Source organism: Oncorhynchus tshawytscha, unplaced genomic scaffold, assembly GCF_018296145.1.
Source record: "Oncorhynchus tshawytscha isolate Ot180627B unplaced genomic scaffold, Otsh_v2.0 Un_contig_3732_pilon_pilon, whole genome shotgun sequence".
In the NCBI taxonomy this organism is placed as follows: domain Eukaryota; kingdom Metazoa; phylum Chordata; class Actinopteri; order Salmoniformes; family Salmonidae; genus Oncorhynchus; species Oncorhynchus tshawytscha.
Window position 1 is genome coordinate 46,282 of NW_024609360.1, and position 72,089 is coordinate 118,370.

Consider the following 72,089-nt stretch of genomic DNA (forward strand, 5'->3'; position numbering starts at 1 on the left):
CTAATCTGGTTCAACCAAAACAATGCTTATTACATCATTATCCTAATGAGTGTTTTATTCAATCGAACACCTTCTAAACTCCTTTGTTTTCCCCGAATGACATCTGACCATGGAACATTTGGCATGTTCCGGAATAGAAGCCCGGAACATGAGGAATGTTTCATTCAAGGGTTTAATTCATAAAAGCAGATTGAAAATAGAAATCCTCATAGTGGTGAAATCATTTCCTTACAACATTATCCTGACAATGCAATAAACACAGACTCTGAATTTAAATCAGATGACATAAGGTATTTCTGGATAAGACATCTCTTAGGCCTGAGTTTGCATCACAAATGGCACCCTATTCCATATGTAGTGCACTACTTTAGACAAGGGGCCATAAGGAGCTGGTCTGAAGTAGTGTGTTAAGTAGGGGGGTAGGTTGCCATTTGTGAGGCACCCATTTTTAACAAATTGATGAGTTGTGTTTCTTACATAACACAAGATTACATTATCTGTCTAGACCGGATTTAGTCATTTCATCAAAATCCCAGGATTAATTGTTCTAATTATATTTGTGTGCATTTCCTATCATAAGCCCCATGGGGAAGGTCTGTCCGGTCCACTGTGTCCGGTCCACTGTGTCCGGTCCACTGTGTCCGGTCCACTGTAAGCCGAGTCCACTGGGTCGGTCCACTGTTCCGGTCCACTGTGTGTGTCCATTTCTGATCATAAGTCCGGTCCACTGTGTCGGTCCACTGTGTGTCCAGTGTTGGTCACTGTGTCCGAGTCCCTGTGTCGGTCCACTGTGTCCGGTCCACTGTGTGTCCACTGTGTTGAGGTCCATCTGTCCGCCCCACTGTGTCCGGTCTGTGTCCGGTCCACTCTGTGTCCACTGTGTGATCGGTCCACTGTGTCGGTCCACTGTGTGGCTCCACTGGTCGGTCCACTGTGTCCGGTCCACTTGTCCGGTCCACTGTGTACTGTCCACTGTGTCGGTCCACTGTGTCCGGTCGGTTGTTCAATACAATGTGTCGGTCCACTGTGTTGGTCCACTGTGAAGTCCACTGTGTCCGGTTGTTCTGTGGTCCACTGTGTGACATTAACTCACTGTGTCCGGTCCACTCTGTGAGTCCACTGTGTGGTCCACTGTGTTGAGGTCCACTGTGTTAGTGGTCCACTGTGTTGTTCTGAATGTGTGTGTCCACTTGTCCGGTCCACTGTGTCCGGTCCACTGTGTTCTGAATGGTGTGTGTTGAGGTTGATCGTTAGTGAGTCCGGGTCGGTTGTTCTGAATGGTGTCCGTGTTGAGGTTGATCGTTAGTGAGTCCTGGTCGGTTGTTCTGAATGTGTGTGTCCACTGTGTCCGGTCCACTGTGTCGGTCCACTGTGTCCGGTCCACTTGTGAGTCCCGTGTCGGTTGTTCTGAATGGTGTGTGTTGAGGTTGATCGGTTACTCTGTCCGGTCCACTGTTCTGAATGTGTGTGTTGAGGTTGATCTGTGTCCGGTCCACTGTGTCCGGTTGTTCTGAATGGTCCACTGTGTCCGGTTGAGGTTGATCATTAGTGAGTCCCGTGTCGGTTGTTCTGAATGGTGTGTGTTGAGGTTGATCATGTAGTGAGTCCACTGTGTCGGTTGTTCTGAATGGTGTGTGTCCACTGAGGTTGATCATTAGTGAGTCCCGGGTCGGTTGTTCTCCAATGTGTGTGTTGAGTGTTGATCAGTAGTGAGTCACGTGTCGGTCCACTGTTCTGAATGGTCCACTGTGTTGAGGTGTTATCCCAAATGGCAACCTATTCCCTTTTGAACAGATCATTGGCTCTGGTTAAATGAGTCCAGTACCTTTATGCAGTTACTAACATGACCCCTTATTTTCTACAAAACACAATACAATAGATGAAGGATACGGTTGTTCATGATGAAGCATGTATTTAATGTAGCAAAAATTACATTGATCAGTAGTGAACCCTAATGAGCAGTTACTGCCTTTTTGGTTGTTAGGCCAGAATTGAATGCTATAGTGAGTACAACGGGTCGGTTGTTCTAAATGGTGTGTGTTGAGGTTGATCGTTAGTGAGTCCGGGTCGGTTGTTCTGAATGGTGTGTGTTGAGGTTGATCATTAGTGAGTCCGGGTCGGTTGTTCTGAATGGTGTGTGTTGAGGTTGATCATTAGTGAGTCCGGGTCGGTTGTTCTGAATGGTGTGTGTTGAGGTTGATCATTAGTGAGTCCGGGTCGGTTGTTCTGAATGGTGTGTGTTGAGGTTGATCATTAGTGAGTCCGGGTCGGTTGTTCTGAATGGTGTGTGTTGAGGTTGATCATTAGTGAGTCCGGGTCGGTTGTTCTGAATGGTGTGTGTTGAGGTTGATCGTTAGTGAGTCTATTCATGTGTGACAATATTCAAGATGGTCATTATGTAAAGCCACTGTGATAATGTCATGTTTGTTTTCAGTTGGTTTGTTTGGAGAGGCTTTTGCTGGTTTGAGATCCAGGCAGTTTATTGGCAGTGCCCCCTAAAGGAAAATGATTGTGTATTTCTAAAAGAACAGTGGTTCACTGTTCTTTCCTTCCTACCATCAGAAGGACAGTATTGTCTGTCACAGTTTATTGGTCTTCTTGTGATCATGGGTCAGCAGAATCTCTGTGAAGCGCTGTTGTATTTCAGAAAACGATCTAGTGGAAGTAACAGATCTAAGAGGTGATTTTAGAGTCCTCTTTGGGTCTTCTTGTGAACTTGGATCAGCTGAATCTCTGTGAAGCGCTGTTGTATTTCAGAAACGATCTAGTGGAAGTAACAGATCTAAGAGGTGATTTTAGAGTCCTCTTGTTAATAACCATTATCTGTGTCAAACAAGCAAAACCTCGAAGCTTTAATCAACTTGGTTTGTTCTTCACATCTGATTCTGTACCGTTTCCCTTTAATGGGACTAGAACCGGTCGAACGTTTAGAAGTGACAGTTGTAATACAAATATTTATATTTCTGGTGTTGTCTGGGCCGTTGCATTGCTCAGAACTGTTGACCCGACTCAATAGGTGGCCTGTCACCAACCTGTGTCTTATGTTCTGGTTGAGGTGTTCTCCTCATTAAACAGTAACTGGTGTAGAGTCTTGTGTTCTGGTTGAGGTGTTCTCCTCATTAAACAGTAACTGGTGTATATTATGTTCTGGTTGAGGTGTTCTCCTCATTAAACAGTAACTGGTGTAGAGTCTTGTGTTCTGGTTGAGGTGTTCTCCTCATTAAACAGTAACTGGTGTATATTATGTTCTGGTTGAGGTGTTCTCCTCATTAAACAGTAACTGGTGTATATTATGTTCTGGTTGAGGTGTTCTCCTCATTAAACAGTAACTGGTGTATATTATGTTGTAGTTGAGGTGTTCTCCTCATTAAACAGTAACTGGCGTATATTATGTTCTGGTTGAGGTGTTCTCCTCATTAAACAGTAACTGGTGTAGAGTCTTGTGTTCTGGTTGAGGTGTTCTCCTCATTAAACAGTAACTGGTGTATATTATGTTAGTAACACTGCAGTATTTAGACCATAGTATAATATAGTATGTTTTTATGTGGGTAATGATGACCTTAGTGTAGCCTAATGTTATTATAGTCTACTGTAGCCTAATGTTATTGTAGTCTACTGTATCCTAATGTTATTGTAGCCTACTGTATCCTAATGTTATTGTAGTCTACTGTATCCTAATGTTATTGTAGCCTACTGTATCCTAATGTTATTGTAGTCTACTGTATCCTAATGTTATTGTAGTCTACTGTATCCTAATGTTATTGTAGTCTACTGTATCCTAATGTTATTGTAGTCTACTGTATCCTAATGTTATTGTAGTCTACTGTATCCTTATGTTATTGTAGCCTTCTGTAGCCTACTGTGATAAAGCCGTGGATGGTTTTGGCTGGTTTGGTTGGTGGGAGGACTGTTCTTTCACTATTAAAAACATATCCTCTTATCTTCAGGAATTTGTTTGGAACTGATTGGTACGATGACCAGATCTGTCCTTGAGATTAGCAGGAATACGGTGGTTTTCAAGAAAAGCTGTACAGTAATATTTCTTTCAATAAATACGAGCTTCATGTATGCAACATATGCCTAAGGATTATTTATCTTGCTTATCTATAAGCAATATATCTTTGTAAATCTATAGTGTGTTTAAAACTGGCCTACGTTTTAAAGAAACACACAACAAGTTGACCCTTTATCATTTGACTGTTTTATTTCTTATGGAAGACGTGTAAAAACAGGACAACTGAGAGACCGTTTGACAGTAGCATACCACAGACCGACATTACCAATATCCGTTCATATCCTTGTGTATGTAAATTCAACCCCACGTTCAAAACAAAATATATTTAAAGTACTACCTCTAGCCCTGTACCCAGTGTAAGTAGTTTAACAAGCGTATTCCAGGGACAGACAGAAAACCCTTCTACAACATTTGACTGGCTATAAACACAGCCATACCAACACTCACTTAAAACCAGAACACCAGTTTGTGTATTTATAGTGTATTATGTGTTTGAAAATAAATATAACAGTGCATTGTAGAGAGAGAGAGAGAAGAGAGAAGAGAGAGAGAGAGAGAGAGAGAAGAGAGAGAGAGGAGAAAGAGAGAAAGAGAGAGAAAGAGAGAGAGAAAGAAGAGAGAAGAGAGAGAATACATATAAAACTAACATATTGTTTAATGTTAGATCAAGTACGTCAGAATTAAAACATTTTGGAAGATTCAAATCTAGTGAAATCCAAAATCAAGAAACGCCACCCATTTCAAACTCATGGTCGTCAGAAACATAGACTGTTAAAAAAAAAGTTGTTTTGGGCAGATGTTTCTTTTTCACTTGGTCTTTCCCGACACCATGACTCCGAACTCCTGGATGGTGATCTCCTTGTCATGGTACTGCTGCAGCTGGCGGTTGGTGATGTTCCCAGCCCTCAGGGCGTCTTCAATGGAGAACTTCTTCCCAGACTTCCTGTCGTGGAGAACAGAGGACTCCCCTTGGGGCCCTTGACACTGATCTCCTCCCAGTCGCACTCCTGGCTCTGGAGGTTCACAAACATCTTCCAGTCGATCAGCCCCAGCTTGTAGGCCTCCTCTGGCCTCATCTCCTTACCCGAGTCGGGGTCGATGACCACGATGGATCTCCTCAGGTGGCTCTCCCTCTGCTCCCTCTTGATCTGGATGGCCGACAGGCTCTTCTGTAGCTTCTCGATCTCCTCATCCTTCTGGCTGGTGATGGCCCTCAGTTCGGCCAGCTCCCTCTGCAGTGAGTCCAGCCTCAGCTCTAGGTTCTTCCCGCTCTCCATGGGGGCCGAGTTGGAGATGCTCCGGGTCTCCGTGGAGGTGATCTGGATCTCGGACTGCAGCCTGCGGATGTCATTCTGTAGCCTCTGGTTCTCCTGCTGGAGGCGACTGCTCGTCGCGGATGTAGTCCAGCTCCTTGGACGACTTGGTGTTGGTGAACTCCATGTCGGACAGGCGGGACTTGAGGCTGCCCAGCTCCTGGTCCAGCTCGAGCCTCCTCCTCTTCTCCTGTTCCAGCGTCCTCGTCATCTTCTCGATCTCCAGCTCAGCCTCCGGGTCTTTTCTACCTGGATGGTCTCGGTGCGCACAACCTTCTCCTTCACCACCATCCTCTCCAGGGTGACCTGCTGCTGGAGCAGGACGTTCAGCTCCTTCTCCAGCAGGGTGCGCTTGTGTCTCTCCTCCTCCACCTGCAGCTTGAGGATGGAGTGCTCTTTCTCTTGCTGGGGGTCCTGCTGGAGAACCACCATCTGTTTCACTGTGACCCTCTCCCTGTTCTCCTTGTCCCTGACCTCCATCTCGTTCAACCTGACCCTCAGCCTCTGGATCTCCAGCTCTGCATCGCGCCGAGCTCGGCGTTCTCGCTCCAGCTCCTCCAGCTGTGCGTCCAGGTTGGCCTTCTGCCTCTGAAGTTGGAAGAGCTCCTCTTTCAGGGTCTCCCTCTGCCTCTGTTCATTGTTGATGTTCTGTGTGAAGGTGCTGCACTCTGACCTCAGTAATGGGTCCTCCTCCATCTTAACCACCTCCTGCTGGACAACCTTCTCCCTGACCTGGGACAGGTCGATCTTCCTTAGCCGGATCTTCTCCTCATTAGCTGATCGCTCCCTCTCCAGGTCCAGGCGTTTCTTCTGCTCGTCCGCCAGCTTCCTCTTCAGGATCTCAATCTCCTCCTTGGTCTTGGGGTTTTCTTTGTACTCCAGCACCTCGTTAACCACCTCTTTAATTTGCACCTGTGGCTTGGTGTCCTTCCACCTCTGAATCTCGTCCCTCAGCTGCCTGATCTCCATCTCTGACTTCTCCGTCTGGTACGTCTTGTCCACAATCTCATTGCGGAGTTTCTCCAGCTCCCTCTCGGTCTGCGGGTCCGTCTTGTACTTGATGACTTCCTTGATGATCTCCTTGATCTCGATCTGCGGACCTCTGTTTCTCAGCATCTTCAGCTCGTCCTGGTGGGATTTCAGCTGCTGGTCGGCGTCTCTGTACCTCCTCTGGTGTTCCACCAGTTCCATGCGTAGGTTGGCCACTTCAGCCTCAGCCTTGGGGTCAGGCCTGACGATCTCCCTCACCTTCTCCTGAACTATGACCCTTGACTTTTCCTCCTCTAGGCTGGAGATCTTCCTCTGGAGGTCGGCGCGCTCCCTTTGGGAAGACCGGTGCTTGGCCTTCTCATCCTCATGTTGCATCCTGAGATTCTCTACCTCCCTCTCAAAGGCGATATCCTTCTCCACCTTCAGCACCTCCTTGATGGAGATCTTCTCCTCGGCCATGGACTTCTCCTTCTCCAGCCTGCGGAGCTTGTCCTGGAGGAAGCGCAGCTCGTCCTCCAGTTGCTTCCTGCCCTCCTGCTCCTTCTGCTTCCTGTCCAAGAGGATGCGGTACTCGTTCTCCAGTTGCGGGTCGTTTTGCACTTTAATCACCTCCTCCTCTGTGATCACTTCCTGCTCCTTGGACTTCTGCTGTGCCAGAAGCGTCACCTGCTTGGTGATCTGGATCACCTCGTTGTCCTTGATGGTCTTCCTCCTCCTCAGTTCTTCCAGCTCCTCCCTGAGCCTCCTCACCTCCTCCTCCTGGCCGCGGTCCCTCTCGATACGCAGCACCTCCTTCACGGTGTACTGCTGTGCTCCTTCTTTGATCTCTGTTTCGATGCCGCGCAGCTTCAGCCTCAGCGCCTCCAGCTCGTTGTCCATGGCCCGGGTGACCCGGGTTTCGTCTGACAGTTTCTGACGGACATTGTGGACCTCGTCGACCAGAGTCGGATCCGGAACCTTCTTGATGATCTCCTTCTTGACGACGGTGTCCTCTGGCTTCTGGCCCTCCAACATGTAGATGTCCGTCTGGATTTTCTCTAGATCCTTCTCCAGCTGCTCCCTCCTCTGAATCTCATCTTTCAGTTGACTCTCGATCCTCCAGGCTTCTTCTCCCGGAGCAGCAGATCTGACTTGTTGGACATTGTTGCTGACGATCACGTCTGATTGCTGAAAGAGAGGGAGAGGAGGCTGGGGTTATTGTTTTTAGAAGTTAATGGAAATGATGTTTATTTAGAATGATGTGACATTTAAATTCTGGATCTATATAAAGATGTGCCACATTGATTGTTAAACATTCAGGAGTATCTCACCTGATTCATAAGTCCTTGTGCAAACTGCAGATTCGCCATCCGTTGCTTGTTAACTGCATTCACTTCGGTGAATTTAGCTTCAATGGCAGATTCCTGTCAACAAGGAAATTATGAAAATGTATGGAACCAGAGGCATCATTTGCTACTGTTATTTTACTGCTGCTCTTGAATTATATCTTTATTTTTTACTTCACACTTATTTTTCTTAACTGCATTGTTGGTTAAGGGCTTGTAAGTAAGCATTTCACTGTAAGGTCTACACCTGTTGTATTTGGCACATGTGACATAACATTTGATTAGATTTGATTTTCAGAATGTTCATTAGAAGATGTCGTACAAAAGACTTCCTGACAATGTATCAAAAGGTGTCACATTACAACGTGTAATAGGCATTGAGGTTACAGTCAAGGGCCGACTCTCACATGACACAATATTCCATATCAGTGGACTACTGCCCATGCACCCTATTCCCTATATAGTACACTACTTTTGACCAGTGCCCATGCACCCTATTCCCTATATAGTGCACTACTTTTGACCAGGACCCATGCACCCTATTCCCTATATATAGTGCACTACTTTTGACAAGGGCCCATGCACCCTATACCCTATAGAGTGCATGAATTTTGACCAGGGCCCATGCACCCTATTCCCTATATATAGTGCACTACTTTTGACCAGGACCCATGCACCCTACCTATATATAGTGCACTACTTTTGACCAGGGCCCATGCACCCTATTCCCTATATAGTGCACTATATAGTGCACTACTTTTGACCAGGGCCCATGCACCCTATAGAGTATTCCTACATAGTACACTACTTTTGACCAGGGCCTTATGACCAGAGTCCAAAAGCAACGCACTAAATAGGTAAATGGGTTCTATTTTGACCACAGCTGCAGTCTTCCTTACCTCTTCCTTGACCCTAGTGCAGGGGACTCCAGTCTGCTTCTCTTGTAGGTCTGCGGGACCAGCCCGTCTTCAAGGTCCAGAATAGACTTGAACTTCTCAGTATCATTCTCATAGTCCTGCAAAAACACAAATTAGTCAAATCAATTATTCATTGAAGAGGAAGAAAAATGAGAGAAAGTGTTACATCAAATCGTCTACATTTCTCCTAGCTGTAGGTAATCAGAGTGGATGTGTCGATCGGTGTTCATTCCCCTACCTTGACGGCTTGCTGGTAAAGTTGGGCCCGATACGTTGTTCAACTCAGACTCCTTCTTTTTAATGTCGGAGAGCAGGTTCTGTGACAACACAGCAATCAACATTTTAGACCGAGAAACATAACAGGACCATTAGAGGTAGAGGACTGACTAGAGGTATAGAAACATAACCGGACCATTAGAGGTAGAGGACTGACTAGAAACATAACAGGACCATTATAGAAACATAACCAGGACCATTAGAGGTAGAGGACTGACTAGAGGTATAGAAACATAACAGGACCATTAGAGGTAGAGGACTGACTATAGAAACATAACAGGACCATTAGAGGTAGAGGACTGACTAGAGGTATAGAAACATAACCATTAGAGGTAGAGGACCATTAGAGGTAGAGGACTGACTATGGAAACATAACAGGACCATTAGAGGTAGAGGACTGACTATGGAAACATAACAGGACCATTAGAGGTAGAGGACTGACTAGAGGTATAGAAACATATGGAAACATAACAGGACCATTAGAGGTAGAGGACTGACTATAGAAACATAACAGGACCATTAGAGGTAGAGGACTGACTATAGAAACATAACAGGACCATTAGAGGTAGAGGACTGACTATAGAAACATAACAGGACCATTAGAGGTAGAGGACTGACTATAGAAACATAACAGGACCATTAGAGGTAGAGGACTGACTATAGAAACATAACAGGACCATTAGAGGTAGAGGACTGACTATAGAAACATAACAGGACCATTAGAGGTAGAGGACTGACTATGGAAACATAACAGGACCATTAGAGGTAGAGGACTGACTATAGAAACATAACAGGACCATTAGAGGTAGAGGACTGACTATAGAAACATAACAGGACCATTAGAGGTAGAGGACTGACTATAGAAACATAACAGGACCATTAGAGGTAGAGGACTGACTATAGAAACATAACAGGACCATTAGAGGTAGAGGACTGACTATAGAAACATAACAGGACCATTAGAGGTAGAGGACTGACTATAGAAACATAACAGGACCATTAGAGGTAGAGGACTGACTATAGAAACATAACAGGACCATTAGAGGTAGAGGACTGACCTAGAGGACTGTATAGAAACATAACAGGACCATTAGAGGTAGAGGACTGACTATAGAAACATAACAGGACCATTAGAGGTAGAGGACTGACTAGAGGTATAGAAACATAACAGGACCATTAGAGGTAGAGGACTGACTATGGAAACATAACAGGACCATTAGAGGTAGAGGACTGACTATGGAAACATAACAGGACCATTAGAGGTAGAGGACTGACTATGGAAACATAACAGGACCATTAGAGGTAGAGGACTGACTATGGAAACATAACAGGACCATTAGAGGTAGAGGACTGACTATGGAAACATAACAGGACCATTAGAGGTAGAGGACTGACTATAGAAACATAACAGGACCATTAGAGGTAGAGGACTGACTATAGAAACATAACAGGACCATTAGAGGTAGAGGACTGACTATAGAAACATAACAGGACCATTAGAGGTAGAGGACCTGACTGACTAGAAACATAACAGGACCATTAGAGGTAGAGGACTGACTATAGAAACATAAAGGACCATAACAGGACCATTAGAGGTAGAGGACTGACTATAGAAACATAACAGGACCATTAGAGGTAGAGGACTGACTATAGAAACATAACAGGACCATTAGAGGTAGAGGACTGACTATAGAAACATAACAGGACCATTAGAGGTAGAGGACTGACTATAGAAACATAACAGGACCATTAGAGGTAGAGGACTGACTATAGAAACATAACAGGACCATTAGAGGTAGAGGACTGACTATAGAAACATAACAGGACCATTAGAGGTAGAGGACTGACTATAGAAACATAACAGGACCATTAGAGGTAGAGGACTGACTATAGAAACATAACAGGACCATTAGAGGTAGAGGACTGACTAGAGGTATAGAAACATAACAGGACCATTAGAGGTAGAGGACTGACTAGAGGTATAGAAACATAACAGGACCATTAGAGGTAGAGGACTGACTAGAGGTATAGAAACATAACAGGACCATTAGAGGTAGAGGACTGACTATAGAAACATAACAGGACCATTAGAGGTAGAGGACTGACTATAGAAACATAACAGGACCATTAGAGGTAGAGGACTGACTATAGAAACATAACAGGACCATTAGAGGTAGAGGACTGACTAAGGTATAGAAACATAACCATTAGAGGTAGAGGACTGACTAGAGGTATAGAAACATAACAGGACCATTAGAGGTAGAGGACTGACTATGGAAACATAACAGGACCATTAGAGGTAGAGGGCTGACTATAGAAACATAACAGGACCATTAGAGGTAGAGGACTGACTAGAGGTATAGAAACATAACAGGACCATTAGAGGTAGAGGACTGACTATAGAAACATAACAGGACCATTAGAGGTAGAGGACTGACTATAGAAACATAACAGGACCATTAGAGGTAGAGGACTGACTATAGAAACATAACCAGGACCATTAGAGGTAGAGGACTGACTATAGAAACATAACAGGACCCATTAGAGGTAGAGGACTGACTATAGAAACATAACAGGACCATTAGAGGTAGAGGACTGACTATAGACAGGACATAACAGGACCATTAGAGGTAGAGGACTGACTAGAGGTATAGAAACATAACCATTAGAGGTAGAGGACTGACTAAGGTATAGAAACATAGAAACAGGACCATTAGAGGTAGAGGACTGACTAGAGGTATAGAAACATAACAGGACCATTAGAGGTAGAGGACTGACTATAGAAACATAACCGGACCATTAGAGGTAGAGGACTGACTAGAGGTATAGAAACATAACCATTAGAGGTAGAGGACTGACTCAGGAATAGAAACATAACCGGACCATTAGAGGTAGAGGACTGACTAGAGGTATAGAAACATACAGGACCATTAGAGGTAGAGGACTGACTATAGAAACATAACCGGACCATTAGAGGTAGAGGACTGACTATAGAAACATAACCATTAGAGGTAGAGGACTGACTATTAGAGGTATAGAAACATAACCGGACCATTAGAGGTAGAGGACTGACTATAGAAACATAACAGGACCATTAGAGGTAGAGGACTGACTAGAGGTATAGAAACATAACCATTAGAGGTAGAGGACTGACTATAGAAACATAACAGGACCATTAGAGGTAGAGGACTGACTATAGAAACATAACAGGACATTAGAGGTAACAGGACTGACTAGGAGGTATAGAAACATAACAGGACCATTAGAGGTAGAGGACTGACTAGAGGTATAGAAACATACAGGACCATTAGAGGTAGAGGACTGACTATAGAAACATAACAGGACCATTAGAGGTAGAGGACTGACTATAGAAACATAACAGGACCATTAGAGGTAGAGGACTGACTATGGAAACATAACAGGACCATTAGAGGTAGAGGACTGACTATGGAAACATAACAGGACCCACTAGAAAGGTAAGAGGACTGAGGTAGAGGACTGACTAGAGGTATAGAAACATAACAGGACCACAGGACCATTAGAGGTAGAGGACTGACTATAGAAACATAACAGGACCATTAGAGGTAGAGGACTGACTAGAGGTATAGAAACATAACAGGACCATTAGAGGTGAGGACTGACTAGAAATCAGGTATAGAAACATTCAGCTGCCCCTTTAGTTCAGTGGGCCAACAGGAATCAAACAATTAACCATTACCAATCATGAAATCAGCTGCCCCTCCCCAATCCTAACATTAACCATTAGTGGGACAATCAGGAATCAGCTGCCCCTCCCCCAATCCTAACATTAACCATTAGTGGGCCAATCAGGAATCATCTGCCCCTCCCCCAATCCTAACATTAACCAATCAGAAATCAGCTGCCCCTCCCCCAATCCTAACATTACCCATTAGTGGGACAATCAGGAATCAACCACCTACCTTCTGGTTTTCCAGCTTGGTTTCCACCTGACTGAGGTTGTCTTTCTCAGTTGGCTCATAGTTTGGCACGCGGGACAGCCAGTTGTTCAGGTTGTCGTAGTCACTGCGGTAGTTACTGTACGACGTCTTAGCCCTCTGCAGGCTCACAGTTCTGTAACACACCACAACACAACATGAACGTACCACACCACAACGTGAACGTAACACACCACACCACAACATGAACGAACACACCACACCACGAACGTAACACACCACACCACAACATGAACGTAACACACCACACCACAACATGAACGTAACACACCACAACATGAACATAACACACCACACCACATGAACGTAACACACCACACCACAACATGAACGTAACACACCACACCACAACATGAACGTAACACACCACACCACAACATGAACGTAACACACCACAACATGAACATACCACACCACAACATGAACGTAACACACCACACCACAACATGAACGTAACACACCACACCACTGTGAACGTAACACCACACCACACACTGTGAGTAACACACCACAACATGAACGTACCACACCACACCACAACATGAACGTACCACACACCACAACATGAACGTAACACACCACACCACACTGTGAACGTAACACACCACAACTGTGAACGTAACACACCACACCACAACATGAACGTAACACACCACAACATGAACGTAACACACACACCACACCATGAACACACCACACTGTGAACGTAACACACCACAACATGAACGTAACACACCACACTGTGAACGTAACACACCACACACACTGTGAACGTAACACACCACAACATGAACGTAACACACCACACCACAACATGAACGTAACACACCACAACATGAACGTAACACACCACACCACACAGTGAACGTAACACACCACAACGTGAACGTAACACACCACACCACACTGTGAACGTAACACACCACAACATGAACGTACCACACCACAACACAACATGAACGTACCACACACACACCACAACATGAACGTAACACACCACACTGTGAACGTAACACACCACACCACACTGTGAACGTAACACACCACAACGTGAACGTAACACACCACACCACAACATGAACGTACCACACCACAACATGAACGTAACACACCACACCATGAACACACCACACTGTGAACGTAACACACCACAACATGAACGTAACACACCACACTGTGAACGTAACACACCACACCACACTGTGAACGTAACACACCACAACATGAACGTAACACACCACACCACAACATGAACGTAACACACCACACCACAACGTGAACGTAACACACCACACCACACTGTGAACGTAACACACCACACCACAACATGAACGTAACACACCACACCACACTGTGAACGTAACACACCACAACATGAACGTAACACACCACACCACACAGTGAACGTAACACACCACAACGTGAACGTAACACACCACACCACACTGTGAACGTAACACACCACACACCACACACCACTGTGAACGTAACACACCACACTGTGAACGTAACACACCACACCACACCGTGAACGTAACACACCACACCACACACACACACCACAACATGAACGTACCACACCACAACACACCACAACATGAACGTAACACACCACAACATGAACATACCACACCACACTGTGAACGTAACACACCACACCACACTGTGAACGTACCACACCACACCATGAACACACCACAACATGAACGTAACACACCACACCACACCGTGAAGGTAACACACCACAACATGAACGTAACACACCACACCGTGAAGGTAACACACCACAACATGAACGTACCACACCACACCGTGAAGGTAACACACCACACCACACCGTCATGTGACGTCTATTATAGTAAAATCACAATCCAGGTCTGGCTATGATGAGTCTTGATCTTGGCTTCAACTTTTTTTTTACCAGTAGTAAAGAGCAACGAACGCTCAATCAGCCCTCTAACCTCACAAATATCATTTATGGAGGTCAAAGGTTACCACATTCCAATTCTCTACCCTTCTCCCTGAGGTGTGCACTTGTACACTTCCCTTTATGGATTTAAAATTATTGGACTGGTGTCAGAAATATGATGGAAATGGGAACTCCCCTCCAGTCATACTTGTACCGATCCAATGGTTTTGAGTTCTGGAGAAGGGTGGAACATCGGAACGCAGCCACAGGGTTCAACTGCACCTCAGAGACTCCTGCCTTATGTACGGTACAGAGTCATGGAACCACTTTAATAACGGTTACATACTGTTTTACCTACTTCATGTCTATATACTGTATTCTAGTCATGGTTCATTCTATATAACTACTGCTGTACACACTTTCTAATTCATATACTGTCTATACACACCATCCTATTATAACTACTGTCTATACACACCATCCTATATATAACTACTGTCTATACACACCATCCTATATATAACTACTGTCTATACACACCATCCTATATATAACTACTGTCTATACTGTCTATACACACCATCCTATATAACTACTGTCTATACTGTCTATACACACCATCCTATATAACTACTGTCTATGCACACCATCCTATATAACTACTGTCTATACACACCATCCTATATAACTACTGTCTATACACACCATCCTATTATAACTACTGCCTATGCACACCATCCTATATAACTACTGTCTATGCACACCATCCTATTATAACTACTGTCTATACACACCATCCTATTATAACTACTGTCTATACACACCATCCTATATAACTACTGTCTATACACACCATCCTATTATAACTACTGTCTATACACACCATCCTATTATAACTACTGTCTATACACACCATCCTATTATAACTACTGTCTATACACACCATCCTATTATAACTACTGTCTATACACACCATCCTATATAACTACTGTCTATACACACCATCCTATATAACTACTGTCTATACACACACCATCCTATATAACTACTGTCTATACACACACCACCTATATAACTACTGTCTATACACACCATCCTGTACATAGATGTTTATATTCCAGAGTCTGACAGTCTTGTTCTAATATTTCTATATTCCTGTCATTTGTATTTTGTAGATTTATATGTATTGTTACAACTGCACTGTTGGCACTGCACTGCACTGCACTTGGAGCGAGGAACACAGACGTTTCCCTACACCCAGGATAACCAATAACATTTGATTTGATCATTCATTTGAAGTCTCAGTTCTGTCCCGTTTACCTGGTGTCGATCTGCCTGTTGAGGTTGTCGTAGCGTTTGTTAAGTCTCCGGACCTCTCCCTCCTGCCTGTCGATGTCGGGGCAGTGCTCCTGCAGCTTGGTTGCCATGGTGTCACAGCTGCCTTTGGCCGCACGCAGGTTAGCCTCCGTCTCCGTCACCGCGGACCTCTTGGTCTTCAGCTCTGATGCAATATCCTGTCGGGAGAGGAAGTGGAGGTTGAATTGTGTGTTTGGGGGAAGTTCTGCCCCAACCGGGACAAAGTTGAGATATGAGTGTGTAGCTCAGACCTTCCAGCTCATCATACATTTATACTGTATGTCATTAGTAAATATGCTTCGGTCTTTGGTATCTGTACTGATACAAAACATTTCCTTTGTGGAGAAGATCCATTTGGATCTAAACATGAATCCTGATGAGAATAAACGAGCGATCAGAGGGCAGCCATCTTACAGCCAGTTGACGCTGTGTCTTCTCCAGAGATGAGATGTCTGCTGGGGCGACTTCCTCCCTGGCCAGCTTGTTCTCGTAGCTGGACAATAAAGATTTCCCGTTTTGAAGGGAGTTCTCCAGGCGGTTGGAATTCTGAAGCCTGTAAACAAACACATGATATGATTAAATTACATTAGATTAAAATGACATTTAAAATGTGTTTAAATAGTGTCATAGTAGCCTACAGGTTAGTCATCCTAGTAAAACTCTCTCATTTTGTTTACCTTTATTTAATTAGGCAAATCAGTTAAGAACAAATTCTTATTTTCAATGACTTCCTAGGAACAGTGGGTTAACTGCCTGTTCAGGGGCTAAACGACAGATTTGTACCTCGTCAGCTCGGGGATTTGAACTTGCAACCTTTCGGTTACTAGTCCAACGCTCTAACCACTAGACTACCCTGCCACCCTGGTCCTGAGTTTTGTGTAACTACTACTATCTCTACTAACAAGTACAAAAAGCTACTCACTTGTCCTCTGAGCACTTGAGCAGCAGGTTGATCTTGTCGTATTTGTTGTTGGCCTCGTTCACCTTGCCGTTCAGCTGAGGGGCGCTGGCACATTTAGGGTTAGAGGTCAGGAACTTCTCAGCCTCCCTCACCTTGGACGACTTCTCCGGCTCGATCTTACGAACCACGGCCGCAATGTCCTGATGGAAGAATATGGGATAAGCATAAAAAATGTAAAAAAGTGTACACTTCCTGGAACTAACTAATAGTACTTCCTCGATAAGCATAAAACAACTCTCAAGACTTTCTTTGGTAGGATTAAATGGGTTTGAAAACTGTATCGAAAGGATTCTAGTCTAAATAGGAGGACAGGAGAAGAGTAGGAGGAGGAAAAGCATCTCTACCGCTCTACACCCTCTGTGCAGAGAAAGGAGAAAAAGGAGGAACTACCTTGACGTCCTGCAGACGGTCAGCGCTGTCCTGCAGCGGCCTAGTCTGCTCCAGAGGGGGGCGTACTCGTGAGTAGATGGCCTTCTCCTGTTTGTCCAGATCACTGGTCACCTTGTCCAGACCGGCCATCAGCTGGCGACACTGCTGCTCCTCCTTGTCTATAATATTCATCAATCAATAAATCACCAAAATAACACACAACAAATCATATACAACCAGACTCAACAATCACAACATCCATACACAATCAATAAATCACCAAAATAACACACAACAAATCATACACAACCAGACTCAACAATCACAACATCCGTACACAATCAATCAATCACCAAAATAACACACAACAAATCATACACAACCAGACTCAACAATCACAACATCCGTACACAATCAATCAATCACCAAAAAATAACACAAATCAATCACAACATCCATACACAGACTAACACACAACACAACATCAACAATCACAAATCAATCAATCACCAAAATAAACACAACAAATCATATACAACCAGACTAACAAATCACAACACTGGCCTACAAATAATACAAGCTGCAGCTCAAATTAACACCAGTAGTCACATGACATGGAAACAATCAATCACATTTATTTATACAAATCAATTTACACACACCAAAATAACATACACATAATCAGATACGACTGCACACACACACACACACAAACTATAGAACCAGACACTCATAACATCACATTCACAAGTCAGACAATCACACTGGCCTACAAATCATTACAAGCTGCAGCTCTAGTGATTAACTCCAGTAGTCACATGACATGGAAACCAATCAATCACATTTATTTATAAAGTGCTTTTTACACCAGCAGGTGTCACAAAGTCCTTATACAGAAACTCTGTAGCTGTCGAAGCACGCTGGCTAGGAACAACGTCCTAGAAAGGGTAGGAACCTAGGAAGAAACCTAGAGAGGAACCAGGCTCTGAGGGGTGGACCAGTCCTCTTTCTGGTTGTGCTGGGTAGAGAGGAACCAGGCTCTGAGGGGTGGACCTGTCCTCTTTCTGGTTGTGCCGGGTAGAGAGGAACCAGGCTCTGAGGGGTGGACCAGTCCTCTTTCTGGTTGTGCCGGGTGGAGAGGAACCAGGCTCTGAGGGGTGGACCAGTCCTCTTTCTGGTTGTGCTGGGTAGAGAGGAACCAGGCTCTGAGGGGTGGACCAGTCCTCTTTCTGGTTGTGCCGGGTGGAGAGGAACCAGGCTCTGAGGGGTGGACCAGTCCTCTTTCTGGTTGTGCCGGGTGGAGAGGAACCAGGCTCTGAGGGGTGGACCAGTCCTCTTTCTGGTTGTGCCGGGTGGAGAGGAACCAGGCTCTGAGGGGTGGACCAGTCCTCTTTCTGGTTGTGCCGGGTGGAGAGGAACCAGGCTCTGAGGCTCTGAGGCCGGGTGGACCAGTCCTCTTTCTGGTTGTGCCGGGTGGAGAGGAACCAGGCTCTGAGGGGTGGACCAGTCCTCTTTCTGGTTGTGCCGGGTGGAGAGGAACCAGGCTCTGAGGGGTGGACCAGTCCTCTTTCTGGTTGTGCCGGGTGGAGAGGAACCAGGCTCTGAGGGGTGGACCAGTCCTCTTTCTGGTTGTGCTGGGTAGAGAGGAACCAGGCTCAGAGGGGTGGACCAGTCCTCAGAGATTGGTGATTATAAGGAGTATACGGCCATTAAGGCCAGATGGTTCTTCAAGATGTTCAGACGATCATAGATGACCAGCAGGGTGAGATAATAATCACAGTGGTTATAGATCAGGGCTCTCCAATAGGTGGATGGACATCTACCAGCAGCTCACAGCCCACCTATGAGTAGCTCACCATGTAGTTGGGCTCCTGAGTGGCGCAGCGATCTAAGGCACAGAATCTCAGTGCAAGAGGTGTTCACTACAGACCCTGGTTCGATTCTAGGCTGTATCACAACTGGCCATGATTGGGGAGTCCCAAATTTGGTCACATACGCATGGTTAGCAGATGTTATTGCAGGTGTAGTGAAATGCTTGTGCTTCTAGTTCCAACAGTGCAGTAATATCTTACAATTTCACAACATACCCAATACACACACATCTAAGTAAAGGACTGGAATTAAGAATATATAAATATATGGTTGAGAAATGTCAGAGCGGCAGAGACAGAAAGACTTTCCCCATTTACCTGGTCAATTAAATGTTAACTGTAAAGTAGGCTTACCTGACAGAAAAGTCATGATTATTTACATCAATTACGTGGTCAATTAAATGTTAACTGTAAAGTAGGCTTACCTGACAGAACGGTCATGATTATTTACATCAATTACCTGGTCAATTAAATGTTAACTGTAAAGTAGGCTTACCTGACAGAACGGTCATGATTATTTACATCAATTACGTGGTCAATTAAATGTTAACTGTGAAGTAGGCTTACCTGACACAACGGTCATGATTATTTACATCAATTACCTGGTCAATTAAATGTTAACTGTAAAGTAGGCTTACCTGACACAACGGTCATGATTATTTACATCAATTGGATGGCCATTGTTTTACAAACTCTACCATGACGCGAGCTGCAGTCGTCCTGACAGAAGCATCACTACAGCGACACATCTCTCTCTGGCTCGATGCGCAATTAAAAGGGAATTACACTCAAAAAATCTAAAATCGTTATGTTTAGGTCTGAAGGTCTTCTGATGTGATTTAAGCATAGACGTGGACTCAGAACATTCAGTTGCTGTTTCTCTATGAACAGTTGTACTATTGAGAGTTAAAAACGGAGTCAAAACCAGGAGAAGAAGAAAAAAAATCTGGAAAATACTAAGGACAATGTTGTGGGGCTGTCGTGTTGATTACCGTTTATGAACCATTATTCTATCAGGTATATTGACATCTTTTATACAGCGAGGAACCCGGGGAAGAGTTGCCGGGTAGAGGAGAAGAATGTGCCTATTTAAAAGCTATAAATAAATAAAAATTTAAAGAGTTTGCTTGTGACATGTTTCATTTTTTTTTAAAGGAGCTCATGCTATAAAAGTCTGGAGACGCTTGTTATAGAGGGTAGCAACAGGTCTGCACCTCAGAAGTTAAATGTCAGTTGGCTTTTCATAGCCGAGCATTCAGAGATTGAGACATGGACATAACATGACATGACATACCATGACATAACATACCATGACATAACATAACACGACATAACATACCATAACATGACATACCATGACATAACATAACATACCATGACACAACATACCATGACATACCATGACATACCATGACATACCATGACATACCATGACATAACATACCATGACATACCATAACACGACATACCATGACATACCATACCATGACATACCATACCATGACACAACAATACATGACACAACACGACATACCATGACATACCATAACATACCATGACATACCATGACATACCATAACATACCATAACATACCATAACATACCATGACATGACCATACCATGACATAACATACATAACATACCATGACATACCATGACATAACATACCATGACATAACATACCATAACATACCATGACATACCATGACATACCATGACATACCATACCATGACATACCATACCATGACATAACATACCATGACATACATACCATGACATACCATACCATGACATAACATACCATGACATACATAACATACCATGACATACATACCATACCATGACATACCATGACATGACATACCCTACCAGAGCCATAGCCATCTTTCTTCAGTTCCTCCAGGCGTTTGACCAGGGTGGTCTTACTGCCAGACACCTTCATCTTAATACCCTTCTGCTACCAGACTGACACAACAGACCATAACAGTGACAATACACCATACTCGGGAAACATACCATAACACACACACACACACCTCTACACCCTACCCATAACATACCATGACATACCATGACACACACATGACACACACACACACACACACACCTCTACACCCTTCCCCCCATAACCACACACACACCTCTCCACCCACCCCCATAACACACACATACCCTTCTACACCCTACCCCCATAACAAACACACACACAGACTACACCCTTACACAGTGTACAACACACCACACACACACACACAACCCTACCACACACACACACACACACACACACACACCTCTACACCCTACCCCCATAACACACACACACCTCTCCACCCTACCCCCATAACACACACACACACCTCTACACCCTACCCCCATAACACACACACACACACCTCACACCCTACCCCCATAACACACACACACACACCTCTCCACCCTACCCCCATAACACACACACACACACCTCTCCACCCTACCCCCATAACACACACACACACACCTCTACACCCTACCCCCATAACACACACACACACACACACACCTCTACACCCTACCCCCATAACACACACACACACACACACCTCTACACCCTACCCCCATAACAAACACACACACACCTCTACACCCTACCCCCATAACACACACACACACCTCTACACCCTACCCCCATAAACACACACACACACACCTCACACCCTACCCCCATAACCCACACACACACACACACACACACCTCTACACCCTACCCCCATAACAAACACACACACACACACACCTCTACACCCTACCCCCATAACACACACACACACCTCTCCACCCTACCCCCATAACACACACACACACACACCTCTACACCCTACCCCCATAACACACACACACACCTCTACCACCCTACCCCCCCACACACACACACACACCTCTCCACCCTACCCCCATAACACACACACACACCTCTCCACCCTACCCCCATAACACACACACACACACACCTCTCCACCCTACCCCCATAACACACACACACACACACCTCTCCACCCTACCCCCATAACACACACACACACACACCTCTCCACCCTACCCCCACACACACACACACACACACACACACACACACACACACACACACACACACACACACACACACACACACCTCTCCACCCCACCCCATAACAAACACACTTACCTGTTGGAGACGGCGACAGACTCTGGGTCTGTGGGGGGACCATGAAGCAGGCCCCGGAGCCGTCAGTTTACGCCCGGCCGCGTCCTTCACCTCCCACTTGGGCCCCTTGTTACTCAGGAGGGTGTACCTCTCTCCACGCAGGATCTGACCCTGGGATGGACAACCACAACATTACACAGAGTTTCACTCACTGATCTGGTATGGAAGAACCAGAACACAAATAGAGGTTCACTCACTGAACCACTTTGGATAAGGACCTTAGCTCTTCCTGACCACATGACCTGACCACATGACCTGACCACACGTCCTGACCACACGACCTGACCACACGACCTGACCACATGACCTGACCACACATCCGGACCACATGACCTGACCACATGACCTGACCACATGACCCACATGACCTGACCACATGTCCTGACCACATGTCCTGACCACATGACCTGACCACATGACCTGACCACATGTCCTGACCACATAACCTGACCACATGGCCTACATAACCTGACCACATGACCTGACCACATGTCCTGACCACATGTCCTGACCACATGACCTGACCACATGACCTGACCACATGACCTGACCACATGTCCTGACCACATGACCTGACCACATGACCTGACCACATGACCTGACCACATGACCTGACCACATGACCTGACCAGGGAACCACTAAGCCCTAGTTAGTAAATTACAGTTCACTGTTTTCACCAGTCATATGGGGAAAAAAATCATAACACAACACTGCGTCTCCCCTCACCGTTTGATCCTGTTCCTAAATCTTAAGAGCTCTCTCAACTGCTCCATACACACCCCCTCCTCTCCAGCTCTCCAAATCCACTCCTCAACTGCTCCATACACACCCCCTCCTCTCCAGCTCCCAAATCCACTCCTAAACCCCCGGCCTGTGGCTGATCCCCTGAAGGCTTAAATAAGATGCAGAGAGCACAGGCCTCTTAAAGGGTTTAAATACATTACAACACACCGCATTCAGGGGAATAGAATGAAAGGAGTGAGAGTGAAGGAGGATGACAGGAGGAGGAACCAGAGGAGAGAGGAGAAGATGTGGTGCAGTCAGATCGTGCTTAGTCATGATAACAGAACAACTCACCGCATATAGAGATTAGAGAATGACTGGAGACAGAAAAGGAGAGAGAGGGGTAGAAGGAGAGAGGGGGAAGAAGGAGAGGGGGGGGGAAGGAGGAGAGAGAGGGGTAGAAGGGAGAGATAGTGAGGAAGGATAGAGGGGGAAAGGAGGAGAGAGAGGGGTAGAAGGGAGAGATAGTGAGGAAGGAGAGTGGGGGGGAAAGGAGGAGAGAGAGGGGTAGAAGGGAGAGATAGTGAGGAAGGAGAGTGGGGGAAAGGAGGAGAGAGAGGGGTAGAAGGGAGAGATAGTGAGGAAGGAGAGAGGGGGGAAAGGAGGAGAGAGAGGGGTAGAAGGGAGAGATAGTGAGGAAGGAGAGAGGGGGAAGGAGGAGAGAGAGGGGTAGAAGGGAGAGATAGTGAGAAAGGAGAGAGGGGGAGGAGGAGAGAGGGGTAGAAGGGAGAGATTGTGAGGAAGGAGAGAGGGGGAAGGAGGAGAGAGAGGGGTAGAAGGGAGAGATAGTGAGGAAGGAGAGAGGGGGAAGGAGGAAGAGAGGGGTAGAAGGGAGAGATAGTGAGGAAGGAGAGAGGGGGAAGGAGGAGAGAGAGGGGTAGAAGGGAGAGATAGTGAGGAAGGAGAGAGAGGGGGAAAGGAGGAGAGAGAGGGGTAGAAGGGAGAGATAGTGAGGAAGGAGAGAGGGGGAAGGAGGAGAGAGAGGGGTAGAAGGGAGAGATAGTGAGGAAGGAGAGAGGGGGGGAGGAGGAGAGAGAGGGGTAGAAGGGAGAGATAGTGAGGAAGGAGAGAGGGGGAAAGGAGGAGAGAGAGGGGTAGAAGGGAGAGATAGTGAGGAAGGAGAGTGGGGGAAAGGAGAGAGAGAGGGGTAGAAGGGAGAGATAGTGAGGAGGAAGGAGAGTGGGGGAAAGGAGGAGAGAGAGGGGTAGAAGGGAGAGATAGTGAGGAAGGAGAGAGGGGGAAGGAGGAGAGAGAGGGGTAGAAGGGAGAGATAGTGAGGAAGGATAGAGGGGGGAAAGGAGGAGAGAGAGGGGTAGAAGGGAGAGATAGTGAGGAAGGAGAGTGGGGGGAAAGGAGGAGAGAGAGGGAGGAGACAAAAGAAGAGAGAAAAGCTAGAATCAAATCAAATTAGATTTGATTTGATTTGAAAAGCTAGAATGATTGTCATGAAGAAGCGTGTGTGTGGAGGAGCATAGTGGACAAGGTATCAGTCTGAAACTAGAGTAGGGTGGACAAGGTATCAGTCTGAAACTAGAGCATAGTGGACAAGGTATCAGTCTGAAACTAGAGCATAGTGGACAAGGTATCAGTCTGAAAAACATGGTGGACAAGGTATCAGTCTGAAACTAGAGCATGGTGGACAAGGTATCAGTCTGAAACTAGAGTAGGGTGGACAAGGTATCAGTCTGAAACTAGAGCATAGTGGACAAGGTATCAGTCTGAAACTAGACAAGTATAGTCTGTGGACAAGGTATCAGTCTGAAACTAGAGTAGGGTGGACAAGGTATCAGTCTGAAACTAGAGTAGGGTGGACAAGGTATCAGTCTGAAACTAGAGTAGGGTGGACAAGGTATCAGTCTGAAACTAGAGTAGGGTGGACAAGGTATCAGTCTGAAACTAGAGTAGGGTGGACAAGGTATCAGTCTGAAACTAGAGTAGGGTGGACAAGGTATCAGTCTGAAATTAGAGTAGGGTGGACAAGGTATCAGTCTGAAATTAGAGTAGGGTGGACAAGGTATCAGTCTGAAACAGAGTAGGGTGGACAAGGTATCAGTCTGAAATTAGAGTAGGGTGGACAAGGTATCAGTCTGAAACTAGAGTAGGGTGACAAGGTATCAGTCTGAAAAGAGTAGGGTGGACAAGGTCAGTCCAGGTGTGGACAAGGTATCCGTCTGAAACTCATGGACAGGTCAGTCTGAAACTAGAGTAGGGTGGACAAGGTATCAGTCTGAAATTAAGTAGGGTGGACAAGGTATCAGTCTGAAACTAGAGTAGGGTGGACAAGGTATCAGTCTGAAATTAGAGTAGGGTGGACAAGGTATCAGTCTGAAATTAGAGTAGGGTGGACAAGGTATCAGTCTGAAACTAGAGTAGGGTGGACAAGGTATCAGTCTGAAATTAGAGTAGGGTGGACAAGGTATCAGTCTGAAACTAGAGTAGGGTGGACAGGTATCAGTCTGAAACTAGAGTAGGGTGGACAAGGTATCAGTCTGAAACTAGAGTAGGGTGGACAAGGTATCCGTCTGAAACTAGAGTAGGGTGGACAAGGTATCAGTCTGAAATTAGAGTAGGGTGGTGGCATATCCAGGTTTACCTCGTCAGTGTCTCACACACACAGGGTGAGGTAAAGTAGTGGAGGTGTCCAGGTGTAAACGTTTACCTCATCAGTGTCTCTCACACACAGGGTGAGGTAAAGTAGTGGAGGTGTCCAGGTGTAAAGGTTTACTAAATCAGTGTCTCACACAGGGTGAGGTAAAGTAGTGGAGGTGTCCAGGTGTAAAGGTTTACCTCATCAGTGTCGAACTCACACAGCGCCTCGACGGGGAGCAGCTTCTGAGGGGTGTTCCTGCGGAACTGGAGGGGGAGAACCTGTAGACTGCGCTTCTCCAGAGCCTTCACACGCTCATCAAAGTGGTCCATGGCCTTCGCCTGGTCCTGCACCACACACACACACACATTTTTTTAAAGAGCATTTTGGATTTATAGTTCTAAGGCTAATACGTTTGTCAAAATGTAAATGTTCTTGATTGAGTTATGAGTTTAGAAACCAGCCTGATAAGCAGACAGAACTGACAGACCAAAGAATTGTCTCTGCTATATCCAACAGCTTGTCATTGTTTGACTGAAGCAGAAACAGATCTGCCCCTGAGACTTGTAGTAAACTACAGTAGTGTAGAGCCCACTGTTAGTAAACTACGGTAGTGTAAGCCCACTGTTAGTAAACTACGGTAGTGTAGAGCCCACTGTTAGTAAACTACGGTAGTGTAAGCCCACTGTTAGTAAACTACGGTAGTGTAGAGCCCACTGTTAGTAAACTACAGTAGTGTAGAGCCCACTGTTAGTAAACTACAGTAGTGTAAAGCCCACTCTCAGTAAACTACGGTAGTGTAGAGCCCACTGTTAGTAAACTACAGTAGTGTAGAGCCCACTGTTAGTAAACTACAGTAGTGTAAAGCCCACTCTCAGTAAACTACAGTAGTGTAAAGCCCACTCTCAGTAAACTACAGTAGTGTAAAGCCCACTCTCAGTAAACTACAGTAGTGTAAAGCCCACTCTCAGTAAACTACAGTAGTGTAAAGCCCACTCTCAGTAAACTACAGTAGTGTAAAGCCCACTGTTAGTAAACTACAGTAGTATAAAGCCGACTCTCAGTAAACTACAGTAGTGTAAAGCCCACAGCTAGTAAAACTGTTGTACAGCCCAACTCAGTAAACTACAGTAGTGTAAAGCCCACTGTCAGTAAACTACAGTAGTGTAGAGCCCACTGTTAGTAAACTACAGTAGTGTAAAGCCCACTGTTAGTAAACTACAGTAGTGTAGAGCCCACTGTTAGTAAACTACAGTAGTGTAAAGCCGTCTCTCAGTAAACTACAGTAGTGTAAAGCCCACTCTCAGTAAACTACGGTAGTGTAAAGCCCACTGTTAGTAAACTACGGTAGTGTAGAGCCCACTGTTAGTAAACTACAGTAGTGTAGAGCCCACTGTTAGTAAACTACAGTAGTGTAAAGCCCACTCTCAGTAAACTACAGTAGTATAAAGCCCACTCTCAGTAAACTACAGTAGTGTAGAGCCCACTGTTAGTAAACTACAGTAGTGTAAAGCCCACTCTCAGTAAACTACAGTAGTGTAAAGCCCACTCTCAGTAAACTACGGTAGTGTAAAGCCCACTCTCACTAAACTACAGTAGTGTAAAGCCCACTCTCAGTAAACTACAGTAGTGTAAAGCCCACTGTTAGTAAACTACAGTAGTGTAAAGCCGACTCTCAGTAAACTACAGTAGTGTAAAGCCGACTCTCAGTAAACTACAGTAGTGTAGAGCCCACTCTCAGTAAACTACAGTAGCGTAAAGCCCACTGTTAGTAAACTACAGTAGTGTAAAGCCGACTGTTAGTAAACTACAGTAGCGTAAAGCCCACTGTTAGTAAACTACAGTAGTGTAAAGCCGACTCTCAGTAAACTACAGTAGTGTAGAGCCCACTCTCAGTAAACTACAGTAGCGTAAAGCCCACTGTTAGTAAACTACAGTAGTGTAAAGCCCACTCTCAGTAAACTACAGTAGTGTAAAGCCCACTCTCAGTAAACTACAGTAGTGTAAAGCCCACTCTCAGTAAACTACAGTAGTGTAAAGCCCACTGTTAGTAAACTACAGTAGTGTAAAGCCCACTGTTAGTAAACTACAGTAGTGTAAAGCCCACTCTCAGTAAACTACAGTAGTGTAAAGCCCACTCTCAGTAAACTACAGTAGTGTAAAGCCCACTCTCAGTAAACTACAGTAGTGTAAAGCCCACTGTTAGTAAACTACAGTAGTGTAGAGCCCACTGTTAGTAAACTACAGTAGTGTAAAGCCCACTCTCAGTAAACTACAGTAGTGTAAAGCCCACTCTCAGTAAACTACAGTAGTGTAAAGCCCACTCTCAGTAAACTACAGTAGTGTAGAGCCCACTGTTAGTAAACTACAGTAGTGTAGAGCCCACTGTTAGTAAACTACAGTAGTGTAAAGCCCACTGTTAGTAAACTACAGTAGTGTAAAGCCCACTCTCAGTAAACTACAGTAGTGTAGAGCCCACTCTCAGTAAACTACAGTAGTGTAGAGCCCACTCTCAGTAAACTACAGTCGTGTAAAGCCCACAGCTAGTAAAACTGTTGTACAGCCCACTCACGTCCAGGTCTCTGATGAGGCTCTCCATCTGGTACATGTCCTTGAACTCTGGTTTGTACTTCTGGTCCACCTCTTTGTCCATTCTCTTCAGAAGGTCCTGGGTGTCCCGGGCCTCTTTGTGGAACTGGAGAGAAAACAGACCCCGTCAGGAAAAACACTGTAACAACATCACTGAAAGCAGCTACGGTTTATTTCCATGAAGTTCGACCGGCAGCCAGTCGGTCTCTGCCTGAACCAACTCTGTTCACGTACCACGACAAGTCTGTAACTCAGAAGCTGTTGTTTTGTACAACACATGCTGATACACAAGCCTGTCCAAATCTAATGACCCTGTTCAAACATTCAGGATTTCTTCAACTGATGCTTTCTGAATACTTGTTGCTGTGACTCACCTTGTGGTTGTGGTCCGTACGTTTCAGGTGGTATCAAGGTTAAGGTCAGGTCAGGTTATAGTATACTAAATCACCTTGTGGTATTCGTCCATGTGTTTCAGGTGGTATCAGGGTTAAGGTCAGGGTATACTAATCACCTTGTGGTATTCGTCCATGTGTTTCAGGTGGTATCAAGTTTAAGGTCAGGTCAGGGTATACTAATCACCTTGTGGTATTCGTCCATGTGTTTCAGGTGGTATCAGGGTTAAGGTCAGGTTATAGTATACTAATCACCTTGTGGTATTGTCCATGTGTTTCAGGTGGTATCAGGGTTAAGGTCAGGTCACAGTATACTAAATCACCTTGTGGTATTCGGTCCATGTGTTTCAGGTAGTATCAGGGTTAAGGTCAGGTCACAGTATACTAAATCACCTTGTGGTATTCGTCCATGTGTTTCAGGTGATATCAGGGTTAAGGTCAGGTTATAGTATACTAAATCACCTTGTGGTATTCGTCCATGTGTTTCAGGTGATATCAGGGTTAAGGTCAGGTCAGGTTATAGTATACTAATCACCTTGTGGTATTCGTCCATGTGTTTCAGGTGATATCAGGGTTAAGGTCAGGTCAGGTTATAGTATCCTAATCACCTTGTGGGTCCATGTGTTTCAGGTGGTATGAGGGTTAAGGTCAGGTCAGGTTATAGTATACTAAATCACCTTGTGGTATTCGTCCATGTGTTTCAGGTGGTATCAGGGTTAAGGTCAGGTCACAGTATACTAAATCACCTTGTGGTATTCGTCCATGTGTTTCAGGTGGTATCAGGGTTAAGGTCAGGTCACAGTATACTAAATCACCTTGTGGTATTCGTCCATGTGTTTCAGGTAGTATCAGGGTTAAGGTCAGGTTATAGTATACTAATCACCTTGTGGTATTCGTCCATGTGTTTCAGAGGTCAGGGTCAGGTCACAGTATACTAAATCAGGTCCATGTGTTTCAGGTGGTATCAGGGTTAAGGTCAGGTCACAGTATACTAAATCACCTTGTGGTATTCGTCCATGTGTTTCAGGTAGTATACTAAATCACCTTGTGGTATTCGTCCATGTGATTCAGGTTATCAGGGTTAAGGTCAGGTTATAGTATACTAATCAGTCCATGTGTTAAGGTGATATCAGGGTTAAGGTCAGGTTATAGTATACTAAATCACCTTGTGGTATTCGTCCATGTGTTTCAGGTGATATCAGGGTTAAGGTCAGGTCAGGTTATAGTATCCTAATCACCTTGTGGTATTCGTCCATGTGTTTCAGGTGATATCAGGGTTAAGGTCAGGTCAGGTTATAGTACTAATCACCTTGTGGTATTCGTCCATGTGTTTCAGGTGGTATGAGGGTTAAGGTCAGGTCAGGTTATAGTATACTAAATCACCTTGTGGTATTCGTCCATGTGTTTCAGGTGGTATCAGGGTTAAGGTCAGGTCACAGTATACTAAATCACCTTGTGGTATTCGTCCATGTGTTTCAGGTGGTATCAGGGTTAAGGTCAGGTCACAGTATACTAAATCACCTTGTGGTATTCGTCCATGTGTTTCAGGTAGTATCAGGGTTAAGGTCAGGTTATAGTATACTAATCACCTTGTGGTATTCGTCCATGTGTTTCAGATGGTATCAGGGTTAAGGTCAGGTCACAGTATACTAAATCACCTTGTGGTATTCGTCCATGTGTTTCAGGTGGTATCAGGGTTAAGGTCAGGGTATACTAATCACCTTGTGGTATTCGTCCATGTGTTTCAGGTGGTATCAGGGTTAAGGTCAGGTCAGGTTATAGCATACTAATCACCTTGTGGTATTCGTCCATGTGTTTCAGGTGGTATCAGGGTTAAGGTCAGGTCAGGTTATAGTATCCTAATCACCTTGTGGTATTCGTCCATGTGTTTCAGGTGGTATCAGGGTTAAGGTCAGGGTATACTAATCACCTTGTGGTATTCGTCCATGTGTTTCAGGTGGTTCTCCTCACAGATGAGCAGGTTCAGGTACTCCTTCCAGTCTGCATGCACAGCCTCCATATGAGCCTGACAGGTGGAGTCGAGTTCCGTTACATCACTGTCTGTTTGCTGCTTTTCATTCACATTCATTTTTGAGGATTTTAATCTCAGTAGGGGTGAATCCTAACTTCCACTAAAATAGTCTGATTTGACCTTTGTCTCCCATTGACATCAATGCATGACTTAAGTCAACATTGACTAAAGAAGTTGGATTTGCCCCAATAGTAGAATGATAGAGGGTAAATGAAGTGTGAGATGTGTGTATGTGTGTGTGTGTGTGTGTACCTCAATAACATTCATCCCAGGATGGTCAGTGGAGATGTGTGTGTGTATGTGTGTGTGTGTGTGTGTGTGTGTGTGTGTACCTCAATAACATTCATCCCAGGATGGTCAGTTGAGATGTGTGTATGTGTGTGTGTGTGTACCTCAATAACATTCATCCCAGGATGGTCAGTGATGAGTGTGTGTGTATGTGTGTGTGTGTGTGTGTGTGTGTGTGTGTACCTCAATAACATTCATCCCAGGATGGTCAGTGGAGATGTGTGTGTGTGTGTGTGTGTGTGTGTGTGTGTGTGTGTGTGTGTGTGTGTGTGTGTGTGTGTGTACCTCAATAACATTCATCCCAGGATGGTCAGTAGAGATGTATGTGTGTTGTGTGTGTGTGTGTGTGTGTGTGTGTGTGTGTGTGTGTGTGTGTGTATGTGTATGTGTGTGTGTGTGTGTGTGTGTGTGTGTGTGTGTGTGTATGTGTATGTGTGTGTGTGTGTGTGTGTGTGTGTGTGTGTGTATGTGTATGTGTGTGTGTATGTGTGTGTGTGTGTGTGTGTGTGTATGTGTATGTGTGTGTGTGTGTGTGTGTGTGTGTGTACCTCAATAACATTCTTGCCAGGATGGTCAGTGGAGTGTGTGTGTATGTGTGTGTGTGTGTGTGTGTGTGTGTGTACCTCAATAACATTCATCCCAGGATGGTCAGTGGAGATGTGTGTGTGTGTGTGTGTGTGTGTGTGTGTGTGTGTGTGTGTGTGTGTGTGTGTGTGTGTGTGTGTGTGTGTGTGTGTGTGTGTGTGTGTGTGTGTGTGTGTGTGTGTGTGTGTGTGTGTGTGTGTACCTCAATAACATTCTTGCCAGGATGGTTGGCAGCGATGAGTTTATCTCCATCATCATTCAGCTTGGTGACAGTGGCCTCCTTGGACTCCAGACACTTACTGATGAAGTTCTGGTGGGAGATTTAAAAGAGATACAAGTCTCTCTTCACGTTCCAACACACGTAACGTGTAGGATCAGGTGTCAGATAACGTGTAGGATCAGGTGTCAGATAACGTGTAGGATCAGGTGTCAGATAACATGTAGGATCAGGTGTCAGATAATGTAGGATCAGGTGTCAGATAACATGTAGGATCAGGTGTCAGATAACGTGTAGGATCAGGTGTCAGATAACGTGTAGGATCAGGTGTCAGATAACATGTAGGATCAGGTGTCAGATAACATGTAGGATCAGGTGTCACGTAACGTGTAGGATCAGGTGTCAGATAACATGTAGGATCAGGTGTCACGTATCGTGTAGGATCAGGTGTCAGATAACGTGTAGGATCAGGTGTCAGATAACATGTAGGATCAGGTGTCAGATAACATGTAGGATCAGGTGTCAGATAACGTGTAGGATCAGGTGTCACGTAACGTGTAGGATCAGGTGTCAGATAACATGTAGGATCAGGTGTCACGTAACGTGTAGGATCAGGTGTCAGATAACATGTAGGATCAGGTGTCAGATAACATGTAGGATCAGGTGTCAGATAACATGCAGGATCAGGTGTCAGATAACATGTAGGATCAGGTGTCAGATAACATGTAGGATCAGGTGTCAGATAACATGTAGGATCAGGTGTCAGATAACATGTAGGATCAGGTGTCACGTAACGTGTAGGATCAGGTGTCAGATAACATGTAGGATCAGGTGTCAGATAACATGTAGGATCAGGTGTCAGATAACATGTAGGATCAGGTGTCAGATAACATGTAGGATCAGGTGTCAGATAACGTGTAGGATCAGGTGTCAGATAACGTGTAGGATCAGGTGTCAGATAACATGTAGGATCAGGTGTCACGTAACGTGTAGGATCAGGTGTCACGTAACGTGTAGGATCAGGTGTCAGATAACATGTAGGATCAGGTGTCAGATAACATGCAGGATCAGGTGTCACGTAACGTGTAGGATCAGGTGTCACGTAACGTGTAGGATCAGGTGTCACGTAACGTGTAGGATCAGGTGTCAGATAACGTGTAGGATCAGGTGTCAGATAACATGTAGGATCAGGTGTCAGATAACATGTAGGATCAGGTGTCAGATAACATGTAGGATCAGGTGTCAGATAACATGTAGAATCAGGTGTCAGATAACATGTAGGATCAGGTGTCAGATAACATGTAGGATCAGGTGTCAGATAACATGTAGGATCAGGTGTCAGATAACATGTAGGATCAGGTGTCAGATAACATGTAGGATCAGGTGTCACGTAACATGTAGGATCAGGTGTCAGATAACATGTAGGATCAGGTGTCAGATAACATGCAGGATCAGGTGTCACGTAACATGCAGGATCAGGTGTCAGATAACATGTAGGATCAGGTGTCAGATAACATGTAGGATCAGGTGTCAGATAACATGTAGGATCAGGTGTCAGATAACATGTAGGATCAGGTGTCAGATAACATGTAGGATCAGGTGTCAGATAACATGTAGGATCAGGTGTCAGATAACATGTAGGATCAGGTGTCAGTGTAGGATCAGGTGCCAGATAACATGTAGGATCAGGTGTCAGATAACAAGTAGGATCAGGTGTCAGATAACATGTAGGATCAGGTGTCAGATAACATGTAGGATCAGGTGTCAGATAACATGTAGGATCAGGTGTCAGATAACATGCAGGATCAGGTGTCAGATAACATGTAGGATCAGGTGTCAGATAACGTGTAGAATCAGGTGTCAGATAACATGGTAGAATCAGGTGTCAGATAACATGTAGGATCAGGTGTCACGATAACATGTAGGATCAGGTGTCAGATAACATGTAGGATCAGGTGTCACGTAACGTGTAGGATCAGGTGTCACGTAACGTGTAGGATCAGGTGTCAGATAACATGCAGGATCAGGTGTCAGATAACATGCAGGATCAGGTGTCAGATAACATGTAGGATCAGGTGTCACGTAACGTGTAGGATCAGGTGTCACGTAACGTGTAGGATCAGGTGTCAGATAACATGTAGGATCAGGTGTCACGTAACGTGTAGGATCAGGTGTCAGATAACATGTAGGATCAGGTGTCAGATAACATGCAGGATCAGGTGTCACGTAACATGCAGGATCAGGTGTCAGATAACATGCAGGATCAGGTGTCAGATAACATGCAGGATCAGGTGTCAGATAACATGCAGGATCAGGTGTCAGATAACATGTAGGATCAGGTGTCAGATAACATGTAGGATCAGGTGTCAGATAACATGTAGGATCAGGTGTCAGATAACATGTAGGATCAGGTGTCAGATAACATGTAGGATCAGGTGTCAGATAACATGTAGATCAGGTGTCAGATAACATGTAGGATCAGGTGTCAGATAACATGCAGGATCAGGTGTCACGTAACATGCAGGATCAGGTGTCACGTAACGTGTAGGATCAGGTGTCAGATAACATGTAGGATCAGGTGTCAGATAACATGTAGGATCAGGTGTCAGATAACATGTAGGATCAGGTGTCAGATAACATGTAGGATCAGGTGTCAGATAACATGTAGGATCAGGTGTCAGATAACATGTAGGATCAGGTGTCAGATAACGTGTAGGATCAGGTGTCACGTAACGTGTAGGATCAGGTGTCAGATAACATGTAGGATCAGGTGTCACGTAACGTGTAGGATCAGGTGTCAGATAACATGTAGGATCAGGTGTCAGATAACATGCAGGATCAGGTGTCAGATAACATGCAGGATCAGGTGTCAGATAACATGCAGGATCAGGTGTCAGATAACATGCAGATCAGGTGTCAGATAACGTGTAGAATCAGGTGTCAGATAACGTGTAGAATCAGGTGTCAGATAACATGTAGGATCAGGTGTCAGGTAACATGTAGGATCAGGTGTCACGTAACGTGTAGGATCAGGTGTCACGTAACGTGTAGGATCAGGTGTCAGATAACATGCAGGATCAGGTGTCAGATAACATGTAGGATCAGGTGTCACGTAACGTGTAGGATCAGGTGTCACGTAACGTGTAGGATCAGGTGTCAGATAACATGTAGGATCAGGTGTCAGATAACATGCAGGATCAGGTGTCACGTAACGTGTAGGATCAGGTGTCAGATAACATGTAGGATCAGGTGTCAGATAACATGCAGGATCAGGTGTCACGTAACATGCAGGATCAGGTGTCAGATAACATGCAGGATCAGGTGTCAGATAACATGCAGGATCAGGTGTCAGATAACATGCAGGATCAGGTGTCACGTAACGTGTAGAATCAGGTGTCAGATAACGTGTAGAATCAGGTGTCAGATAACATGTAGGATCAGGTGTCAGATAACATGTAGGATCAGGTGTCAGATAACATGTAGGATCAGGTGTCAGATAACTGTAGGATCAGGTGTCAGATAACATGATCAGGATCAGGTGTCAGATAGACAGGTGTCAGATAGGATCAGGTGTCAGATAACATGCAGGATCAGGTGTCAGATAACATGCAGGATCAGGTGTCAGATAACATGCAGGATCAGGTGTCAGATAACATGTAGGATCAGGTGTCAGATAACATGCAGGATCAGGTGTCACGTAACATGCAGGATCAGGTGTCAGATAACGTGTAGGATCAGGTGTCAGATAACATGCAGGATCAGGTGTCACGTAACATGTAGGATCAGGTGTCAGAAGTCACCCTGAATATATTACTCTGTCAGTGCAGATGAAGGAGAGTGTGTGTGTGTGTGTGTGTGTGTGTGTGCCTCTCTACCTCATACTGTCTGTGACGTGCAGGGTAGTCCAGGTTAGTATCGCTCCAGTCATAGTTGATCCTCTCCCCTGCCTGCTGGTCCATCCAGTACAGCTCATTAGTGCAGCGCTGCATGTAGTCACGCAGGCTCAAAAGGTGGCGCTGTCGAGCACTGGAACTGGCCTGGGGAGGGAGAGGAGAGATAGTTACTATAGACTGGAACTGGCCTGGGGAGGGAGAGGAGAGATAGTTACTATAGACTGGAACTGGCCTGGGGAGGGAGAGGAGAGATAGTTACTATAGACTGGAACTGGCCTGGGGAGGGAGAGGAGAGATTGTAACCGGAAGGTTGCAAGTTCAAACCCCCGAGCTGACAAGGTACAAATCTGTCGTTCTGCCCCTGAACAAGGCAGTTAACCCACTGTTCCTAGGCCAGTTAACCCACTGTTCCTAGGCCAGTTAACCCACTGTTCCTAGACCAGTTAACCCACTGTTCCTAGACCAGTTAACCCACTGTTCCTAGACCAGTTAACCCACTGTTCCTAGGCCAGTTAACCCACTGTTCCTAGGCCAGTTAACCCACTGTTCCTAGGCCAGTTAACCCACTGTTCCTAGGCCAGTTAACCCACTGTTCCTAGGCCAGTTAACCCACTGTTCCTAGGCCAGTTAACCCACTGTTCCTAGGCCAGTTAACCCACTGTTCCTAGACCAGTTAACCCACTGTTCCTAGGCCAGTTAACCCACTGTTCCTAGGCCAGTTAACCCACTGTTCCTAGGCCGTCATTGAAAATAAGAATTTGTTCTTAACTGACTTGCCTAGTAAAATAAAGGTAAAAAACAATTTTTTTTTTTTTTTAAACACAGACACAGGTACAGACACAGGTACACATAGCATGGTACTGCAGGTGTAGAACTCACATAGAGCTACTGTACATAAATACACACTCCTCAAGCTCTCCCTGAGTCCATGCTTCAGATGAAGTCATTATTAAAGTCAATCTTACCAGGAGCTTGTTGTACTTCAGCTGGAGGGCACTGGCAGAGTCCTAGAGAGAGAGAGAGAGAACGAGAGGAGACAGAGAACGAGAGGAGACAGAGAGAGAGAACGAGAGGAGAACAAGAGGAGACAGAGAGAGAGAACGAGAGGAGACAGAGAGAGAGAACGAGAGGAGACAGAGAGAGAGAACGAGAGGAGACAGAGAGAGTGTGTGAGAGAGAGCAGAAAGGAGAGAGCGTGAGAGTGAGAGGAGAGAGCAGAAAGGAGAGAGCGTGAGAGTGAGAGGAGAGAGCAGAAAGGAGAGAGCGTGAGAGGAGAGAGGGAGAGAGTGAGAGGAGAGAGCAGAAAGGAGAGAGCGTGAGAGTGAGAGGAGAGAGCAGAAAGGAGAGAGAGTGAGAGTGAGAGGAGAGAGGGAGAGAGAAGTAAAAAGAATATTACTGCATGGACCTTTCTGTGAGAGCTCCTCCCTGTCAGGCATTTGAAATGATATTGAGCTCGACCGAGGAAACAAATCCTCACTAACATACGTCATTTCTATGCGGCATTGAACGACTGGAAATGGTGTGGAGAAGTCAGAAATGATTGGAGATTCGTGTCTTTACACACTGTAATAATGATGTGTATACGTGGGTATTTTAGCAAAACCTCAAAATGTAAAAACAGTCTTCGTTTTCAAATGCAACAGTTTCTAACTGAAGTGGGCTTGGAGTTGACCTGCGTGGCTGTTAGTCCTACCATGTTTTCGCTGTCTGAAACGCCTGGTTATTTAAACAACGTTATTGAAGGTCCCTCTGGAGCAGACACTCCACTAAATAACTACATTTGAATGTGACGTGAGAAGGTTTGATTTGTGAGTAAAGTCTGACAATCATTGTACAATATATGTGTCTGTTTTCTGAGTAATGAGTCATTGTTGACAATCATTCAGTACAATATATATGTCTGTTTGTTTTGTGAGTAATGAGTCATTGTTGACAATCATTCAGTACAATATATATGTCTGTTTGTTTTGTGAGTAATGAGTCATTGTTGACAATCATTCAGTACAATATATATGTCTGTTTGTTTTGTGAGTAATGAGTCATTGTTGACAATCATTCAGTACAATATATGCCTGTTTGTTTACTCATAACTGGAACTTTCAGAGTGGTTGCTGTTGTTGCTGTCAGGTATGTGGGCTATAAATAAAGCCATGGTTATCTTCCTGGATAGGAGACTAGTAAATGACTGAGTATAAAACACAACGTATCAGGTCGTTTCTACACTGGTTGTTACTCCTACCTTGTCGTCGCTGGCTGAGATGTGAGGGGCCAGGGCCTCCACCTCACTGTGAAAGATGTTGTGTTCCTCCACCTCGTTCTCTATGGTGGGCAGGTCCTGACCAAAACTCTTGTTGCTCAGGTTGCCCTGGTCGGAAGAAGAAAGACATGACGTTTATGTTACTGTGTGCGTAAACTGTGTGTACACATATCCAAGCCTGTGTGTGTGTGTTCCCCTCACCTGTTTCTCCTCTATGATCCTGCCCCAGTTGACGCTCGGCAGGCCCTCAGAACGGGTCAGGTGGTAGATGCGGTCGTGGTCCTCTCTCAGCTTCCTTAGTCTCACTCTCAGCTGCTTCATACTGGAGGAGACGACACAGGGTGAGGACACAGGGTGAGGACACAGGGTGAGGACACAGGGTGAGGACACAGGGTGAGGACACAGGGTGACGACACAGGGTGACGACACAGGGTGACGACACAGGGTGACGACACAGGGTGACGACACAGGGTGACGACACAGGGTTAGTTAAAACTCAACAGTGGAGTGAGTGGAGCTCAGGGTCGGGCTAAAGAGGGTATAATATCTATTATAAACTGGGTGGTTCCAGCCCTGAATGCTGATTGGCTGACAGTCGTGGTACATCAGACCATATACCACACTCCCTTGTGCCTTATTGCTTAAGTGTATCAGTGTATTACATCTACTATATAACTCACTCCTGATCTATCATCTCAGCCTGGCGGTGCTACATATCTACTATATAATATAGGTCCTGCTCAATCATCTCAGCCTGTCGGTGCTGCAGGTACATATCTACTATATAATATAACTCCTGCTCTATCATCTCAGCCTGGTGGTGCTGCAGGTACATATCTACTATATAATATAACTCCTGCTCTATCATCTCAGCCTGGCGGTGCTGCAGGTACATATCTACTATATAATATAACTTCTGCTCTATCATCTCAGCCTGGTGGTGCTACATATCTACTATATAATATAACTCCTGCTCTATCATCTCAGCCTGGTGGTGCTGCAGGTACAGTGTATATCAGTGTAGTGTATATCTACTATATAAAATAACTCACTCCTGCTCAATCATCTCAGCCTGGGGTGCTGCAGGTACATATCTACTATATAATATAACTCCTGCTCTATCATCTCAGCCTGGCGGTGCTGCAGGTACATATCTACTATATAATATAACTCCTGCTCTATCATCTCAGCCTGGTGGTGCTGCAGGTACAGTAGGTATATCTAGTGTAGTGTATATCTACTATATAAAATAACTCACTCCTGCTCAATCATCTCAGCCTGGGGGTGCTGCAGGTACATATCTACTATATAATATAACTCCTGCTCTATCATCTCAGCCTGGCGGTGCTGCAGGTACATATCTACTATATAATATAACTCCTGCTCGATCATCTCAGCCTGGCTGTGCTACATATCTACTATATAATATAACTCCTGCTCAATCATCTCAGCCTGGGGGTGCTGCAGGTACAATAGGTACATATCTACTATATAATATAACTCTTGCTCTATCATCTCAGCCTGGCGGTGCTACATATCTACTATATAATATAGCTCCTGCTCAATCATCTCAGCCTGGGGGTGCTGCAGGTACAATAGGTACATATCTACTGTATAATATAACTCCTGCTCTATCATCTCAGCCTGGCGGTGCTGCAGGTACATATCTACTATATAATATAGCTCCTGCTCAATCATCTCAGCCTGGGGGTGCTGCAGGTACAATAGGTACATATCTACTGTATAATATAACTCCTGCTCTATCATCTCAGCCTGGGGGTGCTGCAGGTACAATAGGTACATATCTACTATATAATATAACTCTTGCTCTATCATCTCAGCCTGGTGGTGCTACATATCTACTATATAATATAGCTCCTGCTCAATCATCTCAGCCTGGGGGTGCTGCAGGTACAATAGGTACATATCTACTGTATAATATAACTCCTGCTCTATCATCTCAGCCTGGCGGTGCTGCAGGTACATATCTACTATATAATATAACTCCTGTTCTATCATCTCAGCCTGGTGGTGCTGCAGGTACAGTAGGTATATCTAGTGTAGTGTATATCTACTATATAATATAACTCCTGATCTATCATCTCAACCTGGTGGTGCTGCAGGTACAGTAGGTATATCTAGTGTAGTGTATATCTACTAGATAATATAACTCCTGATCTATCATCTCAGCCTGGTGGTGCTGCAGGTACAGTAGGTATATCTAGTGTAGTGTATATCTACTAGATAATATAACTCCTGATCTATCATCTCAGCCTGGGGGTGCTGCAGGTACAGTAGGTATATCTAGTGTAGTGTATATCTACTAGATAATATAACTCACTCCTGCTCAATCATCTCAGCCTGGGGGTGCTGCAGGCGTTTTGCGTCAACGGCGTCCTCATCCAGGCCTTGCAGCAGCTCCAGAGAGCTTAGGATGCGCTTGTTGGTGTCGTCCTGGTACAGAGGCTGCTTGCCCTCGTTGATCTTACTCACATCCTGATACAACACAGAGCAGTCAAAGGTTTTCATATGATATTGTCAAAGACATTGAGAACCACACAGAGCCAATTAGGATAAGGCAAACAGTCTGCCAGAGCCACCAATAGGATGTTGTTGTTGTTGCATTATCAAAAGGTATCAGAAAAGGTATCAGAAGGTTCTGTGACGTTCTATGAATTTCTGTGTGTTTCTTTGAGGTTCTATGTAGTTCTGAGGTTCTATGCGGTTCCACGCAGTTCTATGAGGTTCTACGATGTTATATGATGATCTTTGAGATTCTATCCAGTTCTGTGTGGTTTTATGATGTTCTAAACGGTTCTATGAGGTTCTGTGTGATGCGGTTCTTTACCTTGTTGAGGTTCTGCTCCGTCTCAAGGATGAGCTTCTCCACCTTGTCAGCGTTCTTCTGCAGCTTCTCAATCAGTGCAGACAGCTCAGAGGAGGGCGCCCTGGAATGAGGAGGTGACAACAGTTACATTTTTAGTCATTGAACTTATACAGAGCGACTTACATTCATTGCGATCAACCGAAATAGGTCAAAACAACCATATATGACTGTCATTGCATTCAACCGAAGTAGGTCAAAACAACCACATATGACTGTCATTGCATTCAACCAAAGTAGGTCAAAACAACCATATATGACTGTCATTGCATTCAACCGAAATAGGTCAAAACAACCACATATGACTGTCATTGCATTCAACCAAAGTAGGTCAAAACAACCACATATGACTGTCATTGCATTCAACCGAAGAAGGTCAAAACAACCATATATGACTGTCATTGCATTCAACCGAAGAAGGTCAAAACAACCATATATGACTGTCATTGCAAGGTCAAAAAACATATATGACTTATTCATTAAAGCGTTCTTCTAGACCTGGGATGGACATCTCCAGTCCTCTGGGGTCTGATTGGTGTCACACTTTGGCCCCAGCTAACACACCTGACTCCAGTAATCAACTAATCATGATCTTCAGTTTAGAACGCAATTAGTTTAAATCAGCTGTGTTTGCTAAGGATGATGGGGAACAGTGTGACCCCCCCCCCCATACAGACCCTCTCAGGGGAGAAGACACCAGTTAGTTCTACATACAGACCCTCTCAGGGGAGAAGACACCAGTTAGTTCTACATACAGACCCTCTCAGGGGAGAAGACACCAGTTAGTTCTACATACAGACCCTCTAAGGGGAGAAGACACCAGTTAGTTCTACATACAGACCCTCTCAGGGAGAAGACACCAGTTAGTTCTACATACAGACCCTCTCAGGGGAGAAGACACCAGTTAGTTCTACATACAGACCCTCTCAGGGAGATGACACCAGTTAGTTCTACATACAGACCCTCTCAGGGAGATGACACCAGTTAGTTCTACATACAGACACCAGTTAGTTCTACATACAGACCCTCTCAGGGAGAAGACACCAGTTAGTTCTACATACAGACCCTCTCAGGGGAGAAGACACCAGTTAGTTCTACATGCAGACCCTCTCAGGGGAGAAGACACCAGTTAGTTCTACATACAGACCCTCTCAGGGGAGAAGACACCAGTTAGTTCTACATACAGACCCTCTCAGGGGAGAAGACACCAGTTAGTTCTACATACAGACCCTCTAAGGGGAGAAGACACCAGTTAGTTCTACATACAGACCCTCTCAGGGGAGAAGACACCAGTTAGTTCTACATACAGACCCTCTCAGGGGAGAAGACACCAGTTAGTTCTACATACAGACCCTCTCAGGGGAGAAGACACCAGTTAGTTCTACATACAGACCCTCTCAGGGGAGAAGACACCAGTTAGTTCTACATACAGACCCTCTCAGGGGAGAAGACACCAGTTAGTTCTACATACAGACCCTCTCAGGGGAGAAGACACCAGTTAGTTCTACATCAGACCATCTGATGAGTTCTGTTACAGAAAGACCACTCTTAGGTTACAGGGATAGTTCAGTTGGGTGAACGATGCCTTTCAAAGGAAAGAGTCTGCAGTGACCGTATCTCTCTGAAAACCTTTAGAGACCATCTGTGCGTTCTGTACCGAGTACAAAATGGACTTGAGCAACAGAACATTAAAACCGGGCCTCATAATGTGGGCCTACACTAGTAAACAGGACCCTACGTTGATGCTTTCCCCAATCGGGGACTGTAGCTTTAAACTTGAACAAAAAATGTTAACTTTGACATGCTAACGTCGACTGAGGGATAAATCAACTCTTCAGACTGTTATGAATGAAAGATGGATCCAGTCAGTAACTAAGCTCCAGTCTTCATCTTAGTAACAGACTCAGTCAGGATTAACACAGCTCTTCAGCAGGGATGCTTAAAATGGTAGCTGTCATTAGGGAGGTAATCAGATGAGTGACTGAATGAAGTGCACTTGCCTTGCCGTCCACTTCACCGTCTGCCTGCCGTGTCTGCTAACCCTGAATGAACCTGAAAGCTCCCTGCTGCACATCTCCCACGGGTCAGATGACATGGGCTGCATCTCAATAGTCTAGTAGCTTCCTCTCCTTCATCCAATAGACTAATAGCTTCCTCATCTCCTCTCCTTCATCTCAATAGTCTAGTAGCTTCCTCTCCTCATCATCTCAATAGTCTAGTAGCTTCCTCTCCTCGTCATCTCAATAGTCTAGTAGTTTCCTCTCCTTCATCCAATAGACTAATAGCTTCCTCATCTCCTCTCCTTCATCTCAATAGTCTAGTAGCTTCCTCTCCTCATCTCCTCTCCTTCATCTCAATAGTCTAGTAGCTTCCTCTCCTCGTCATCTCAATAGTCTAGTAGTTTCCTCTCCTTCATTAAAATAGACCAATAGCTTCCTCATCTCCTCTCCTTCATCTCAATAGTCTAGTAGTTTCCTCTCCTTCATCCAATAGACTAATAACTTCCTCATCTCCTCTCCTTCATCCAATAGACTAATAGCTTCCTCGTCTCCTCTCCTTCATCCAATAGACTAATAGCTTCCTCGTCTCCTCTCCTTCATCTCAATAGTCTAGTAGCTTCCTCTCCTCATCTCCTCTCCTTCATCTCAATAGTCTAGTAGCTTCCTCTCCTCGTCATCTCCCCTTCATCTCAATAGTCTAGTAGCTTCCTCTCCTCATCTCCTCTCCTTCATCTCAATAGTCTAGTAGCTTCCTCTCCTCATCTTCTCTCCTTCATCTCAATAGTCTAGTAGCTTCATCTCCTTCATCCAATAGACTAATAGCTTCCTCGTCTCCTCTCCTTCATCTCAATAGTCTAGTAGCTTCCTCTCCTCATCTCTTCATCTCAATAGTCTAGTAGCTTCCTCTCCTCGTCATCTCAATAGTCTAGTAGCTTCCTCTCCTCATCTCCTCTCCTTCATCTCAATAGTCTAGTAGCTTCCTCTCCTCGTCATCTCAATAGTCTAGTAGCTTCCTCTCCTCATCTCTTCTCCTTCATCTCAATAGTCTAGTAGCTTCCTCTCCTCAATCTCAATATTCTAGTAGCTTCCTCTCCTCATCTCCTCTCCTTCATCTCAATAGTCTAGTAGCTTCCTCTCCTCATCTCCTCTCCTTCATCTCAATAGTCTAGTAGCTTCCTCTCCTCATCTCCTCTCCTTCATCTCAATAGTCTAGTAGCTTCCTCTCCTCATCTCCTCTCCTTCATCTCAATAGTCTAGTAGCTTCCTCTCCTCATCTCCTCTCCTTCATCTCAATAGTCTAGTAGCTTCCTCTCCTCATCTCCTATCCTTCATCTCAATAGTCTAGTAGCTTCCTCTCCTCATCTCCTCTCCTTCATCTCATTAGTCTAGTGGCTTCCTCATCTCCTCTCCTCTCCTTAATCTCAATAGTCTAGTAGCTTCCTCATCTCCTCTCCTTCATTTCAATAGTCTAGAAGCTTCCTCTCCTTGTCTCCTCTCCTTTATCTACCCCGATGTGAAAGCATTAGACAGGTGCATGAGTATTCCATGAGACATCCACCATCTTTCTTCCTGTCAGTGATCTTGTGCAGGATTCTGATCTCACCGGGTCAGATCTGTACAGATGAAGGGAGACTATTGACATCTACCCCATGGTAAGAGAAATGTTGCTGAAGCTATCAGTAGAGGCCTGTAAATCAGGCCCATCGCCAGACCAGGACAGTAACACCATTGTCTAATCTGACATACTGTTTGCATAGTGCTGTGGAAAACATTGACATTAAAACACACCTTTGTTCATACTCAGTGTAATTCATTAAATAAAACACATTGGCTCATATAACCTAGAAGTACTGCAGTGGAGGCAACAAGAGACTACAGTATATAGCTTGGGCACTAAGTACATTACTATTCTTCACTCATCAATGCTACCATCTTTTCCTTGCCCAACAACAACAGCAACTAGATTACTAAAGCAGAGACAGACTGATACCCCGGCTAATATTAGAAGTGTTTTCTATAAAAAGCTTTGTGCATCAGAAAACGTGTCTCCAGTCTGTTTACCTGTGAGTTTAAAATGGAACACCTGCTGATCTTCCAACCCCTAAGCTCTGTCCAGAACACTGTTCAGAACACCATGCAGACAGGAGACATTCCAGAACACCCAGCCCATCACACTAACCCCTGAGCTCTGTTCAGAACACCATGCAGACAGGAGACATTCCAGAACACCCAACGTTCCTTCTGCGACACGGTTCTTAGATCATACTGTACATGCAAATAAGCTACTATAAATCATCTTTGCTTTTCATACAATACTTCACACTAGAGGTCGACCGATTAATCGGAATGGCCGATTCGTGTTTGCAATCTTCCGGTTACTAGTCCAACGCTCTAACCACCTGTCTTACATTGCACTCCATGAGGAGACTGCGTGGCAGGCTGACTAGCTGTTACGTGAGGGCAGCAAGAAGCCAAGGTAAGTTGCCAGCTAGCATTAAACTTATCTTATAAAAAACAATCAATATTAACATAATCACTAGTTAAACTAGTAACATCATCAATCATGTGTAGTTATGTAGCGTGTCCTGCGTTGCATATAATCGATGCTGTGCCTGTTAATGTTTCATTGAATCACAGCCTACTTCGCCAAACGGGTGATGATTTAACAAGCGCATTTGCGAAAAAAGCGCTGTCGTTGCACCAATGTACCTAACCATAAACATCAATGCCTTTCTTTAAAATCAATACACAAGTATATATTATTAAACCTGCATATTTAGTTAATATAGCCTGCTAACATGAATTTCTTATAACTAGGGAAATTGTGTGATTTCTCTTGCGTTCTGTGCAACAGAGTCAGGGTACATGCAGCAGTTTGGGCCGCCTGGCTCGTTGAGAACTGTATGAAGTCCATTTATTCCTAACAAAAGACCGTAATTAATTCACCAGAATTGTACATAATTATGACATAACATTGAAGGTTGTACAATGTAACAGCAATATTTAGACTTGGGGATGCCACCCGTTAGATAAAATACAGAACGGTTCCGTATTTCACTGAAAGAATAAACGATTTGTTTTCTAAATGAGTTTTTGGATTCGACCATTTTAATGACTAAAGGCTTGTATTTCTGCATTTATTATATTATAATTAAGTCTATGATTTGATATAGCAGTCTGACTGAGCGGTGGTAGGCAGCAGCAGGCTCGTAAGCATTCATTCAAACAGCACTTTCCTGCATTTGCCAGCAGCTCTTTGCTGTGCTTAAAGCATTGAGCTGTTTATGAGTTCAAGCCTATCAACTCCCGAGATTAGGCTGGTGTAACTGAAGTGAAATGGCTAGCTAGTTAGCTGGGTGTGCGCTAATAGCGTTTCAAACGTCACTCGCTCTGAGACTTGGTGTAGTTGTTCCCCTTGCTCTGCATGGGTAATGCTGCTTCGAGGGTGGCTGTTGTCGATGTGTTCCTGGTTCGAGCCCAGGTAGGAGCGAGGAGAGGGACAGAAGCTATACTGTTACACTGGCAATACTAAAGTGCCTATAAGAACATCCAATAGTCAAAGGCTTATGAAATACACATTGTATAGAGAGAAATAGTATAATAATTAAATAGTAATACTATAATTCCTATAATAACTATAACCTAAAACTTGTTACCTGGGAATATTGAAGACTCAAGTTAAAAGGAACCATCAGCTTTCATATATTCTCATGTTCTGAGCAAGGAACTTAAACATTAGCTTTCTTACATGGCACATAATATACTTTTACTTTCTTCTCCAACACTTTGTTTTTGCATTATTTAAACCAAATTGAACATGTTTCATTATTTATTTGAGGCTAAATTAATTTTAATGATGTATTATATTAAGCTAAAAAAGTGTTCATTCAGTATTGTTGTAATTGTCATTATTACAAATACATTTTTAAAAAATTTAAAAAATAGTCAGATTAATCGGTATCGGCTTTTTTGGTCCCCCAATAATCTGTGTCGGTGTTGAAAAATCATAGTCGGTCGACCTCTACCACACACACACACACACACACACACACACACACACACACACACACACACACACACACACACACACACACACACACACCTCTATTGAAGAGAAGACATGATGAAACATGATTGGACTCAACAGCATACATTCATCTTGTCATTGGAAGCAGTCCAGTTCGTGACTCACTCCTCTCTCATGGGAGCCTGCTGTCATTGATGGAGGAGTTGGTGAAGTGCCATCAACCAGTAAACCACATTCTGATGGCACATAAATCAAATCAAACTTTATTTGTCACGTACGCCGAATACCACAGGTGTAGGTAGACCTTACAGTGAAATGCTGACTTACAACAGGCTCTAACCAACAGGCAATTTCTAAGTAAAGAAAATAGGTATTAGGTGAACAACAGATAAGTAAGGAAAAGTAAGGAACAGTGAATGATAACAGTAGAGAGGCTATATACAGTAGAGGCTATATACAGTAGAGAGGCTATATACAGTAGAGAGGCTATATACAGTAGAGAGGCTATAACAGTAGAGAGGCTATATACAGTAGAGAGGCTATATACAGTAGAGAGGCTATAACAGTAGAGAGGCTATATAGAGTAGAGAGGCTATATACAGTAGAGAGGCGATATACAGTAGAGAGGCTATATACAGTAGAGAGGCTATATACAGTAGAGAGGCTATATACAGTAGAGAGGCTATAACAGTAGAGAGGCTATAACAGTAGAGAGGCTATATAAAGTAGAGAGGCTATATACAGTAGAGAGGCTATATACAGTAGAGAGGCTATATACAGTAGAGAGGCTATAACAGTAGAGAGGCTATATACAGTAGAGAGGCTATATACAGTAGAGAGGCTATATACAGTAGAGAGGCTATATACAGTAGAGAGGCTATAACAGTAGAGAGGCTATATACAGTAGAGAGGCTATATACAGTAGAGAGGCGATATACAGTAGAGAGGCTATATACAGTAGTGAGGCGATATACAGTAGAGAGTCTATATACAGTAGTGAGGCGATACACAGTAGAGAGTCTATTTACAGTAGAGGCTATATACAGTAGAGGCTATATACAGGCCCCGGTTAGTCAGGCTGATTGAGGTAGTATGTAGATATGGTTAAAGTGACTATGCAAATATGATGAACAGAGAGTAGCAGTAGCGTAAAAGAGAGATTGGCGGGTGGTGGGTGGTTGGACACAATGCACCGGTTAGTTGGGCTATTTGAGGTAGTATGTAGATAAATGACTAAGTGACTAAGCATATATGATCAACAGAGAGTAACAGCAGCATAAAATAGGGGTTGGGGGGGCACACAATGCAAATAGTCATTCAACCTGTTCAGGAGTCTTATGGCTTGGGGGTAAAAACTGTTGAGAAGCCTTTTTGTCCTAGACTTGGCACTCCGGTACCACTTGCCAATTCCACTCTCCTTGATCCTGGTTATGATGTCCTCCTGAGGACAGAACTAGTTGTAGCACAGTGTTGATCCTGGTTATGATGTCCTCCTGAGGACAGAACTAGTTGTAGCACAGTGTTGATCCTGGTTATGATGTCCTCCTGAGGACAGAACTAGTTGTAGCACAGTGTTGATCCTGGTTGTGATGTCCTGCTGAGGACAGAACTAGTTGTAGCACAGTGTTGATCCTGGTTGTGATGTCCTGCTGAGGACAGAACTAGTTGTAGCACAGTGTTGATCCTGGTTGTGATGTCCTCCTGAGGACAGAACTAGTTGTAGCACAGTGTTGATCCTGGTTGTGATGTCCTCCTGAGGACAGAACTAGTTGTAGCACAGTGTTGATCCTGGTTGTGATGTCCTCCTGAGGACATAACTAGTTGTGGCACAGTGTTGATCCTGGTTATGATGTCCTCCTGAGGACAGAACTAGTTGTAGAGTATTGTTGTAGTCTGTCATCTCCAGAAGGTGCTTCTTCTTCTCCTCCTACAGAACTGGCCCAACAGGTTCTATTCTCCTTTATGTAACAGAGAATGATCTTTAAATAACCCGCAGCCTGAAGTGATGAGGTGATGAGTGCATTGAAGAGTACGAGTTTTATATTGTTTGATATTAGAACACCTGTTGGTTATACACATCTATCGATAGTAGTGTCTATTTCTACGTGCCTGAAGCTGGGTATTGGACTGGGGTTCTGATCAAGACTATATAATGGTGTGGTCTTATTCAGACAGGTTGATTTATCACTTAGCAGACTTGGGTTCAAATGCTTTTCAAAATACTTGAAACACTTTCAGCGTTTGCTTTTGCCTGCCCGGGGTGCCAGATGAACAGGGTTGGGTCGTTTGTGACAGTTTCATATTCTATTGGATCCATTGCGCCAGGCAAGCTCAATCAAGCCCAGAAAGAGGATATGAAAGGATTTGAACCCAGAGCTGCTACGTGATAAATCAGCCTATCTGAATAAGATCTCACTGTTGTATGGACTTGAGCAGAAACCCAGTATCCAGCTTCAGGCACGTAGAAATAGACAGTACTAGAAAGTAATAGATTTTTATTTTTTATTTATTTTTACTAGGCAAGTCAGTTAAGAACAAATTCTTATTTTCAATGACGGCCTAGGAACAAACAGTGTTGATCCTGGTTATGATGTCCTGCTGAGGACAGAACTAGTTGTGGCACAGTGTTGATCCTGGTTGTGATGTCCTGCTGAGGACAGAACTAGTTGTGGCACAGTGTTGATCCTGGCTGTGATGTCCTGCTGAGGACAGAACTAGTTGTAGGGACGTGGATGGAGGAATGGGGGTGGATGGAGGAATGGGGGTGGATGGAGGAGTGGGGGTGGATGGAGGAGTGGATGGGGACGTTAACTGCCTTGTTCAGGGGCAGAACGACCTTGTCAGCTCGGGATTTGAACTTGCAACCTTTCGGTTACTAGTCCAACGCTCTAACCACTAGGCTACGCTGCCACCCAGATATGTATAGCATTAGTAGACAGGTGTTCTAATATCAGAAATGTACAACTGTTTGCTTATGTGACCTTTCAAGGCATTCATAGTTTGATTAAATCATATGTTGAGGTTTCCATGCCCCGGCTTGACATTTGAATTAAATCATAAATTATAGTCCTTGCCATATCTACTCAAAGTCAGCGGGATTGCATGGCACACTGTGCAAAGAGTCTGGGTGTTTTCAACCACTGACAAACGGCTGGATTCTTGTGAAACTGGCATTGGCTCCAACTGGGGCAAAATGCCATGATGCCCCTGGCTCCAACTGGGGCAAAATGCCATGATGCCCCTGGTTCCAACTGGGGCAAAATGCCATGATGCCCCTGGTTCCAACTGGGGCAAAATGACATGAGGGGTGGAGGAGTGGGGGTGGATGGGGAAGGGATGGAGGAGTGGGGGGGTGGATGGAGGAGTGGGGAGGGATGTAAGAGGGATGGAGGATGGGTGGAGGAGTGGGGGTGGATGGAGGAGTGGGGTGGACGGAGGAGTGGATGGAGGAGTGGAGGTGGATGGAGGAGTGGGGGTGGATGGAGGAGTGGAGGTGGATGGAGGAGTGCGGGTGGATGGAGAAGTGGGGGTGGATGGAGGAGTGGGGGTGGATGGAGGAGTGGATGGAGGAGTGGGGGTGGATGAGGGATGGAGGAGTGGGGGTGGATGAGGGACGGAGGAGTCGGGTGGATGGAGGAGTGGGGGTGGATGAGGGATGGAGGAGTGGGGGTGGACGAGGGATGGAGGAGTGGGGGTGGAGGAGGAGTGGGGGTGGACGAGGGATGGAGGAGGGGGAGGATGGAGGAGTGGGGGAGGATGGAGGAGTGGAGGTGGATGGAGGAGTGGAGGTGGATGGAGGAGTGGAGGTGGATGGAGGAGTGGAGGTGGATGGAGGAGTGGGGGTGGATGGAGGAGTGGAGGTGGATGGAGGAGTGGGGGTGGATGGAGGAGTGGAGGTGGATGGAGGAGTGGGGGTGGATGGAGGAGTGTCTCTGGCATGGACTAAGATACAGTAGAATAATATAGAATACAGTATATACACATGAGATGAGTAATGCATGGACTAAGATACAGTAGAATAATATAGAATACAGTATATACACATGAGATGAGTAATGCATGGACTAAGATACAGTAGAATAATATAGAATACAGTATATACACATGAGATGAGTAATGCATGGACTAAGATACAGTAGAATAATATAGAATACAGTATATACACATGAGATGAGTAATGCATGGACTAAGATACAGTAGAATAGTATAGAATACAGTATATACACATGAGATGAGTAATGCATGGACTAAGATACAGTAGAATAATATAGAATACAGTATATACACATGAGATGAGTAATGCATGGACTAAGATACAGTAGAATAATATAGAATACAGTATATACACATGAGATGAGTAATGCATGGACTAAGATACAGTAGAATAATATAGAATACAGTATATACACATGAGATGAGTAATGCATGGACTAAGATACAGTAGAATAGTATAGAATACAGTATATACACATGAGATGAGTAATGCATGGACTAAGATACAGTAGAATAATATAGAATACAGTATATACACATGAGATGAGTAATGCATGGACTAAGATACAGTAGAATAATATAGAATACAGTATATACACATGAGATGAGTAATGCATGGACTAAGATACAGTAGAATAATATAGAATACAGTATATACACATGAGATGAGTAATGCATGGACTAAGATACAGTAGAATAATATAGAATACAGTATATACACATGAGATGAGTAATACATGGACTAAGATACAGTAGAATAGAATACAGTATCTACATATGAGATGAGTAATGCATGGACTAAGATACAGTAGAATAATATAGAATACAGTATATACACATGAGATGAGTAATGCATGGACTAAGATACAGTAGAATAGAATACAGTATATACATATGAGATGGGTAATGCATGGACTAAGATACAGTAGAATAGAATACAGTATATACATATGAGATGAGTAATGCATGGACTAATATACAGTAGAAGAGTATAAAATACAATATATACATATGAGATGAGTAATGCATGGACTAAAATACAGTAGAATAGAATACAGTATATACATATGAGATGAGTAATGCATGGACTAAGATACATTAGAATAGAATACAATATATACATATGAGATGAGTAATGCATGGACTAAAATACAGTAGAAGAGTATAGAATACAATATATACATATGAGATGAGTAATGCCAGATATGTAAACATTAAAGTGACTAAGATACAGTAGAATAGTATAGAATACAATATATACACATGAGATGAGTAATGCCAGATATGGACTAAGATACAGTAGAATAGTATAGAATACAGTATATACACATGAGATGAGTAATGCATGGACTAAGATACAGTAGAATAGTATAGAATACAATATATACATATGAGATGAGTAATGCAAGATATGTAAACATTATCAAAGTGGCCAGTGATTTCTAGTCTGTCTATAGGAGTGTTGGACACACATCACTCCGAATAAGGAGTAAAGTATTTCCAAGGAGAGGGACAAATTGTAACCAGAAGGTAACTATGAGTCGCTGAGGGTATGGTGGGAGGGATGAGATCCAGATGAACTTCCCAGCAACCAAGGCCCAGATCAGACAAACCCTTCCTAGACAACCAACTCCTTCAAATATGAACTTCCCAAAAACAAAGGCCCAGATCAGATCCATTAGGGTCCCTAGGCCCTCTAGTATTAATTAATAGATCTGTGAAGGAGTAGGAGCTAAGGGAAGATACTAGGAACCTAAATGGAACTGGGCCCATGTGTCCATTCTATCTAGGGTTCAGAAAGTTGAAACGTCCACAGCGTTACAGAATACAGCCACACTACATACAGTAGATCATCACTGTTCACTGGCCTCCAGCTGATAGGAGTACTACAGCAGACATGTGTCTCCTATCTGCAAATCTCTGAGGAGACCACCAATAACCCTGATCTGTTCACTAGACCTATTGAATACCCTTAAGACCACTTAAGACCACTAATAACCCTGATCTGTTCACTAGACCTATTGAATACCCTTAAGACCACCAATAACCCTGATCTGTTCACTAGACCTATTGAATACCCTTAAGACCACCAATAACCCTGATCTGTTCACTAGACCTATTGAATACCCTTAAGACCACCAATAACTCTGATTAAATCACTGCCCCCTGGAAGTTGTGATGTGTTGACCAACATTAAATAACTGCAGCCAGACGTTGTGATGCATTTTCTAAAAATCCTGGTTGGAGGACTCCAGATTCCCTCTTGATTCCATTAATCCTACAACCAGCATTTCAGGAAAATCAGGGAATATATTCAGAGTTTCAGGAATTTTGCAACCCTACACATAAATTAAACACGCCCACACCCACACACATGCATGCAAGCACGCACACGCACGCCCACACAATGTGTGTGGTTTTCATTATTCCAACATTGTGTCTGACTCATACGTTGAAACATGAAAGCCTCATTCACTAGCTAGAAACAGTTTCAAGCAGCTTCCTCGGCCTTTCCTTCGATATCAGACACGATACATTCCCTTCTTTACTGAAGTCAATGATGAGCCTCCCATTAAGGCTTTGTCCCAAACGGCTCCCTATTCCCATAGGGCTCTGGTCAAAAGTAGTGCACTAATTAGGGAATAGGGTGCCATTGGCCATAGGGCTCTAGTCAAAAGTAGTGCACTAATTAGGGAATAGGGTGCAATTGGCCATAGGGCTCTAGTCAAAAGTAGTGCACTATATAGGGATCAGAGCCCTATGCACCCTGGTCAAAAGTAGTGCACTATATAGGGTTTAATTTGGGTTGTAGTTAGTGTCTCTGAACAGAGAGAGCACAGAGCATGCAGGTTGTCACTCGTCAAGTGAGAGTAGGAGGGGGAGGAGGAGGGAGGAGGAGGGCAGGATAGAGTCAGGGCCACCTAGTAATAACAACACTCCTTTGGCTTGGAACATGAGAGGTTAGCTAGCAAATCTGTTTCCAATGGTTATATATGTAATGTATGGCTCCGGGACGTATGCGTCTCAAATGGGCACCCTATTCCCTAATTAGTGCACTACTTTTGACCAGAGCCCATAGGGCTGTATTCCCTAATTAGTGCACTACTTTTGACCAGGGCCCATAGGGCTCTGATCCCTATATAGTGCACTACTTTAGACCAGGGCCCATAGGGCTCTGATCCCTATATAGTGCACTACTTTTGACCAGGGCCCATGGTGCTCTGATCCCTACATAGAGCACTACTTTTGACCAGGGCCCATAGGGCTCTGTTCCCTATATAGAGCACTACTTTAGACCAGGGCCCATAGGGGTATAGTGTGCGGTGTGGGATGCATACACTGACTGCCCCAGAGAAGATCCAGTATAGCAAGTTCCTGAAGTGAGAGTGAAAAGTGACAGTTGAAAATGTTGATAAATATTTGGAGATTTTTTTGGGGGGGCAGCTCGTCACTAATTACACTATTCACAGGTAGGAGTGCATGGTTAAACACCTCACTGTATAATTATATAGGGATTTATATTGTTTATATGAACAAAGACACGACTGGGTTCAATTTCTTTCTTTTTGCCGATACAGTAGCCTGATATTTGACTATATTTCGGCAAAAGTGAGGTCAATACTTTCCTTAAGTGAAAAGTAGTTGAACAGGGCTGGGTTGAAGTCACCGTGTATTCTCTCACTCTACCCCGAAAGCCAAAGTTATCAAACCAGTTACTGCCACTAACATACAGCCACGCCCTCTGGCCAAATTAAAAGGACGTTCAAGTGTATAAACTAAGGCTACACAAAACAATATCATTATAAGCCATTTTCCAGAGTTGTATAAACTTTGGAATATGACTTAACCCCCCATGCAACGTGGCTTAATTTATTGTATTACATAGTACTACAATGTCCCAGAAGTGTCGTCAAATTATAAAATACGCATTATCATAAACGATCATAAATATAATCCTGAAGCATACTGACAGTGTTGTCACTTTGTCAAACGTCCAACTTCACTTTATCTTTCCTAATGCGACATTAAAAGAAACTTGCACAGTGATTACAAAGTTACAACTGGCTATCTGACCTGAGCCCCAGGACTACCTGACATTCGTATATCAGCTGATGTACGAAGGGCTATATAAATACATTTGATTTGATGATTTGATATCTATAACCACCAAGAAAACTTTCACCATAGAAACAACCACTGACTTTTTCGTTTGCGTGATGGTCACGCTCTTCCCGGGTTTTTTCTTGAACATTTTGCCAGCGGGACGACTCGGATTCTTCTCCCGTAAACACCTGTCTCTTCTTGTGCTTCTCTCTGTGAAGATATCCCGTTGGGGAGAGGTGAGGCGTCTTTCTGAGTTCTCTGGTATGTTCTCTCTCTTCCTCGGACAGGTAGGTTATGCCCCAGTACGCTCCACACACACACAAATGGGAAAGTCAAATGATGAGATTCGGCGACGCCCACTGGCGCTAATTCCTTCCAGCAGTCAGTCAGCACAGGAAAACTGATCCGCAGTAAAGGAGGGGGGTGCCTGTTGATTTCTCCCTGTATGTGATGCATACCCGTCACCTATGAACGCGTGGGCGGGAATGGTTTTATGCTTTTCCATACAGGTTACAGGTGGATACCGCACCTTTTAGGTATGAACATTGCTACTATGTTATCAACACATTGCCATTTGCTCAGATGAAAATACAACTACCAGTGTTTGAGAGAGTAGTCAAAGCAGTGTTCAAAAGCAAATCTATAACATTGTTTTTACAGGTCAGGTTGATATACGTTGATATATTGGTTACAGGTCAGACTGTAATACATTGATATATTGGTTACAGGTCAGACTGTAATACATTGATATATTGGTTACAGGTCAGACTGTAATACGTTAATATATTGGTTACAGGTCAGACTGTAATACGTTGATATATTGGTTACAGGTCAGACTGTAATACATTGATATATTGGTTACAGGTCAGACTGTAATACGTTGATATATTGGTTACAGGTCAGACTGTAATACATTGATATATTGGTTACAGGTCAGGCTGTAATACATTGATATATTGGTTACAGGTCAGAGTGTAATATATTGATATATTGGTTACAGGTCAGACTGTAATATGTTGATATATTGGTTACAGGCCAGACTGTAATACATTGATATATTGGTTACAGGTCAGACTGTAATACGTTGATATATTGGTTACAGGTCAGACTGTAATACATTGATATATTGGTTACAGGTCAGACTGTAATACGTTGATATATTGGTTACAGGTCAGACTGTAATACGTTGATATATTGGCTACAGGTCAGACTGTAATACTTTGATATATTGGTTACAGGTCAGACTGTAATACATTGATATATTGGTTACAGGTCAGACTGTAATACATTGATATATTGGTTACAGGCCAGACTGTAATACATTGATATATTGGCTACAGGTCAGGGTGTAATATGTTGACACATGTTGAGGCACTGCATCTCAGTGCTTGAGGCGTCATTACAGACACCCTGGTTCGAATCCAGGCTGTATCACAATCGGCCGTGATTGGGAGTCATATAGGGCGTTGCACAGTTTGCCCAGCGTCGTCCGGGTTTGGCCGGGGTAGGCCGTCATTGTAAATAAGAATTTGTTCTTAACTGACTTAGCTAAATAAAGGTTAAATAAAAAATAAATAAAACAATTACATTTAAAATGTTGGACCAGTTGACCGTTATCAGAAGTAGTGTGTGTCATAATATAGTGTCACAGTGTTGACCATGGTTCTGAGGGGGAGGAGTTATAGTGTGTGTCATAATATAGTGTAACAGTGTTGACCATGGTTCTGAGGGGGAGGAGTTATAGTGTGTCATAATATAGTGTAACAGTGTTGACCATGATTCTGAGGGGGAGGAGTTATAGTGTGTCATAATATAGTGTCACAGTGTTGACCATAGTTCTGAGGGGGAGGAGTTATAGTGTGTGTCATAATATAGTGTAACAGTGTTGACCATGGTCCTGAGGGGGAGGAGTTATAGTGTGTCATAATATAGTGTCACAGTGTTGACCATGGTTCTGAGGGGGAGGAGTTATAGTGTGTCATAATATAGTGTAACAGTGTTGACCATGGTTCTGAGGGGGAGGAGTTATAGTGTGTCATAATATAGTGTAACAGTGTTGACCATGGTTCTGAGGGGGAGGAGTTATAGTGTGTCATAATATAGTGTCACAGTGTTGACCATGGTTCTGAGGGGGAGGAGTTATAGTGTGTCATAATATAGTGTAACAGTGTTGACCATGGTCCTGAGGGGAGGAGTTATAGTGTGTTATAGTGTTGACCATGGTTCTAGTTGACCAATGGTGGGGTAGCTACATTGTAACCATGGAGACAGAACAGCATATGTTACTCCTCCCTCAGCTATGGAACCCAAGTGTGACTCGACGACAAGGACACTCCCTTGGGGTGTGTGTTTGTGTTTGTTTGGGAGAAGGAGTGACTCTTCAAAAGGACTGGCAGAGCCTGTCTGACCTGCCACAGCCTCCTCACACTGTGTGTGTCTGAGTGGGACAGTGATATGACTCAAGTTTCAGGAGTCTTCTCATCCTAACTAGGCCATGTGTCTTCTTGAGAGAGAGAGAGAGAGAGAGAGAGAGAGAGAGAAAGAGAGAGAGAACAGAAATTTAAACTAAGAGTCAGCACTGCACCAAGGTTGCATCCCAAACGGCACCCTATTCTCTATGGGTCCTGGTCTAAAGTAGTGCACTATATAGGGAACAGACCCCTATGGGTCCTGGTCTAAAGTAGTGCACTATAAGGGAACAGACCCCTATGGGTCCTGGTCTAAAGTAGTGCACTATATAGGGAACAGATCCCTATGGTCCTGGTCTAAAGTAGTGCACTATATAGGGAACAGATCCCTATGGTCCTGGTCTAAAGTAGTGCACTATATAGGGAACAGACCCCTATGGTCCTGGTCTAAAGTAGTGCACTATATAGGGAACAGACCCCTATGATCCTGGTCTAAAGTAGTGCACTATAAGGGAACAGACCCCTATGGGTCCTGGTCTAAAGTAGTGCACTATATAGGGAACAGACCCCTATGGTCCTGGTCTAAAGTAGTGCACTATATAGGGAACAGACCCTATGGTCCTGGTCTAAAGTAGTGCACTATATAGGGAACAGACCCCTATGGTCCTGGTCTAAAGTAGTGCACTATATCGGGAACAGACGCCTATGCTCCTGGTCTAAAGTAGTGCACTATATAGGGACTAGGGTGACATTTGGAATGCTACCACTGTTTACACTGTCATGTCTGCAGCCTGTGATTATATGCAGCTCTGCTCCCTGGCCCCTGTGTGTGTGTGTGTGTGTGTGTGTGTGTGTGTGTATGTGAGAGAGAGAGAGTGAGAGCGGTCAGGAAACACCACTACCTGCTGAAAGGAAGAGCCAGAGGAACTGATCACGCTGAACACAACCAGAACCAGTTAGTCATTAGAGACGTGTGTTACTGTGTTACTGTGTCTGTGTTACTGTGACTGTGTTATTGTGTCTGTGTTACTGTGACTGTGTTATTGTGTCTGTGTTACTGTGTCTGTGTTACTGTGACTGTGTTACCGTGCCTGTGTTACTGTGTCTGTGTGTCTGTCTGTGTGACTGTGTCTGTTTCTGTGTGTCTGTGTGACTGTGTCTGTGACTGTGTGTCTGTATGACTGTGTCTGTGTGTCTGTGTGACTGTGTCTGTGTGTGTGTGACTGTGTGTCCGTGTGTCCGTGTGTCTGTGTGTCTGTGTATCTGTGTGTCTGTGTGACTGTGTGACTGTCTGTGTGACTGTGTATGTGTGTCTCTGTGTGTGTGACTGTGTGTCTGTGTGTCTCTGTGTGTCCGTGTGACTGTGTGTCTGTGTGTGTGTGACTGTGTGTCTGTGTGTGTGTGACTGTGTGTCCGTGTGACTGTCTGTGACCACAGCAAAAAGGGAGAAAGAGAAAGTGTGTGTTAATGTTCAGACGTGTGTGAGGCTGTGTGTGAGGCTGTGTGTGAGGCTGTGTGTGAGGCTGTGTGTGTGTGTGAGGCTGTGTGTGAAGCTGTGTGTGTGAGGCTGTGTGTGTGAGGCTGTGTGTGAGGCTGTGTGTGAGGCTGTGTGTGAGGCTGTGTGTGTGAAGCTGTGTGTGTGAGGCTGTGAGAAGCTGTGTGTGTGAGGCTGTGTGTGTGTGAGGCTGTGTGTGAGGCTGTGTGTGTGAGGCTGTGTGTGTGAGGCTGTGTGTGAGGCTGTGTGTGTGAAGCTGTGTGTGTGAGGCTGTGTGTGTGAGGCTGTGTGTGTGAGGCTGTGTGTGAGGCTGTGTGTGTGAAGCTGTGTGTGTGAGGCTGTGTGTGTGAGGCTGTGTGTGAGGCTGTGTGTGTGAGTGTGCGTTCAGACGGATGGAAACTTAACAGCATGTGGTTGAGTTATCCCCCCTCCCAGACCCATCAGCCCAAGGCCTTGCTGAATGTAATGTCAACAGCACCATCATTGTTCCCTGCATCACAGTCAACAGGTGTCAGATGGACATGTCAGTGCTGGGCTGCTGGCAGAGATAATGGTGCTGGGCTGCTGGCAGAGATAATGGTGACATGTCAGTGCTGGGCTGCTGGCAGAGATAATGGTGCTGGGTTGCTGACAGAGATAATGGTGCTGGGCTGCTGGCAGAGATAATGGTGCTGGGCTGCTGACAGAGATAATGGTGCTGGGCTGCTGGCAGAGATAATGGTGCTGGGCTGCTGGCAGAGATGATGGTGCTGGGCTGCTGGCAGAGATAATGGTGCTGGGCTGCTGGCAGAGATAATGGTGCTGGGCTGCTGACAGAGATAATGGTGCTGGGCTGCTGATAGAGATAACAGTGACATGTCAGGGCTGGGCTGCTGGCAGAGATAATGGTGCTGGGCTGCTGGCAGAGATAATGGTGCTGGGCTGCTGGCAGAGATAATGGTGCTGGGCTGCTGGCAGAGATAATGGTGCTGGGCTGCTGACAGAGATAATGGTGCTGGGCTGCTGATAGAGATAACAGTGACATGTCAGGGCTGGGCTGCTGACAGAGATAACAGTGACATGTCAGTACTGGGCTGCTGACAGAGATAATGGTGACATGTCATTGCTGGGCTGCTGACAGAGATAACAGTGACATGTCAGTGCTGGGCTGCTGGCAGAGATAATGGTGCTGGGCTGCTGACAGAGATAATGGTGCTGGGCTGCTGACAGAGATAACGGTGACATGTCAGTGCTGGGCTGCTGACAGAGATAACAGTGACATGTCAGTGCTGGGCTGCTGACAGAGATAACAGTGACATGTCAGGGCTGGGCTGCTGGCAGAGATAATGGTGCTGGGCTGCTGACAGAGATAACAGTGACATGTCAGTGCTGGGCTGCTGACAGAGATAATGGTGCTGGGCTGCTGACAGAGATAATGGTGACATGTCAGTGCTGGGCTGCTGGCAGAGATAACAGTGACATGTCAGTGCTGGGCTGCTGTCAGAGATAATGGTGCTGGGCTGCTGACAGAGATAATGGTGCTGGGCTGCTGACAGAGATAACGGTGACATGTCAGTGCTGGGCTGCTGACAGAGATAACAGTGACATGTCAGTGCTGGGCTGCTGACAGAGATAACAGTGACATGTCAGGGCTGGGCTGCTGGCAGAGATAATGGTGCTGGGCTGCTGACAGAGATAACAGTGACATGTCAGTACTGGGCTGCTGACAGAGATAATGGTGCTGGGCTGCTGACAGAGATAATGGTGACATGTCAGTGCTGGGCTGCTGGCAGAGATAACAGTGACATGTCAGTGCTGGGCTGCTGTCAGAGATAATGGTGCTGGGCTGCTGACAGAGATAACAGTGACATGTCAGGTCTGGGCTGCTGGCAGAGATAACAGTGACATGTCAGTGCTGGGCTGCTGGCAGAGATAATGGTGCTGGGCTGCTGACAGAGATAACAGTGACATGTCAGTGCTGGGCTGCTGACAGAGATAATGGTGCTGGGCTGCTGACAGAGATAACAGTGACATGTCAGTGCTGGGCTGCTGACAGAGATAATGGTGCTGGGCTGCTGACAGAGATAACGCCCCAAGGGTCACAACCTACACCCTCTGGCCCCTAGAGCGAGCTCAAGTTAATTTGTCAGGCTGTCCGACCGTGTGTGTGTGTGTGTGTGTGTGTGTGTAGACTCTAGAAGGATTGTGTGGGTACTGGCATAGACTGTGGTTTACCAGTCAAGTATCAACATGTGGTCTGTGAAGATACATTATTCAGACCTCTAATAGCCATGTGGTCTGTGAAGATACATTATTCAGACCTCTCATAGCCATGTGGTCTGTGAAGATATTTCTTTATTCAGACATCTCATAGCCATGTGGTCTGTGAAGATATTTTTGTGTGTGTGAGTGTGTAGATAGAGTCAGTGTGTGGGTAGAGTCGAGTGTGTGGGTAGAGTCCAGTGTGTGGGTAGAGTCCAGTGTGTGGGTAGAGTCCAGTGTGTGGGTGGAGTCCAGTGTGTGGGTAGAGTCAGTGTGTGGGTAGAGTCAGTGTGTGGGTAGAGTCCAGTGTGTGGGTAGAGTCCAGTGTGTGGGTAGAGTCAGTGTGTGGGTAGAGTCCAGTGTGTGGGTAGAGTCCAGTGTGTGGGTAGAGTCAGTGTGTGGGTAGAGTCAGTGTGTGGGTAGAGTCAGGTATGTGAGAGAACAGCAGAGAGAACAGTCTGTGGCTTGGTACCGCTTGCCGTTCGGTAGCAGAGAGAACAGTCTGTGGCTTGGGTGACTGGAGTCTTTCACATCGTCTGGTATAGAGGTCCTGGATGGCAAGAAGCTGGGTCATACGCACTACCCTCTGTAGCGCCTTGCGGTCGGATACCAAGCAGTTTCCATACCAAGCGGTGATGTAGCCAGACAAGATGCTCTCGATGGTGCAGCTCTAGAACTTGTTGAGGATCTGAGAGCCTGTACCGTTACACTGGCCCCATCAGTAGTGCATTCTTACACCGATAATGTAGGTTAGAATCCATGGAGGGTACAGTCCTCTCTCTGTCTGTCTGTCTGTCTGTCTGTCTGTCTGTCTGTCTGTCTGTCTGTCTGTCTGTCTGTCTGTCTGTCTGTCTGTCTGTCTGTCTGTCTGTCTGTCTGTCTGTCTGTCTGTCTGTCTGTCTGTCTGTCTCTCTCTCTCATTCTCTTCTCTCTCTCTCTCTCTCTGTCTGTCTGTCTGTCTGTCTGTCTGTCTGTCTGTCTGTCTGTCTGTCTGTCTGTCTCTCTCTCTCTCTCTCTCTCTCATTCTCTTCTCTGTCTGTCTGTCTGTCTGTCTGTCTGTCTGTCTGTCTGTCTGTCTGTCTGTCTGTCTGTCTCTCTCTCTCTCTCTCTGTCTCTCATTCTCTCTCTGTCTCTCCCCCTGTCTCTCTCTCTCTCTCTCTCTCTCTCTCTCCCTCTCATTCTCTCTCTCTCTTTCTCCCCCTCTCTCCCTCTCTCTCTCTCCCCCCTCTCTCCCTCTCCCTCTCTCTCTCGGTCTCTCTCTCTCTCTCTCTCTCTCTCTCATTCTCTCTCTCTCTCTTTCACTCTCTCTGTCTCTCTATCTCTCTATCTATATTCTACTGTAGTATCATCATGTAATCTAATGTCTGGAGGTAACAAGAGGAAAGTATTTGTTAGAGATAGGGTGGTGTCCTGTATTGTGGTTTCATGGTAATACACCTGCATGCCATCGTGAGTCATTGGAATGTCTGGTTTGAACGTGCCTTCAGTAAACTGGTAGAACTGCATTGTAGAAGCATTCTCCTTCTGCGTTCAGGAAACAGATCTCATTGACTGGGTGGAGGGGTGGAAAGGTTCATGTAGCTAACATTTAAACAATTCTGGGGAGGTGTTTTGTTCAGTGGAGGATGGTATTGACAGATGAGAGTTAAAGACATGTTTCTCTGGGGTGGTGCTTTGTTGGTTCCTGTGAGCCATGGATTGTGACTGTTTTGTATTGTACTGCTATGTACACATCTCTCTCTCTCCATCCCCTATTTCTGTAAACCTGATATAATCCACTTTGCTGTAGCTCCATCCCTCCTCCCCTCTCCTTACCTGGTAGGATTCCACCTGCGTGGGCGTGGAGGACAGCCAGGTGTGTTGACTGTGTGGATGCCACCCTCACATCACTACAGAACATAATGCCATGCTACAGGTGTACCTGCCTCAGGTGTGTCTCAGGGTAGTCCATACAGACACATAGATCCCACACCTGTTCCATACAGGCTCCATGTCAAGTGCAGGCATTTTCCTGCTGACTTGGTGAAATAAAAAGGATTTCAATGTGATTGTAGTTGTCGCTATGGAAGGGGTGTCTGTGTAGTGCTGATCCAGGTCTGTTGTAGCTATGGAAGGGGTGTCTGTGTAGTGCTACAGGTTGAACCAGGACTGTTGTAGCTATGGAAGGGGTGTCTGTGTAGTGCTGATCCAGGTCTGTTGTGACTATGGAAGGGGTGTCTGTGTAGTGCTGATCCAGGTCTGTTGTCGCTATGGAAGGGGTGTCTGTGTAGTGCTGAACCAGGTCTGTTGTAGCTATGGAAGGGGTGTCTGTGTAGTGCTGAACCAGGTCTGTTGTAGCTATGGAAGGGGTGTCTGTGTAGTGCTGATCCAGGTCTGTTGTAGCTATGGAAGGGGTGTCTGTGTAGTGCTGAACCAGGTCTGTTGTAGCTATGGAAGGGGTGTCTGTGTAGTGCTGAACCAGGACTGTTGTAGCTATGGAAGGGGTGTCTGTGTAGTGCTACAGGTTGAACCAGGACTGTTGTAGCTATGGAAGGGGTGTCTGTGTAGTGCTACAGGTTGAACCAGGTCTGTTGTAGCTATGGAAGGGGTGTCTGTGTAGTGCTACAGGTTGAACCAGGTCTGTTGTAGCTATGGAAGGGGTGTCTGTGTAGTGCTACAGGTTGAACCAGGTCTGTTGTAGCTATGGAAGGGGTGTCTGTGTAGTGCATCTCAACAGCAGGAGTTTCCCCAATAAGACTAAAGACACAGATACATTTTTCTCCCACAGCAGAGGTGTGCCACACACACACACACACTAAAAAATGTGACAAGCCCTATTTGCATCTATGCAATGCTTCCTTGGCAACCCTGTGACTCCGCCTCAAAATGGTGACCCGTCCAACGCAGGGAGTATGATCACCTATAAGATACTGTCTGTGTGGAGCCAGAGTTATTTCCCTACATGATTATCTTCTAGAAAGGTGATGATGGTCCATACTATTATCAGGGATGAAGGTAAGACCCAGATGCAGACAACAATGTTGAATTAACAATGGTTTAATAACCCGCCAGGGGCAGATAATAGACAGGGGTCAGGGGTCAGGGGTCAGTAAACCAGAGGTGGGGCAGATAATAGACAGGTCAGGGGTCAGGGGTCAGGGGTCAGTAAACCAGAGGTGGGGCAACAGTACCGGTCAGCAGGCAGACTCAGGGTCAGGGTCAGGCAGGGGTCAGTAAACCAGAGGTGGAGCAACGGTACCGGTCAGCAGGCAGACTCAGGGTCAGGGTCAGGCAGGGGTCAGTAAACCAGAGGTGGAGCAACGGTACAGGTCAGCAGGCAGACTCAGGGTCAGGGTCAGGCAGGGGTCAGTAAACCAGAGGTGGGGCAATGGTACAGGTCAGCAGGCAGACTCAGGGTCAGGGTCAGGGTCAGGCAGGGTACAGCTCAGGGTCAGGGTCAGGGTCAGGGTCAGGCAGGGGTCAGTAAACCAGAGGTGGAGCAACGGTACAGGTCAGCAGGCAGACTCAGGGTCAGGGTCAGGCAGGGGTCAGTAAACCAGAGGTGGGGCAATGGTACAGGTCAGCAGGCAGACTCAGGGTCAGGGTCAGGGTCAGGCAGGGGTCAGTAAACCAGAGGTGGGGCAACGGTACAGGTCAGCAGGCAGACATTAGACAGGTCAAGACGGGCAGGGGTCAGTAAACCAGAGGTGGGGCAACGGTACCGGTCAGCAAGCAGACTCAGGGTCAGGGTCAGGCAGGGGTCAGTAAACCAGAGGTGGAGCAACGGTACAGGTCAGCAGGCAGACTCAGGGTCAGGGTCAGGCAGGGGTCAGTAAACCAGAGGTGGAGCAATGGTACCGGTCAGCAGGCAGACTCAGGGTCAGGGTCAGGGTCAGGGTCAGGCAGGGGTCAGTAAACCAGAGGTGGGGCAATGGTACAGGTCAGCAGGCAGACTCAGGGTCAGGGTCAGGCAGGGGTCAGTAAACCAGAGGTGGGGCAATGGTACAGGTCAGCAGGCAGACATTAGACAAGTCAAGACAGGCAGGGGTCAGTAAACCAGAGGTGGAGCAACGGTACAGGTCAGCAGGCAGACTCAGGCTCAGGGACAGAGTCAGGCAGAGGTCAGTAAACCAGAGGTGGGGCAACGGTACCGGTCAGCAGGCAGACTCAGGCTCAGGCTCAGGGTCAAGCAGAGGTCAGTAAACCAGAGGTGGGGCAACGGTACCGAGCGGCAGGCAGGCTCAGGCAGAGTGGTCAGGCAGGCGGGCTCAGAGTCAGGACAGGCAAGGGTCAAAACCAGGAGGGCGAGAAAAAGAGAGACAGGGAAATGCAGGAGCTGAGAACAAAAACACTGGTTGACTTGAACAAACAAAGATGAACTGGCAACAGACGAACAGAAGAGGTATAAATACACAGGGGATAATGGAGAAGATGGGCGACACCTGGGGGGGGTGGAGACAAGCACAAAGACAGGTGAAACAGATCAGGGTGTGACAGTACACCCCCCAACCCCTCTAGAGGCTCCACCTGGGATCCTACCTGGGATCCTACCTGGGCGCATACCTGGAGATGGGCGGAGACAATCACAAAGACAGGTGAAACAGATCAGGATGTGTCCCCTTCTAGAGGCTCCACCTGGGAGACTACCTCGGTACATACCTGGGATAAAACCTGGGTACATACCTGGGATCCTACCTGGGTACATACCTGGGATCCTACCTGGGTACATACCTGGGATCCTACCTGGGTACATACCTGGGATCCTACCTGGGTGCATACCTGGGATTCTACCTGGGATCCTACCTGGAATCCTACCTGGGCACATACCTGGGATCCTACCTTGGATCATACCTGGTATCCTACCTGGGATCATACCTGGGATCATACCTGGGTACATACCTGGAATCCTACCTGGGTACATACCTGGGATCCTACCTGGGTACATACCTGGGATCCTACCTGGGTACATACCAGGGATCCTACCTGGGTACATACCTGGGATCCTACCTGGGTACATACCTGGAATCCTACCTGGGTACATACCTGGGATCCTACCTGGGATCCTACCTGGGTACATACCTGGGATCCTACCCGGGATCATACCTGGGATCCTACCTGGGATCATACCTGGGATCCTACCTGGGTACATACCTGGGATCCTACCTGGGTACATACCTGGGATCCTACCTGGGTACATACCAGGGATCCTACCTGGGTAATACCTGGGATCCTACCTGGGTACATACCTGGAATCCTACCTGGGTACATACCTGGGAACCTACCTGGGATCCTACCTGGGATCCTACCTGGGATCATACCTGGATACATACCTGGGATCCTACCTGGTTGACCGGGGTGTCAGCGGTGGAAGTCTCCGATGAGGGCTGGGTCCAGGATGTCTCTAGCGGGAACCCAGCACCTCTCCTCCGGACCAGAACCCCCCCAGTCAACCAGGTACTGGAAACCCCTGCCCCGAGGTGGAACACCCAGGATGCATCTCACCCTGTATGCAGGATGGCCATCGATGACACGGGGAGGAGGGGTGGGCCTGGAAACAGAAGACAAAGAGCTCTGAGAAACGGGTTTAATCCTAGACACATGGGATTTAGGGTGAATACGGAGGGTACGGGGTAACAGCAGACCAATAGCAGCGGGGCTGATGGATATAGAGATGGGGAAAGTTTACGGGACTCCACCCAGAGGGGCAGGCCCCGGGTGGAGAGCCAGATCCTCTGCCTTCATCTGCTCCTGGGACTCCACCCAGAGGGGCAGGTCCCGGGTGGAGAGCCAGATCCTCTACCTTCATCTGCTCTTGGGACTCCATACTACTATGGCTGACCCTGTAAAACAACACATTTCACTGCACATGTCTGGTGTATCTGACAATAAACCTAAATAATTTTGTGGTTTATATAGATTTATCAGAAGAGACAGGACCAGTGAAGGACGATGACACGTGCATGATGTTGCCCAAGAGGCCAATTCAATCTCCAGTCCTACTGGGTCTCATCTCACTGCCTCAAGGCCCAAGAGGCCAATTCAATCTCCAGTCCTACTGGGTCTCAACTCACTGCCTCAAGGCCCAAGAGGACTTGAGTGCGAGGATGGCTGGTTCACTGTTAAGCCCTTAACAGATAGCAAATCAACTTTACCATTCATACACCGAGAGCTTCATGGTAATGAACTGTGTCATTCATACTCAGAGTGATCTTCAGGGTAATGAACTGTGTCATTCATACTCAGAGAGATTCAGGGTAATGAACTGTGTCATTCATAGTCAGAGAGCTTCAGGGTAATGAACTGTGTCATTCATACTCAGAGAGATCTTCAGGGTAATGAACTGTGTCATTCATACTCAGAGAGATTCAGGGTAATGAACTGTGTCATTCATAGTCAGAGAGCTTCAGGGTAATGAACTGTGTCATTCATACTCAGAGAGATCTTCAGGGTAATGAACTGTGTCATTCATACTCAGAGAGATTCAGGGTAATGAACTGTGTCATTCATAGTCAGAGAGCGTCAGGGTAATGAACTGTGTCATTCATACTCAGAGAGATCTTCAGGGTAATGAACTGTGTCATTCATACTCAGAGAGATTCAGGGTAATGAACTGCATCATTCATACTCAGAGAGAGCTTCAGGGTAATGAACTGCATCATTCATACTCAGAGAGAGCTTCAGGGTAATGAACTGCATCATTCATACTCAGACAGCTTCAGGGTAATGAACTGTGTCATTCATACTCAGAGAGCTTCAGGGTAATGAACTGCGTCATTCATACTCAGAGTGCTTCAGGGTAATGAACTGTGTCATTCATACTCAGAGAGATCTTCAAGGTAATGAACTGTGTCATTCATACTCAGAGTGCTTCAGGGTAATGAACTGTGTCATTCATAGTCAGAGAGCTTCAGGGTAATGAACTGCATCATTCATACTCAGAGAGAGCTTCAGGGTAATGAACTGCATCATTCATACTCAGACAGCTTCAGGGTAATGAACTGTGTCATTCATACTCAGAGAGCTTCAGGGTAATGAACTGCGTCATTCATACTCAGAGTGCTTCAGGGTAATGAACTGTGTCATTCATAGTCAGAGAGCTTCAGGGTAATGAACTGTGTCATTCATAGTCAGAGAGCTTCAGGGTAATGAACTGTGTCATTCATACTCAGAGAGCTTCAGGGTAATGAACTGTGTCATTCATACTCAGAGACCTTCAGGGTAATGAACTGCGTCATTCATACTCAGAGTGCTTCAGGGTAATGAACTGTGTCATTCATACTCAGAGACCTTCAGGTAATGAACTGCATCATTCATACTCAGAGAGCTTCAGGGGAAAGTCTGGCTCCTCATACTGGAGGTTCTAAATTACTGTGAATGTGACACCATCCAGAATTCCAGTAATGTCTGAATAGATCGTTCCAGAGTGATTTCACCAGCAGCATTGGGTGAGTGGAGAAATAGACAAACTGACCTCGCATTGTGTTGGCCAACCTAGAGACCCAGAACAAAGGCATCAGGCCCAGATCCAGCCAATCCAAAACCCCTGTGTGTTTGTGGAGTGTGACTGTGTTTGTGCACCAGCGTGTGTATGTGTGACCCAACAAGTAGGCCCGGCTCCACGTCCAGCAAACACCCAAAGCCTCCCAAGCCCCCCTGGGATAGTTAAAGTGCTGTCCACAAAATCCTGTCCTGTCCCTCCGTCCGGGCCCACTAAACCCACCAGCCTGACCAGTGGGATGACCGGCCACACGGCCACACGGCCAAATCACACACACACACACACACACACACACACACACACACACACACACACACACACACACACACACACACACACACACACACACACACACACACACACACACACACACAAACAAACACACATATACAAACTGCAGGCCAAGTGGCCAAATCTCCATCAGACAGCCAGACAAAGGAACCCCTATCAGCCAGCATCAGACACACAGCCCTGCTAAAGCCCACAGAGGTTATCAGCTTCATGGGTTTAGCTTCTGTTGTTAACTTTACGTCTGTTCTGTTTAGGTGTCTCATGTCAGGTTGTAGTGATGGTTGAATGGTGTCTGTCAGGTTGTAGTGATGGTTATATGGTGTCTGTCAGGTTGTAGTGATGGTTATATGGTGTCTGTCAGGTTATAGTGATGGTTATGTGGTGTCTGTCAGGTTGTAGTGATGGTTATATGGTGTCTGTCAGGTTGTAGTGATGGTTATATGGTGTCTGTCAGGTTGTAGTGATGGTTATATGGTGTCTGTCAGGTTGTAGTGATGGTTATATGCTGTCTGTCAGGTTGTAGTGATGGTTGAATGGTGTCAGGTTATAGTGATGGTTGAATGGTGTCTGTCAGGTTATAGTGATGGTTGAATGGTGTCTGTCAGGTTATAGTGATGGTTATATGGTGTCTGTCAGGTTGTAGTGATGGTTATATGGTGTCTGTCAGGTTGTAGTGATGGTTATATGGTGTCTGTCAGGTTGTAGTGATGGTTATATGATGTCTGTCAGGTTGTAGTGATGGTTATATGGTGTCTGTCAGGTTGTAGTGATGGTTATATGGTGTCTGTCAGGTTATAGTGATGGTTATGTGGTGTCTGTCAGGTTGTAGTGATGGTTATATGGTGTCTGTCAGGTTGTAGTGATGGTTATATGGTGTCTGTCAGGTTATAGTGATGGTTATGTGGTGTCTGTCAGGTTGTAGTGATGGTTATATGGTGTCTATCAGGTTGTAAAGACATTGTGACACCTGTGGCATTGGAGACATTGTGACACTGTAGCCTTGGAGACATTTTGACACCTGTAGCCTTGGAGACATTGTGACACCAGTGGCATTGGAGACATTGTGACACTGTAGCCTTGGAGACATTGTGACACTGTAGCCTTGGATACATTGTGACACTGTAGCCTTGGATACATTGTGACACTGTAGCCTTGGAGACATTGTGACACTGTAGCCTTGGATACATTGTGACACTGTAGCCTTGGATACATTGTGACACTGTAGCCTTGGATACATTGTGACACTGTAGCCTTGGATACATTGTGACACCTGTAGCCTTGGAGACATTGTGACACCAGTGGCATTGGAGACATTGTGACAGCTGCAGGTGTACCTGTCACAGCCACGCCTTACACAGGTATGAGAGGGGAGGGTGTGTTTGTGTATATACCTGTAAACCTGCTTGACTGTATTTGTGCCCTGGCATATGCCGACCTACTCCCTCCTTCCCCTCCTCCCTTCTCCCTCCTCCCTCCTCCCTCCTCCCTCCCCCTCCTCCCTCCTCCCTCCATTTTTGCATTCTGATACAGGGCAGGGCAGGTGTACTCTGCTCTCTCTCTCTGCCACCACACCCCTATACACCCCTATACACCTTACTCCACTACACTACAAAGCAGAGAGAAGAGCAAGGTCCCCTTGAATCCTGTGAGTCAACACACACACACACACACACACACACACACACACACACACACACACACACACACACACACACACACAGCTCTGAATCAACAAATAACTGGCTTTAATTCACTGACCGTCATCTGATTCACAATGACTGCCATTGTCAAGAGGGTGTTTGCTAAAGACAGAGAGAACCCTGGTTGAATGGTCTTAACAACAAGACCAGAACCCTGGTTGAATGGTCTTAACAACAAGACCAGAACCCTGGTTGAATGGTCTTAACAACAAGACCAGAACCCTGGTTGAATGGTCTTAACAACAAGACCAGAACCCTGGTTGAATGGTCTTAACAACAAGACCAGAGCCCTGGTTGAATGGTCTTAACAACAAGACCAGAGCCCTGGTTGAATGGTCTTAACAACAAGACCAGAACCCTGGTTGAATGGTCTTAACAAGACCAGAGCCCCTACAGATAAGACAGACGGACAGACCAGTGATCTGCCCCTACAGATAAAACAGACGGACAGACCAGTGATCTGCCCCTACAGATAAGACAGACGGACAGACCAGTGATCTGCCCCTACAGATAATGGACAGACCGGACAGACCAGTGATCTGCCCCTACAGATAAGACAGACGGACAGACCAGTGATCTGCCAGTGATCTGCCCCTACAGATAAGACAGACGGACAGACCAGTGATCTGCCCCTACAGATAAGACAGATGGACAGACCAGTGATCTGCCCCTACAGATAAGACAGATGGACAGACCAGTGATCTGCCCCTACAGATAAACGGACAGATCTGGACAGACCAGTGATCTGCCCCTACAGATAAGACAGACGGACAGACCAGTGATCTGCCCCTACAGATAAGACAGATGGACAGACCAGTGATCTGCCCCTACAGATAAGACAGATGGGACCATGATCTGCCCCCTACAAACAGATGGACATGCTTCCCAAACAGAAGCCCCCTCTCTTTCCTTTTCTCTCTACCTATATTCAAATGCCTCTCTCTCTTTCTATCTCTCTTCACCTCTCTTGCTCTTAGAATTAGGCTGCTTTCCCAAACAGATACATGCACATCCCTCTCTCTCTCTCTATTTCATTCTCTGTCTCTCTCTCTCCCTCTCTGTCTCTCTCTCTCTTTCATTCTCTCTCCCCTACTAATCACTGTCTAATCTACCTACTAATCATGAGCCCTTTCTGCTTCCTGTGTCCCTGTGTGTGTGTCATCATGTTTATCAGTCTGCTTGTGAATGTGAAAGGCAATCAGCAGTGATAGAGGTGGATAGGACTACCTGCCTTTGAAACCTTGGTGTGTGGGTGTGCCCCCCTTACAGGACGAGTCCACTGCTTAACGAGGTGTGTTCACCTGTCCCTGTAGGAGTGCCAGGTAGGTGAGAGATGAGATG

General features: G+C 45.4%; 1 pseudogene; it reads right to left on the minus strand.

Annotated features, from left to right (window-relative positions):
* Positions 1–4,185: 4,185 nt before the first annotated feature.
* Positions 4,186–55,445, minus strand: LOC121844652 (annotated as a pseudogene).
* Between the last annotated feature and the right edge of the window lie 16,644 nt (positions 55,446–72,089).